This window comes from Pinus tabuliformis, chromosome 3_2, assembly GCF_031772625.1.
Source record: "Pinus tabuliformis cultivar Carrire ecotype Pingquan chromosome 3_2, CPIR1, whole genome shotgun sequence".
NCBI lineage: Eukaryota > Viridiplantae > Streptophyta > Pinopsida > Pinales > Pinaceae > Pinus > Pinus tabuliformis.
Window position 1 is genome coordinate 26,964,831 of NC_142302.1, and position 72,089 is coordinate 27,036,919.

General features: G+C 38.1%; 2 protein-coding genes and 1 pseudogene across 3 annotated transcripts; 1 reads left to right on the top strand and 2 right to left on the bottom strand.

Annotated features, from left to right (window-relative positions):
- Window positions 1–12,776: 12,776 nt before the first annotated feature.
- On the bottom strand, window positions 12,777–34,820 carry LOC149179640 (uncharacterized). Of its 2 annotated transcripts, none has more exons than XM_089415747.1 (2): window positions 33,704–34,820; window positions 12,777–12,851 (listed from the first exon to the last, which is right to left on the bottom strand). In XM_089415747.1, the coding sequence occupies exons 1-2, from the start codon at window positions 34,703–34,705 to the stop codon at window positions 12,792–12,794; spliced, it is 1,062 nt and encodes a 353-aa protein (XP_089271873.1). In that variant the 5' UTR covers window positions 34,706–34,820; the 3' UTR covers window positions 12,777–12,791. The 2 variants fall into 2 exon arrangements, with proteins under 2 accessions (XP_089271873.1, XP_089271874.1); XM_089415748.1 differs by lacking the exon at window positions 12,777–12,851 and adding an exon at window positions 32,189–32,579 and having other exon boundaries at window positions 33,704–34,819.
- Window positions 34,821–35,384: 564 nt separating this feature from the next.
- On the top strand, window positions 35,385–36,356 carry LOC149179641 (uncharacterized). The gene has a single exon (XM_089418031.1). The coding sequence runs from the start codon at window positions 35,566–35,568 to the stop codon at window positions 35,980–35,982; it is 417 nt and encodes a 138-aa protein (XP_089274157.1). The 5' UTR covers window positions 35,385–35,565; the 3' UTR covers window positions 35,983–36,356.
- A 9,446-nt stretch (window positions 36,357–45,802) lies between these two features.
- On the bottom strand, window positions 45,803–46,327 carry LOC149179642 (UDP-glycosyltransferase 72B1 pseudogene; annotated as a pseudogene).
- Window positions 46,328–72,089: the final 25,762 nt, after the last annotated feature.

The window sequence follows — 72,089 nt, forward strand, 5'->3', positions numbered from 1 at the left end:
TTATATTGTTTCTCAAAGTTTTGTGTTGTTGATATTCTAGAACAAGTTATGTTGATGTTGTTGTCATGATGTTGATACTTTGTTTCGCAATGCTTTATTTTCTTAATGATGTCATCAAGAGTCAACATGGATTGCTACTTGGTCATAGTCAACCTAGACCGTTGTGCCAACAAGAAAAACTATATTTTGACAACACAACCAAATTGATTGTAACAGTTATGGTTCTCTATGGTTGGATTTGCACTAATTGAAAACGCTATTACAACATTGTTTTTATTCTCAGCGAACAAGTTGTAATCTATTTTATGAGTATCTCAAATTAGATAGCCTGAGAATCAAAAAAATGTTCATGGTTGATTTTGGTTTTAAGATTAGAAGTAATGTAAATATATAAAAGGAGAATCCCTCTACCTCGTGCGAGGGTGACACTATTGTATTTTGGAGAAAATGTGCATCTGTAACTTTTCAAGATTAATACAAAATTTCATGGGTTTGTTGTTGAATAGTATTTTGTTGTCAAATTACCTTGTGAGTTCACTGAGTTGTAAATTTCCAACTCCCTGCTAAGGAGGAAGGGCCCTCCTCTTTAGCAAGGATAGTTGTATTAGTAAGGTAGTGTAGTGGTGTGTTTGATTTCCTCGCAGTTATGTTTAATATTGTTTATTAGTCATTTTTACATATTTCTATTAATGTGTCATAGTTATTGACCAATTGGTTTACAAAATAGTTGATCTTGATTATTTGTGTAACAACATAGATCTTGGATTAATCCATTTCTCAATGTGTCATTAATTATTTTGTTGCTAAACAAGTTGTTGAATACCTATTATAGTGTGTTGCACAGATTAATGATTTGATGATTGCAGTGAGTTTATTGATTGTGTGAAGTTTTATTTGAATGGTTCTAAAATTCTTTCTAGGAATGTTATTTCATTTTCTGCAAGTGTGTTCATGGATGATTGAGTGATGTTTATTCTGCAATAGTGATTTTGATTTCAAAACTGTGTAGTGTTTGGAATGCTTGAAGTGTGATAGTGATGATTTCAGTGCGCTGAGAGTGAGGAATTATAAAAACTTGAGTTTTGATTGTGTTCCATGATCGTAGAGAGTTTGGTATTAAACAATGTTAGTTAATGATTGCTACTTGCATATACTTTTCATAATAACCTTGAAATAAAAGACCTACCCTGGTTGAAAATTTATGTGTGTGTAATTAATTGGTTCTAATTTAAAAACAATTAATTTGCCCAACTCTAAGCATCAAAATGAGGGATCTATGTCTTTCTATAAGTTTCTATATGAATCAAGAATCGAATTAGTTGCAAAATAAATTTCCCAATACAACCAAATGGATACTACAATTCCTTTTAAATATATTGACTTAGATTTAAGGTTATACCTATGATTGATCATATATTTTAGGATTGATAAAAAATTACTTCCAACTAAGCTAGTAAAATATCTACGGTCCTTATAGCTAATTAGTCTATTTTCAAGTACAATTGAATCCCAACTCCTGAAGATGTGATATATCCATATAATCAAGAGAAGGGATTTTTTTTTGTTATTCTAATGCAATTGGATATAGAGTTTGGTGTGGATTGCACGTTTGCACCATGTAAAACCCTTATGGCCCCTAGCAATTAGCTCATATTTTGATGCACTCTCCCTTATACATTTCCTAGGTATATAACACGTTGAGATTATTGGGACATCTATCTCATGCACCTTGGGTTAATCCCTAAATATCGAGTTATTACATTTCTATTATCATATTAATGTTGTCTCTATCAATTGGCTAGAACCCTAAATTGTAATTATACTCTTTGTTTCATTTATATGTGAAGAATATCTAGTTTTACAAAGCATATCATCTTGCACATTTATTATTTAGTAAAAGGAAGATTACCCCTCGAAGATTCTAAGCATTCATTATTTTGTCTAATTCTCAAGGTATGGAGTTACTTCTTCTTTTTTCTTTTTCTTTTTTATGCCAAAGGAACCCAACCAGTTTGCCTGACACGTAGGTACTCATAAACCTCTGGAGGTCTACGAACTATCCTCCTCTCCATAAACTGGGTCACAATTGAGGGGATTTGAACCTTGGATCTCTCAGTTTTCTTAGGACTCACATTACTTCGATCACCATTTGAGATGCCCCCTAAGACGAAGTTACTTCTCTTTATATTTTCAAGCTATCTCGTTGTTTTTTCCTAACATTCGATAATAGATCATATGATCCTAGGGTTTTTCTCCTTCAAACAACTATCTTGGAACTTTTTTGATACATTTTTTTATGAGGTTCCAAACCTTGAAATATTTGTTGGGCTCTAGAATTCCATCATTTTTATTACTTATTGCCCCAAATTTTGCTTCATAAATCCGTATAATATATCACAAGTGAATTTTAAGTAATTTATTTATCTTACACTTTACCTTTATGAACTAGTGAATATGGTTAAAATTGTCTCCTAACAAGTCGCTACAAGAATCTATAATTTTGTAGCGATGATAAAAGCTATAGCTCAACCATGGTATGGTCATCAATTTGGATGGTTACAAAGAACTAGAGTATAGTGTGAATCAGAGAAGGTAGTAGGGTTCGTGGATATGGATTTATAATCCTCAGACAAAGTGGACATAAGCAAAACACGTTACACAGCTAGTCAACTAAGTAGTCAAAAGTAAAGTATTCCACGCATACCAGCCCCAATTTGATGTAGCCAAGTTGGAAAACACGAAGAATCAATGTATACAAATCCTACGATTGGTTGTTAGAAATATATGAGCTAAAATGGTTATGGAAAATCAATGATGCTAAAATACTTTGTTCTATAGACTTGGATCCCCTACTTTGAATCTGATATTTTGTTTTTGAAATCCACAATTATACATCAAATTGATATGCTTTCTTAGTGTTGGAAATACTGAGGGGGAGAGGGGGTGACTCAGTGTTTCTTACTTCAATTAGTATTTTTAACTTTTCATGGCATTAAACATTATTAGCATTAATTAAACATAAACAATCATTAACACCATTCAACAATGCACCGAATCAAGACAGTAAACACCAAAAAAACCATTGAATGCTTCTTAATATTTGTCTTCAATAAGTACATCAATAGAAACCTCCAACTTCTATCATTTTCAGCTGCAACTGGGGGAGGCTCCAACCCCTAGTTTACAGACTACAACCTAATAGTTGCTCCAACACCCTATACCAGTTGCTACTAGAAGGATGCTCCAACACCCAGTTTTACAAGCTCTGACCTGTAGGATGCTCCAACACCCTGTTTACCTGTTGTTATCAGATGGACACTCCAACGCCCGAGTTTACAATCTTTGACTCCTTGATTCACCAGTTGTCACTCAAAGGATGCTACAACACTCTACATAGGCTCCAACCTACCCTAGCACCACCCTGCTGCTCTGAACTGTTCTCGAGCTCTGATCTGAAGAAGACTCCATTATCCTGCCTTGCACCACCCTGACACCCTACTTAGAAAGTTGCCACTTGCCCTGAAGGCTCCAACCTTCAGCTCACCATGGCAGAGCACGTTTCATACGTTTTCAAAAACAAATGTCAATATGAAAAAATTATCTTAGCTTGTCTTCTTGGATAGGTTCATGAAATTGGTCACCTTCCTTGCACACCTCTAAAATATGTAAGACTAAATAATATTTGAAATCATTGTCATCTCAGGCACACATGGGTCATTGATGAGCTCATCAGGTTTCTCAACATGGTACCTTCTAAACATCTCCCCATGTAAGGTGACCAAAGTTCCTTTAGTAGTAGGAAATGTGGTTTATGATGAGCCCATCTATGTTACAACCTTATTTTTCATCTTGAGATTCTACCTGAGAGACACCTTGATGTCACCTTGCTGAAGCACCAATTTTCTACCCTGGGAAAGAGATAGTAAGCACATCATCACTCCAAATCCACTGATAAGGAGCAATGCATCACTCTTTAATCACTTGCAAGGAGTGATGATCGCTCTCTACACCACAACAAAGAGAGATGACCCTACCAACCTTTTAGAATTGCTCATATCCAAGGAGATCAATTTGAGAAGGTTTGAATTGCCTTGTCTAATGGCCTAAGAATTTGTATTAGACTCGAAATTCATTGGGATCTAGGGGACTAGATTCATTCTCTCCTCTCCTCACCAAGTCTATATAGTGAAGTCATTCCTAAGGGAGATGATATATAGGAGAGACATATGTAACTACATGCTGCTAAAAAATATTAGAGAGATCCTTCTTGCTACCATAAGTTTGCCTTGCTTGTGAGTACAAGCCAAGGTAGATTTGGAGCCAAGTAGCCACAAAGGATTGCAATATCACTCAAGGTAAATGTATTGTGATCTTTCATTTCTAATATAGATTTCATGATTTCCTCCCCAAATCATGTTATTTGTTGCATATCATTTGGAACTTGATTATCTTGAGTAATCTAGTAAAGATCTAGTAGATCTCTAACTAAATCTTTGGTATGAAAAGTATATTTGGGGTCTGTGTTGTCATATGCAAGCAGGATAGAGGTGCTTGGAGTGGGAGCAAGACATTTAGGAGTTGGAGCGGGATCTCATATTGCAACACCAATCAAGATCACATACAAACTTTAGGAATAAGATATGCCATCAATCTTCCCCCTTTCCTTTCTTGTTTGTCAAAGAGTCTTAGAGATTAGATCTAGGAAGAAGTGTGAATGATCTCATCCCTGTTCTATCACAAATCATGGGCATATTTGTGGGAATTTTCACCTAGTAACACAAAAGCATTTCCTAGAAACAAAGTGCCAACTCCATTGGGGAAGCATCGTTTGATTCATTCTCATTTCATTGGTTTCCTTGGTTTCTCCATCTTTTGAGTTTAGTGTGTGGTTTGATTTCATCTCTCGCATTGGTATGAGCCTTAAAATCCATTGGATTTGACAGATCTAATCCATATCTAAGAAAAAATCTCACCCAGTCCCTTCATCGCTCTATATAGCTTAAGACAAACCAATGCATCACTTCTTGCTCACTGATAGGACACAATGATGCCTATAGGGTGCACAAAAAAATGGTTGTAGAGTACAAAAAACTCTCATTTTTCATGAATTTTTTTCTCGGTTTTTCTCTTATGAACCCTATGGAGTTTATTCTTTAGAAAGAGAAAGTTTACAACTTCGTTTTTTTGGGGAACTTTTCAGCATTATTTTCATAATATAAAAAGGAAAATGAAAAAATGCATTTTAGCACCATTCCTTTTTTTAACATTTTTGTAGTTTTTTAAAGGTTGCATTGGAGTGTTCATTGTGAATTTTGGAATTTGAAGTTATCTTTTTGAGTAGTTGATAGTTAATTGGACTTGAGTGATTACTTCATTTTTTTCTAAATTGAGAAAAAGATGTTGATGTTTTTAGTTGGGGCAGGTACTTATGCATAGGTCCAAGTGTCTAGAGGTGTAGAAGTCGCTTAATTAACCCTTAACCTAAGCAATTGCTTTAATAATTAAAGTAATTAACTATTATAAGATACAGTGAGTTAATCTAATGAAACTCAAATATTATTTGCATTATTGAATTAGATGAATCTCAAGTGTTGATCTCAAGCGGATCTAATCGCAATTGTCAGTCACTTAAAGATTAGGGTTGTGGATTCGATCAATAACTCAAACTTGTAAAAGGAAGGCTAGGCTAAGGGAGAAGACATGCCTTTTGAGTACAAGACACATTCAAATAGTGAGATCTCAGTAATTGGGTGAAGGAATTCCATCCAAGTGTGTAGGGTCAAAGAAGAGCGCAAGAGGTGGCAAGGGAGAAGGATTTAAATCAACCAAACAAGATCGAAGGACAAATCAACAAAGAGTTTAATCAACTAGATCGATTCTAGGTTCTTGTTGTATTGTTATTTTTCCTCGGAGGACTATTATCCCAAGAAGAGAGTCCTTGTATCTGTAGACTTTAATTAATGAAACAACAAATTTTGAAGGGAAGAAATTATGTGTGCATGTATATGAGATTGGTGCTTTTAATTTGCTTCCATTGTTATATTTTAAGTGTTAATATCTCAATCGTGTTCTTTTTCAGTAGAACTGATCTACTATGAAGTAATTAACTATGTTGTTGGGTTTAGAAAATTAACAAAAGAAACCTCTTGTTCTTTCCCTTAAATAGTTTTCATTGAAAGGAAATATTTGCAATATTGTGCATGGCCCTATTTCGATTTTCTTTGGATTTAAAAAGAGTCGTAACATCATTTGAGTTTTATTTTGTGCCTTACTGAGTAATCAATAGCCATAAAATACAAGCACTAATTAAAATTCATTAGATATTTTTTGCATTTGTAACAAACCAACATTAGCTAGGATTTAGGGACTTAGATTAGGATTTAGAGAGTAAACTCTCCAAGGCCATAATATTGAAACTAGAAGTCATTATAGAGCGCAAAATCAATTAGAAGCAATGAACATTTGTCGAGAAAGCTCCTCTAACATGAGAATTTGGAGGCATGTGGAGTGATATCTCCATTCCATTTTTTTTGGTATCTATTGGACTACTTCACATATGGGAATCTCTTGGGGGCACAATTCTCTGCGAACAATCCCTCATTGAAGTTTTGAGCTTACTTTCCCTACCCATGCATGTGGTCTCGACCCACGACTATTTTATCCTAGTCATTATGTTGTAAGGTGGTAGCCATAGTGGCCATTCTTTAGGAAACCTAACCGAGGTTATTGTAGGTGGGAAGTGCCTATGATACCTAGGGCAAACATTACATCATTGTATTAATACTCCTAGGGGGTGCCTCCATGCTACTTGTGTGAGCACGTGTGCCGATAAAGGTTGGTACTGGGACATTAGTGTCGTTATTTCCCATACCTTCATTGGTTGGACTTGGGCCCTCATCATCATAGGCTAACTTCCATAAGGCCCCTTTATCCACTCGTTTTCCTATTGATAGGGTAGTTTTGCTAGGGGCGTGCTTCGTGGTCCTTGGTGTCTATTTGGCCATAGTTTAATTATTTTCCTTGGTTAAAACACACTTTTTATTATGGCTAAATAACCTTCATTGGTCCCATAGACCCCTTACTCATTTAGTGACTATTTTTCTTACTATAGCAATCCTCATAAAATGTACTGCATTAGTGGGTCATCCAATAGATGAGTGCCCACTGTTATCACCCCAAGAAACTCTCCTAGGTTGTATATCAAAGATGCTCGGGAACATTACAAACTCAACAAAAATGTTGGAAAATGGTTGATGAATGTTATTCTGATGTAAAAGTTCAACTTCTGAAGACTGTAACTACTGTGATACCTGCAGCGTTTGGTCTTCATTTTCAGCTAATGCAAGCTTCTTTCGTTGTTAATTGCTCACTTTCCACTTCTTCTTGGTTCCAGGTTGTGCATGTTATGCATTTTTCATGTGCTCTTGAGGGGCTGTCATCCCACCTCTGTGTTAGAATCTGGTATGTATCATTGAATTTGTATGCAGGTTTCTGTTATTTTAATGCCAGAGAGCTGTCATCCTGTCTATGCATTAGGAAATAGATTTGCAGACCTTTTTACTAGTTGCAGCCGGTGATTACATGGTCTTGTACATCTGTTGGTGTGGTCAGTATTCTCCATGTTCACCTATTCCTTAAACTGTGAGTAATTGGTGGTCTAAATCCTTGTAGTCTGGGGGTGTTCACCCATGTCTGGAGTTAAGCATAGTAGAAGTGGTTATCTGGCTTGAATATGCATATCATTCCTTCCATTCATCCACCATTTTCCAACATTTTTGTTGAGTTTGTAATGTTCCCGAGCATGTCTGATATACAACCTAGGAGAGTATGCTCGGGAACATTACAAACTCAACAAAAATGTTGGAAAATGGTGGATGAATGGAAGGAATGATGCATATTCAAGCCAGATAACCACTTCTACTATGCTTAACCCCAGACATGGGTGAACACCCCCAGACTACAAGGCTTTAGACCACCAATTGCTCACAGTTTAAAGAATAAGTGAACATGGAGAATACTAACCACACCAACAGATGCACAAGACCATGTGATGGCCGGCTGCAACCAGTAAAAAAGTCTGCAAATCTATTTCTAATGCACAGACAGGATGACAGCTCTTTGGCATTAAAATAACAAAAACCTGCATACAAATTCAATGATACATACCAGACTCTAACACAGAGGTGAGATGACAGCCCCTCTAATGCTAAACATAAAGAGCACATGAAAAATGCATAACAGGCACAACATGGAACCAAGAAGAAGTGGAAAGTGAGTAATTAATAGCAAAAGAAGCTTGCATTAGCTAAAAATGAAGACCAGACGCTGCAGGTATCACAGTAGTTACAGTCTCTAAAAGTTGACCTTTTACATCAGAATAACATTCATCAACCATTTTCCAACATTTTTGTTGAGTTTGTAATGTTCCCGAGCATCTCTAATATACAACCTAAGAGAGTTTCCTGGGGTGATAACACCTACCTCCACACCTTCAGTTGTGATAGGAGTCACAATGGCCACCTCCTTACCGCCATTTAGTGAGTTGGGTACTCCTACCTTTATGCTTATGACATCCAATTTGAGAATGTCACTAGTCTCGTCATTTTCTCCCATCAGTATATCCAATGTTAGTATGCATGTTGAATCATCACAAACTCCCACATCTTATTCATATTTCATGGGGGGAGGAAGCCTTGGTTTTACAGTTGGAAGTGGGTTTCTAGTATTCTTATAGGGAGCTTGGCAATACCAAATGTGATTTTTCCATATGGTTGCCCTAAGTCTAATATTTCCTGTAGTGTTTTAACTAGCGCAAGGGGATATCAATTTTTTAGGGGAACGAATGTCCCTAGGGGCAATTATATGGGTAGATCAATGATGCCCTACCCCACCAACACCCCCTTCACACTTGATATTGTTCATATGCAAAGAATTTATTTTATGAATGCCAACCAAGGGCCCCACCCCAAGGGGGAATCTTATGCTTTTCCTTCCTCTAGAAATGTTGGTGCCCCTTTGATGGCCATATTGAATATTCTTTTATTGTTTGTGGGACTATCAGGTCCAAATGCTCCTGAAAATTATTTTCCAATAAAATATATTCATCCTCCTTCTGCCCGTTCTGGTGTCAACATCCTAGTAACTAGAAGTCTAAAAGGAAAAAAAAGGAAGAAGAAGAAGAAGACAAAGACAAAAAAAGGGAGGAAGAAGAAGAAGCATCAAAGATAGAAGGAGAAATCACCAATCATTGTAACTCATGCTAGTAATGAGTCACCAACCATCACAAGTCATTCTGGAGATGAGTAACCACCCACTACAAGTCATGTTGGAGACAAGTCATTAGTTACTGCAAATCATGCTAAAGACGATTCACTAGTCACTACAAGTCATATTGGGGATGAGCAACTAGCCACTATAAGCGCTGCTTGTTGAAATTTGGGGTAGCTTCGGGATGAATTTCCCCAAGAGAAGCCCAACTACCCCAAGAAGAAACCATCTTGCCCCAAAGAGAATTTAAATTTGTTAAAAGAGAAATTACTATTCATTGGCGCTCCTCTCTCTATTATTTAATGTGACATAATTTATTTGGGAAAGAAATCATCAAAGCCTTTGATAACTATATTTAAATATTATCAAGAGCAACTTAAAAAGGGCTTTACCTCAAGTCGACCTCTCTAAGTGAAGAGACATGTTGGCTCAAAAGGCACCCCTTAGCTCCTCCATCGATTAATATAAATAAAGGGGCTTGGAGCTTATTCAAAACATACTCACAAGTGACATTACTATTGGTGAAGAACTTTGGATCTGGTCACAACTCATAGGAGCAAAATCCAAGGAGAAAAGGACGAGTTTCTTGGCTTCATTTTTTGTTTAGACGGCTTGAGTTTGGCAGCTTGATGACCGAGTGGAAGAGGACAAGTCTGGGCTAATTTTTGTGCATGTGTTTGGGTACTAAACTCTCTATGATTGGGCCACATCATTTCTGTGATATTGAAGGAGGGTCAAGCCCTGTTTGGAGAGGGCCATAAGGCCTATTTTGGAGGGACAAAGGGCCACAATTTATGTTGAAGCTAGGCCACATCCTTTGAGGGACCAACATAGATGTTTGAGGAGGATTAGAACCCAAGAACGAGGTTGTACAAATGCCCTAACCAAAGTTGAGCAACCTCACGAAAAAGTCACAGAACCATGACCTAGAAAGGCATAAGGGTCTAATGTTTAAAACGTTGCATTTTCCTAGATAATTGCGGAGAGGCACGGGGCATGAGAAGAGAGGATAGCGTTGTATTTTGAAGAACTTTAGGCCCTACTCTAGAGCTGACATGGGTGTCACTAGGAGCCCTAATCAAAGGTATGTGTTGTTACCTAAGATGTACACCTAAATGTGGGAAAAGCTTTTAACCTCACAAGGTAAAGTCTTTGAGGTGAAACACTCAGAGAAGGGGTTGTCACCTACTCCCAACTCTCTTTGTTTAAGCTCTCTCCTAGCTAAGCTAAGGGGGGTAGTCCCTAAATATGATTATTAAAGGACGACTTTGTTGAAAAAAAAAAGGTTCTAGGAGATAAAGGGCAAGGAAAATACCATTCAATATAACTTGAATTAAAGATTGATTAGCAAGTATGAATATTAATGAACATATATCAATAGGATAGATTCGATTAAATCAATATGGCATCCAATAACATAAAATATGAGAGACCAATGCCTTATAAACAATGTTCAAATAAAATTACAATACCTACAAAATAGGAAGATGATATTTCAAGTTACAAGATAGACATGTTGCAAGACAAGCATTAGTACAAGACGATAGCACAATATTGAAATATGAGCAATAAGATAGAACTTGCAAAATGAATAAAACTTGCACTTCAAAAGAGATGCTCAAACAAGATAGAACAATATCAAAAGACAATGAGCAAGCAATTTCAAATGACAAGTACAAGAGCAATACAATGCAATATTGCAAGTAGGATGAAATGCTCACAAATCAACAAAATGCAAAATGAGACAATGTTAGATGAATGTGTGATGCAAGTGATCTTGGTTGATTTTAATTATATGCCTAATCTATGGTGAGACTTCCCCTCAATTTCTCAAAACTTGGTAAGGACTGAGGTGAATTGTAAGAAGGCTAGGACGAGAACGCACTTATAGTCTGTCATTAACAATACCCGCCTAGGCTCCTTGACAGCCCTCGTGCCTTCATTCCTACAAGGGTTTGGCCACAAGAGAATTGTGAGGTCACATGTTTTGACCTTTGCTCCAAACTCAAATTTATCAAATTGAATGAAAGTTAGGGAAGTTTGTCCTAAAATTTCTATCAACCAAGCTTATGCTTGGAGGTAAATTTTAGAGATGCAAGCCTAGATTTAATATGCAGGTTAATACAATGATTCAATGAGATACCATTAGAACGAGATGCTTCAAAGAGTGAAATACTAATCCACTTATAATCAAGATTATAATGAGCACTTTGAGCACAAAATTACAATGATATTAGCTATGATCAATGAAGCAAGTAAAAATTACTCAATGAAACAAAGTGAATTAGAGAAATAATTGCTTTGATAAATAATGATTTATTGATTAGATTTAAGAATGTCACTTCACTTATAATGCGCTTTTATGATTGTTTAAGAGCAACAAAGCAAATTGAATTATATAATAAAGCACAAGTAGTTATTTAAATGATGGCAGATGAGATTGCTAATTAGTCAATTAGAAAGACTACTTTGATCTAAAACTACTTTGATCTAAAATACAAGTGAGATTAAGATAATAGTTACCCAAATGCACTTTAAATCAAATAGACAATGAGATCACAATAGCAATTAGACCAAGTGAAGCAATTCAAGAGATTAGATCCAAAATGCAACGAACATGAAAATGGAACTAATCCAAGAATAATAGCTAGAGAACAAGTTAGGGATTAGATCTAAAGACTAAGATGTCAATGAAATGAAAACTAATCTAAGAAGTCAGTCACCACCATAAGAAGTCATCCCTTTAAATAAGGAGGTGGGATACCATGGGGATTACCCCAAGCTCCCTCAAAAGAGAAGATCATTTTTATATTAGATTACAAAAAGAGAAACCCTCTTGAGACAAGAGAGAGGGCTCTATAATCTTAAGGAGGGTTCTTACAAAAATGGAACCTTACAACAAAGAAAATCCCTCCTCAAAGTTACAACGAATTAATGAGGAAAATAACAATGGATTTACTTCAAAATTTGATCAAAAATCCTCACATTAATTCACTCAAACCCTAGTCGCTTGGAAGATGAGAAACCTTTGTGCAAGGAGAGATGGTTGGCCCTCCAGTGCTCACGGCTAGATGAGAAAAAGACTTCAAAATTTCAGAGAATTTTGTTAAAGCCTTAATGATCAAATCGAAAAGGATCTCCTTGAAACCGAGCTTGAAATCCTCAAGAAAAGAAAAAAAAAATATTCAACTGCAAAACAACTCAAGGGTTAATTAATTCCACACTTAAGAAAAGATCATGCCTCTTTATGCTTGCGGCTTAGAGAAATTATGCCCAAACTGAATGCGGCCTCCTTCCAAAATTCAAGATCTGAAAAATAGAATTTTAAAACCTCAAGTGAAGCTCTTCCAAATTGATTTTGGAAAAAATCACTTAGAAAAAATTTACAAAATTTATTTTTTGAAATCCTCCAAGAATTTTCGATTTAGATGCGAGAAAGCTTCTTTTGCTTGCAACCTGAGGAAAATACCTCTAGAAATGGCATACGACTTCACAAAAAATGATGTGCTAGAAACCCTAGCCGTCTAGGAGAAAAGAGAGGGTTTAGCTTCAAAAAAAAATTGTTTGATCCTCAAGCCTTTCACCTGCAAAACAATATTTTCAAGAAATCCCAATCCAAACCCTTACTCTTGTATTCAAATCTGCAAGAAAACAAGAAGGAAAAACCCCAAAAATATATACAAGATGAACAAAACTATATATACAAGGGTCAGATCTATATACAAACTTTATTTACAAATTCACAATGGCTAAATCAAAGGAATATGAGTACAACTTCGTTCCTTGATTAGCAAACAATATGCTCTTTAAAATATCAGATCTATTTTGTAAAGCACAATAGTTTAGAGAAATCGGAATATAAATAACTTTTTCTTTGGAGCAAATGGCAAGAAAACTCCCTCAAATTTTCATATGATAAGCCTTTGAAAAGTCCCACTATGGGTTCTTCAGCTTCTATGTCTTGAGTAGTTGGTTGGTTCAATCGAGAACGTCCCCAAGTGCTCAAGATCTGATCAAATAAAATTGATTTCTACACACTTTCGAAAATATTTGTTAGATCCACAGGGATTGGATAGCACAATGAGAAGGAAGTCTAGGGGTTCAACCGAAAACCCACTAGATCTGCCCAATCTAAAGTGTTTCTCCAATCCAAATAATGATGCAAGATAACTATACACCAGTAAATGGAAATAACAAGTTATAACATCAGTAGAATATGAAGCACAATAGATCAGAATGATATTACCATAAAAGACTGAAGAATAACACCATAGCTTTGCCCCCAAAGACTTTCTTTTATTATTCAAAAAAAATATTACAAATCCAGCAAAGCTTCACTTAGCCAAGAGCTCAAAATTTTTCCATGATACAATGAGGAGCTTTGAGCTCAATTTATAGAAAAAATGAGAGATCTAGATCCCTCTCCAAGTGAAAACGGCTAGGTCCAACAAGTTGCACAAATTTGACTTGATCCCACAATAAAACGTCTAGTTCAAGGCTTGATCCACGTCCAATTAATCATGTCCCTTGATTAATTGTGTTGATCTTGAGGAAGAAGCTCGATTTGCCTTAAAATTTGAGTTGGATTGACCAAAGATTTGATCCCAGACCAAAAAATGCTTTTTCCCAATTTCTTCCTCAAAAACTTCTCATTCAACTTAACCAACTTGGCCCATCTCATTAAAAAAACGATTTTTTCTGGGTCATGAGCCTTTTCCCCATCGAATTTTTGCTTGGACCAATTCCTTTTGGAAAATGGAAATCCCACAAGATTTTAATATTTGGGAATTTTTGTCTTAGTTTTTATAGTTTTCACTTGGAGAGAATTTTTATATTTCTCTCATTTTTATTTTTTGGCTAATTTATGGTTAATTATTTTGCCCTTTTTTGCCAGAAAATAGAAAGTATGACTCTAAAGAGGTATAAGCATTTTTCCACCCTCAAAGTGTATCTAGATAGAAAGTTGAGGTGTTGAGGTGTAATTTTGAGTACTCATACCCCTACAACTTCTATAGACAACACTTTTTACATTTTACATTAAATATTACATAAAAATCCCGTTCAATGGGGGAATTTTGACAATTAAAAATTGACACAACCAAATTTTGTGAAACATTAGATATGATCTAGTATGGCATTTTACATCAACTCTATACACTAGGGCTCACCTAAGGCTTCACCGTTAAGCCTGACTTTAGCTTTGGGGTATGGGTGGGAGAAAAACTTAACCAATTATTTAGTGTTGAGAAACACAAATAATTAGCTAAAACTTAACCAGTTATTTAGTGTTGAGAAACACAAATAATTAGCTAAGAAAAGAAAACTCCCTCAAGTGAAAAATCTCTAGCAAAAATCTTAAGCTACCTAGATGTGTTACATGGCTTTATATTCATCATACTATAATTATTTTTACATCATCCCGTAGGGCTGTAGAATTTGGATTACAACTGAAGACCAGAAGTTGAATGATGATGATGAATTCTGAAAATTCCGACTTTCTAACCATGATGGAATGTTCAAAAATATACTCTGCTCATGGCGTAATTGACTAATCCTCAAATGTACATTTGAGTGGTGAACAGTCCGAATACTTTAAAATTGTGCTCAGAACAATGATGATTTAGGGCAGCAGGTTGGATGTCCCAAAGGTATGAATTTGCTTTTTTTTTTTGTTGATGGATGTTAGGTGTTGTATGTATTGATGGATGCCCATAACCCAGATTTGTATGACAGCTAGTGCACAGTTTGGAGGATTGATTAGAAGCACCCTTAACACAATCCCTTATGAAGGACAATGATGTATGGCAGTGTTCTTATGACAAAAATATATGACAATGTCCTTATATGGAAGTGTCCTTATAACAATGATATATGCTAGTGTGTTTATGATAGTGAAGTATAGCAGTGACACTTATGCTTATAATGGTGATGTATGGCAGTGACACTTGTGCTCTTAACAGTGATATGACTGTGACACGTGCTTCTACTTGAGTCAGAGATCTATGTTCTTGTGACAGTGATAAGGAGGCAACCTTTATGATTTCATTTATTGATCAAAGGTTTTGTGGAGGGCTTGTTAATACCTCCATCATAGGCTTGTTTGCTACCATCTTATGAAGATCCTGTATGATCCAGGCCCTAGGAGATCTGTGTCTCATTCTTATTGTACTTAGTATCTCAGCTAAACATTTGATGAATCTCTAAGAAAAACAAGATTTAATTCTAGGTTTTCCCCCTTGTGGGGTTTCCTTGGTCTCTGACCAAAAATCCTAGTCTCTATTGTGTATGTTTTTCTTCTATTGTTCCTTATTGTTTCACTGTTTTGCTAATATTAATGTTTTATCTATATAACATGGAAAAATATTGAAAAGTTTTAATGTGCAATTATCTACAACAGAGAACTAATTAGCCCCAAAAATAACACTGTTAGGGGTGTGCAACTAGCCATTGTAAGTTATGCCAAGGGTATTGGTGTTACTGAGAAATCTAAATGGGAAAAACATATGCCCAAGTTCCCTTGTAAAGTTTGCAAGGGAGATCGCCTTACTCATCTATGTCCTCTTATTCCAAAGATAAAATGAGTGTGGTCCATGTTTGAAGGCTTTTCTACTCCTGAACCATCTTTAGTTTCTCAACAACCTAGTTAGCCATTGGTTGTTGAAGTGGTCGAGTTGACGCAATCTTTCGCTAATCCCACTCCTCTTTCGGGAATCAACCATGTTTTCTTCACTACCAGATCAAAACCTTTTGAACAAGGGAGCACCCAGCTCACTTTGACCATGTTCCCTCTAATCTAGGAGTGTTTCTTCTAAATGGAATGGTCTTGTTGAGACTTGCCTTCCTTCTTCTACACCCTTCCACGTAAGGGTTGGAGTTTACTCCAAAATTGTTCACCAATGTATTGTAAAAGGAGAAGCCTCGAAAAGCATTTATTCCTCCTTAACTGGTAATCTTTTTAGGTTCTCCTAAGCTTATGTCAACTAACAATCAATCTTGGCTTTTGATAGAATACCTAGTGAATCTTTAGGGATTCTTCCTCATTTTCCTATCATGTTAGGTGGGAATATTGTGCTAGTCGATGTGATAGTGGTAAATGGCCCACTAGACTTCCACATGCTTATTGGGTATGATTTTGTTGACAAAAGGGTAACTCAAGTAATGCAAGCACTCCCTCCACAAAGGTGCCCATGGATGATGGTCCTGTATAACCCATGTACAAGACTATAACACCTCTCATGAAGTACACCCTAGACCATATCACTTATCACTCACACCTCTCGATTAGAGGGTCAACCTAGGAACTATCCCTCCGGCTAGGGATAAGAACACTTAATAGGGGCATTTCATGATCCTCCCACACCTAAATATGGCAACTTGTATAAGGTATTAAGCTAGTCGAAAGTTTAAAAAAGATACTTTGTGTGATATACTTACATGGTTTTAGCATTAAATATGGTCTAGTTTTTAGCTTACCCTGATAGCCAACTAGGGGGGTAAGGTTTGACTTCCTCCACTCTCAACTAGAGTTACAACTTTAAACCTTCTAGAGTCTTCTTGAAATTGCACGCATGGCTATCCTAATTTTCATGAATAATGGGGGGTGACATGGCATCCTCTCATACAATGGTGCTCAACATCGTAAGTCAACTTGCAGGAAGCATAACTTTTGCATACGAACTCTAATTAATGTGATTCTTGCACCATTGGAAAGGCCTTAAAGTGTAGATCAATATCCCAAGGTCTGACATTAAATTGAGAGAGTTTTTATCCAAAAAAATGTCGTTTGATGCCTCAAATGGTTTAGAAGGCTTCATAACCCAATTTTCCAAATTAGGACCCACAATTAAAATGACCCTACAAGTTGATTCCTCCAATTTATTTCACTCTGAATTTGAAAGCATCGAAACATATAAAAAAATTTAAAATGATCCAATCTGGATCAATTCTGCACAACTCAAAAACACAAAGCACGCCTTTGTTTGGTGGGAAAGTTGTGTGCAATTCCATAAAGTGGTCGAGGTGAAGAACCAATTCAAGAAAATGATAAAGGACCAATTCTATCCTATTGGGCATGAAGAAGAGAAACAACAAAGATGAGAGTACTTCATGTAGAGACAACAGAAAAGCATTCAAGATTAGACCTTGGGATTTCACACACCACTAGTTTGTTGAACATTCCATGGGGTCTGGATGAAATACCTTCTGAGAACTGCACAAACACATTCAGAGAGAATTGGGTTTGTTTGCAATCAAGAATATTGATGATGCCAAAAGAAAAGCCATATATATTGAAGCCGGGAGCAACAATCCTTGGAAAGAGGACAAGCAAACTGCATTACAAAAGGATGAACACTTAAAGAAGCAATCTGAAAAAACAAAAAGAAGAAGATTGTCACATTGTTCAGCATCTATCAAATAAAGAACATTGCAGCAAAGATCGACAAAGATGGGCACATGTATTACAAGTGCTGGAAACTTCATCTAGGGTTGAATCAAATAAATAAGAAAAAGGAAACGCAAAATTATTTGTCAAGCCCAGTGAAAGGGAAAGTAATTGCAGGAGAAGATGAAGCAAATGAAAATATTAGTCTCATGACTCGCTCCAAACCTCCAACAAAGTCATTTGGATCAAGAATTCCATAGTGAAAGCCATTGTTGATCTGGGCAAATGGAAGAACCACATTTCAGAGATATTGTTCAATAATTCATGACTGCAAACAAACCCTTGGAGCCTCCCCCATTTGGATGGCTTCAAACAGATGAACTATAAGTCACTTGCCAATGTAAATTCACATTTGCTAATGTATCTCCATAAATTGTTGACCTGGAATGTGATGTGAATCCTTGTCATGTTTGTGAAGTAGTGTTTGGAAGTCCACATATATGGATCAAGAATGCCATATTCTTAAGAAGAGATAACAAGTATCAATGGCATAATGAAGGGAAACATTATTTGATCGATGGCTGCAGAGGGAAGGGAAGATCTCTTTCATATCAACCAATTAAACAAAAAAGCTGATAAATGCTAGCAGAAAATTCATGTTACTTGTATTGAGGCCAAATGGTGAACAACAAGGAGAAGTGGACTCATCTTACCAAGCCTATTCCGAAGGTAAAAGAAGAAAATTAGATAAATTGTTGCAAAAGTATGAAGTTACATTTCTAAAAATAAAAGGGTTGCAAATTGCCTCCATAGAGGTCAATTGAACATAAGATTCAATTGTTGCTGGATTCTCCATTTCCCAGTATTGGGTTGCACAACTCCATTGAGGAGAACAAGGAAATCAAACAGCAGATTCAGGATCTCTTAGACCATGAAGCCATAAGGACAAGTTCACCATCTAGCTCACCAATTATTCTTGTGCCACAGGAGGCTGGAACTCAGGATGTGTGTGGATTTTCAAGCATTCAACATGATTACAACTAACAACAGATACCCATTGCCCAAAGAAGATGATCTATTGGATTAGGTCTGACATGCAAAATTCTTCACCAAGATGGATCTAAAATCAAGGTACAGTCAAGTCCAGATGCATGAAGAAGATATTTGGAATCCCACCTTCAAATCCAAGCAAGGTTTGTTCGAATGGTTCGTTATATATTTTGGATTATGCAATGTTGCAACAACTTTTATGAGGTTGATGAATGAGGTACTTAGATCCTTTCTTGATTTGTTTGTTGTAGTTTTATTCAGTGACTTTCTTAGTGTTCTTACAATCAGCTAGACATGGAAAGAACATATGGCACGTATAGAGCAAATGCTCGAAATTCTTAAGAATAAGTTGTAGCTGAAGTTGAAGAGAAGTGACTGTGCTAAACAATGTTTTGTTCATTTAGGATTTGCAGTTGGAGGAAATGAACTCAAGACTGATCCAGCTAAGGTACAAGTGATTTGGAACTGGCCAAGACCCTGAAACTTGAGTAAGGTAGAAATTTTCTTGGATCTTTTCAGAATTCAAGAAAGTCTATATCTCGTTTCTCCACTGTTGCAGCACCATTGCATGCTTTGACCACGGTGAGCATTGAATACTCCAAAATAAGATTTGTAAAGCAACTATACTTGGTCTTTCTAATCTTTGAAAGCACTTTGAAATTGACACAGCCGCTTCATGGACAACGTTAGGAGTTGCTTTTATAAAAAAGGGCAAACCTATAGTATACCATTCAGAGAAATTTCCTGGAGCTGTACTCAATTATCCTATACATGATAAGGGATTTTTTGCACTAGACCAAACAGTGAAGCATTAGAGACCCTAGGTGCTGGGAATAGAGATAGTAACCCACACTGATCACAAGCCAATAGGGATAGTAACCCACACTGATTACAAGCCAATATAGTTCTTGCAGACTTTGAGAAAGTTGCAGCAGGCAATACATATGAAGTGGATGTCATGTATGCAACAATTCAAATCTGTGACCAAATACAAGAAGGGAGTAACTAATCAAATTGCAGACATGCTATCAAGGCCACCTAAGGCAATTGTTTCAGTCCTCACAACTGCAATGTAATCGCAACCATTCCCACATGAGGACTTGAGAGAATCAAATGACCAAGGATTTACCATGTCATTGCCAACAAATAAGCAAGGGCGATTGAAGATTGAATTTACTCTCAATTTTCAAAGGATTATTGGGCATTGATTTCTTATGAAAGAAGCCTATACCTTGACTGTAGTAGGACACTTTGGAGTGGGGAAAACAACCTTGAATCTGACAAGGGGTGTATTTTGACCTAAAATGCAAAATGACACTGCTAAATTTGTTAGAGATTGTGCATTTTGTAGTACTTCTAAGCCAAAAAAATAGAAAGCTGGACCTATACACACCTTTGTTGGTGCCAAATTGGCCATGGGAAAGTATCTCCATCGCTTTCCTTGGAGAATTGCCAAAACTGAAGCAGGGCTATGACTATTTATTTGTCATAGTGAATCAATTCGTAAATTGGAAGCTCTTCTACCAACCGTAAAAGAAAATTGTTATTGGACTTGAAGCAGCCAGATTCTTTTTCAGACATGTATTGGTGCATTTTGGATTCCATTATCTCAGATAGAGATCACAAATTCTGTGACATTTTTGGATGACATTGTGGAGTCTGATGGATACCAAACTCAAAGGGAGAACTATCTTTCATCCACAGACAGATGGGAAAATATAAGTTATAAACCAAACATTGGTTAAGCTACTGAGAGGCTACAATAAACAACATCTGAGGACATGGGATGAAAGTATCCCATACATCCAGCACTGCTATAGTAGAGCAATTCATAGGCCTACACAACAGTCACTATTTCAGATTTGTTTGCAGTTTCTACCACAAACTCCATATGATTTTTCTTTTGATAAAGGTAAGAGTAAAACAACGAAAAATTAAAAAGGTGTCAAGTTTGTTGAAAGAATCCAACATGTGGATAAGCAACTACAAGAACAATTGCAAAAATCCCACAGTAATTAAAATTTAAAATATAAACATGACAAGCATGAGAGAGTCGTCATTTTGAAGAAGGGGACTTTGTATGGCTCTACCTGAACTAAAGGAGGTTCAACAAAGGAGATGAAAAACTGAAACCCATACAATATGGACCCTTCAAAATCTTGCAAAAGACTGGAGAAAAAGTATTTTAGCTAAAGCTTCCAGCCTATATGCATATGTACCAAGTAACAAAAGCAAGAAAATTGAGTCTGTATAAAGTTTAAACTTTCAACGTTGGACAAAGATGCTACTCCATTACTGATTTCAATGAAAGATTTGCTCATTGGATAGCAAAAATGAAGATGAAGAAAGGCTGTATGTTAAGAGAAAAACCAGACAAACCCATCGAGATGCAATGAGTAGACACAAATTCAACAGTCTAAAAAAGGTATCGGACTGTTTCAGATTTGCCAAAAAAGAGAAAGGCTGAACAAGATAAAATAGTAGTGCAGCAGTCAAAGGGGAACTTCCCTCACCTGGTAACAAAACAAATCTAATTTTGGGAACCAAAAACCCCCAAATGGGGGAATGTTTGATCTGTACGGACCATTGTAATTTACTGTGTTTACCTATTTTTTTGAACTTTGGTGAAAGTGCAGATTTTACCAAAGGAAAAAGAAAAGAAAAAACACAATTTACTTAATAAAACTGCTTCAAAGCTTATGGTTAGGGAAAAGGGCAGGGTCTTCGTGCAATGGTAATGAAAATCAGTTGAGAACGATTTGAATAGACACAATAAATAGCCACAAAGCTATTCTGGCTGTGATGTTGAAACAGACCAAAGAATGTACTCCGTAACCTGCATTAGCACACACAAACAATAGCTGTTGGTAACCCATCGTTTCCCTGGAACAACAGGGGAGGAACTCTATAATCTCTGGCAGAGAGTCCAGACCATCTGTATACGGTATAACTTTGTAACAGGAAAGGATGTATCTATGTAATCAGCATTTAATAAAAGTCCATATTATTTGATAATGTGGAGTTTTTATATCCCAAGAGGATTTCTGATTTTCCCCACTTAATTTTGTGTCGCTGAATCCCTGATGGGGCCTCTGTGACCTTGTTTTTTGTTTCACTGTCTATTCTGCTGAGTACATTAATTGCAGGGCACTAACTGAGGCAAGTAGTATTACAGAATTTTTTCTTTTTTGGCAAGTTTTAGTTGTGGCAAAGGTGCCATGGTGGAATAAACTCAGTTCCCGAGTGATAAAACAGTTGGAGAATCTTATTTTGTCTTCACTGTATATTCGGATAACACAGTGGAGCCTATTTTGCATTTGGATAAAATATGAGAAGTATAACTCAGCTTGAGTAAGCTTCGGAAGGGGCAGAATTTAAAAACTATTCTAATCCATCAAAACAATCTGCTGCTCAATCAATATTATCGGGTTAATCCTAATCATCAAGTTTAGCATCTGATGCTTATCACTATGTAGCAAAGTTGCCAGCCTTGGACTCAGCAAAGACTCGGTTGGCCTGGGACTTGGCAAGACTCAACAACTCAGCACAGACCCAGCAAAGAGAAAAAAACTCAAAACATGGTAAATTTTGAGCACAAACCAATCCATATAAGTTATAAAACCACAATCTATGCAGAATTTCAAAAGATTATCTCATAAAATACGATGACACAACATTTGACACTCGATATTTGTATGCAAAATAGTGAACTGAAACATGATTCCACGATCAAATTCACAATTAGTACTCCATTCAGCTACATAACTCATAGTTTCAAAACATAATTAGATAATCAAAGTAGACAATGTCTCCAAGTCCAATCTCAAGTCTCATTCATGACTACAAAGATGCCTAGAATAAGCCCTCAAGGAGTTAGCCAAAATCTCTAGACTGAAGCAATAATTGTGATGCAAACGTATTTGGTGTTTCCATTAGAGATAATGAAACACTAAAGAGACCCTGAGTCTTTTCATCAAGCCTGTAGGATGACATCCCATCCTACAGGCCTACTAGTATAAACTTTAAAAAAAATGCAAGTTGATAAACTAAACAGTAAAACCTGAATGTGTAATTGCCAACTTACCTGAACTTTGAATGCTGAGAGGGTGAGACGACTTTACTCAGCAGCTAGCGATCATTGATGATGCTAAAACCCCCTTCAATTTCCCTCATAAATGATGATGAACTCAACCCGCTCACAGTGACAGCACACAGCACTCTTCTAAGGAAGAAATGGCTCTTAAAAATATATGGAATGATAAAGAACGAGGGGAGAAATGTCTTTATAAAGACTTCTTGCCCTCTCAAACACTTCATTTCCCTCCTAAAAATCACAAGTGTGGGGTATTTTTGGTCACTGTCATTGGGTCGGCTAAGCCTGGGTCAGACTCCCGAATCTAGCAAGTCTGGCGAGACTCCGCTAAGCCAAAGGGGAGTCTGCCAGGGGAGTCGCTGGGGAATACTCAGTCCAGAGCTGACTTGGCAAGACTCAGCCAGACTCAGGAGTCTGGGAAGAGTATGAAGCACTGCTATGTAGCCAAAGGATATATGCATTTTATGGTACTTGTCTACAACTAGATAAGCAAAATTGTTGGGCAATCCAAATAGAAATCTTCTAAATTTGCATAAATCTACAGGACATATCAAAGAGGACTGAACCATCTATCCAAAATGAACCAAGTAAAATACAAAACTTTGAGTTGATTCAGCCAATGCAACAATTTCATTACTTTGTAGATTCTTTTACTTTTACATAAAAAAAAAACTAGTTTGTATTGTTGCCTTTTTTTTCTATGTGGTTCATGAACCCCGGAGATTGGTGACCGCTACATCCCCAGAATATTTGTACCAGGCAGATCCATCTGAAGTGACCACTTACTGCCTGCTCAACCACGGAGCCTAACCTTGAGAGTGGTGAGAGAATCGAACCCATGACCTCTCAATAGCAAAGCTGCTTTATTGACAGAACTCGACCAATTGAGCTAATCCTAGGGGCTTAGTTTGTATTGCTGTTACAGTAAGAAACAAAAATATTTATCACTTTCTGTGATTATATTACCAATTTTTTGCAACCAAAATATTGATGATGGTGCACAAAGCATTTTTTGTAAACTATGAAGTTAAGTTTAGTTGTGCAAAAGTTTGTAAAGAGCCTCTCAGAAGCCAGTCCCTGCGAGCTCGAATCAACCAGGGCATTATCAAACTCATTCCTATGGCAAGAGACCTAGTGCTAAACACCACCTGGAGACCCATAACTCTTTTAAACACCTTTTAAAAAATCTTGGCCAAGGCATCTGCCTTGTGCATCAAGCATATTCTTCCAAAGAGCATTCGCCTAGAACAAACAAGGTTTATTTGTGGGCAATATATCCTTGACAATTTCAATGCAGTCTTTAAAGGCATAGAATGTGCCCATCATACTAGCCTCAATGTCTTGTTTGTCAAAATAGACTTCGAGAAAACTTATGACCGGGTGAAGTGGTCCTTCATTCAGCGACAAGTGACAGCAAGGAGGCAATCAACAGCAGCTCCACTGAAGGTTGAGCTGAGGAAGATAGCTCTTAATTGACCAAAATCCCCCAAGTTAGGGAGGAGAAAGAGCTATGTTGGTGTAGAATTTGAAGGTGACCAGAAGGAAGGATACAAGACAAGTGAGCAGTCTTCATTCTTGAAAGCAGGGGGGCAATTTTTGCAGCACCCAAACTTGCAATTGCTTGAGGACAAGCAATGTCAGGAAGGGGGGACTTCATGTTCCCCATTAATTGATTTCCCAAGGGAGGACGAAATGGCATATCCAACCCTGTAGGCTATAGCCATTGATAAAGGGGAAAACCCATTATCCAATGTTTTGGGGCAGCATTGGGTAAATTTGGGGTAGCTGGGGCAAAAAGCCAGAATTGGGGGCTAAACTTGTAACCCCTCACATCAAAATAAGGAAGAAGAACTCCATAAGGAATTTGTAAATAAGAGAGTGATGGAAAACATTTTCTCATCTTTGAATTGGATTGGAATATCTATGTTTTCTTTGAGTTGCAGCTTTGAGGGTTTTAAGACCCCTTTCCTCTCTTGATTAGTTTCTATGGAGGTGATCCCACCTTAGCTGATCTGAACTTACACAGGAACGCAACAAAATACAGAAACACACATATACACAGAGATGCAGCAGAAATAAAACTTCATTTCATTAATATCAAAGAACTGAAATATGCTTACATACAGAAATAGAAATAAACTAGCTCAGACGATGGTAGCTTATCTCTAAGAAGAGATGTGGCGGCTACATGCCTCTGAAGTGTGTTATAATGAGGCTCAAAGGCCTATTTATTATTGAGAAACAATAGAAAACCCTAAACATCCAAAAACCTAACCCTAGGAGGCGAAACGCCAAAACTATGGGCCTCGTTTGGGTAAACTGGTACATCAACTTCCCGGGGTCATAACTTTGGCATACAATTTCCGTTTGACGCGCACAATACCTCGTTAAAAAAATCTATCCAAGGAATACAACTTTTGACTGCAAACATTAGTTAAAAACTATCGTTTGCCTGTTTTCCCAAAAAACGTCGTTTAGGGCCTCAAAACGGCTCTAGAAGTTTTGGACTCGAAAAATTGCCAAAAATAGTAAATTGTGCTACAATTAAGGAAACTGAAAAATTGAAAGAAACAGTGGTGGGGTCCAAGTGGAATAAGCTGGTGACCACCAATATTCACCTGGATCAATCCTCCCCCCTTAGGAATCAATGGTTCCCATTGCGTTGAGTACCTCCATGAGATGGGGAAACTTCTGTTAAACTTGGTCCCTAGTGAGCCACTTGCCTTGGTGAAGGAGTTGGCTAGCTTTGACAACCCGATACAGTTGGATCTTCTGTTGGCGAGTATTCTTGATTTGTGTGTCCATGATCCGATCAGTTGTGGCTTGTTCCATGCAGTCTGGGTTTAACTTTGTTGGTGTGAGTTGTTCTGCAATGTCTGATGTGTCCAATAATGGTGGAAAGTATGGTCGAAGGCAATCCACATTGAACACTAGGTGCAAGATAAGGAATGGTGGAATGTTGAGCTCGAAAGAATTGTCCCCTACAGCCTTAGTGATGGTGTAAGGCCCATATCAGAGCGGGCGAAGCTTGCAATGGGGCCCATCGAGGCGCTCCTACAAATGTAACCAAACTTTGTCGCTTGCATGGAACTTGTGTGGCACCTGATGTTGATCACGACGCTGTTGGTACTTAGCATTGGCTCTGTCCAATATGTCATGGACCTGCAGGCGCCTGTGCTGAATGCGCTCAATGAAGTTGTTAGCCCTATCAGCTTCATACCGAACATGAGCTGAATCTACCGGAGTAGCTGCAAATGGTGGTATGGCCACATTAATGGGACACAGTGGCTAGAATCCCACTCCCACCTGAAATGGGCTATAGCCAGTTGAGCTATGGAGAGCTCTGTTGTAACTGTGTTGGACATAGGGGAGGCTTTCATCCCATGTGCGTGGATGCTTCGAGTTGTACATGCGCAGAATGTGTACAATCATCCTGTTGACGACCTTTGTTTGGCCATCAGTTTGGAGGTGGAAATCCATGGACCTAGTGAGCTTGGTATCCAACATCGATCAAAGATTTGACCAAAATGTACTTAGGAACCTGTTGTCCCTATTTGAGATAATGGACTGTGGGATCCCAAAGTGTACCCACACTCGTTCAAAGAAAAGCTTAGCAATGGCTTCTGCTGTGATACTCTTCTTGCAGTTCGCCTGAATGGCCATCTTAGAGAATTTGTCGACAACCACGAAAACGCAGTCGTTGCCATGCTTAGTAGAAGGAAGGTCTGACATGTAATCCATGGAGATGGATTCCCTAGGTCGACTAGGAGTAGGCAGAGGAGTATATAGGCCTTGCTTCTTGATAGTCGGTTTGGCAATGGCACAGGCAGTGCAGGATCTAATGTACTTCCTAACATTTTGTTGAAGGTTCGGCCAATAAAAATACTTCTGCAACACTGCCATTGTTTTATCTACCCTGAAATGTCCAACGACCCGACTGTAGTGCGCCTCCCAAATCATTTTGGCACGCTCGCTTGAAGAAACACAGAGGTGTCCCAGGTGGCATAACAGTGCATCCTGGAGGTGAAAATTTGGAACTTGCTTGCCTTCCAAGAGCGTTTGGTATGTGTTGTCAAATTCTATATTGCTCTTATAAAGATGCGACCACCCCGCAATCTCGTGCTCACAAGAGTCGAGCACAGTGGTCAACACCATGACGAGCGGTCAGTTGCGGCAGTCTGCAACATTGTTGGCGCTGCCCTTCTTGTGCTTAATGTTTAAATAACACTGTTGCAGGTATGTGGACCATTTTTTATGGCAATCGTTCTGCAACTTCCCTTGTGTTTGTATGAACTGCAGGGGTCCGTGGTCTGTGTGGATGACCATTTACTTCCCTAGAATGTAATGCTTCCATTGTCGGCAAACCAGCACAATGGAATACATCTATTTGTCATCGGTTGAGCTTGTGTCTGAAAGTGTCTCACTGTGATATGCCACTAGATGCCCTTGCTGAGTCAGAATTGCACCAATAGCATAGTCGGAGGCATCTATCTCGATCTCAAATGGTTGTTGCAGGTCTGGTAATGTGAGCCCTCGTGTAGAGAAGAGGCGATGCTTCAACTCGGCAAATGCCTTCTGTTTGGATTTGGACCGAAAGAACTTTGCTTTCGCTCCTCCCTTGGTGACTTGACTCAAGGGCCTAGTGATATGAGAGAACCCGAAGACGAACCTGCGGTAGAATTTGGCAAGACCAAGAAAGTTGCGGAGCTCTGTTAGAGTGGTTCGGGCTGGCCAATCCTGAATGACTTGTATCTTGGCTAGGTCCGCTCATCAATGATGTACCCCAAATATTGAACCTGGGTCATACCAAAAGTGCATTTCTCCAAATTGGCACACAACTTGTGTTGTTGCAGGGTTTGGAGGACCTCTCAAATATGGTGGAGGTGTTCTTCCCAACTCTGGCTAAAGATCAGAATGACGTCCAAATACACCACCACGAATGAGTTGGTGAAGGGTCGCAAGATGCCATCCATCAGCCTCATGAAGGTTGGAGGGCCATTCGTCAACCCGGAAGGCATGACCAGCCATTCCAAAAGGGCCTCCTTTGATTTGAAGGCAGTCTTCCACAAATCGGAGGGTTCAATTAGTACCTGGTGATAACCGGACTTCAAGTCAATCTTGTTAAAATATTTGGTGCCCTTAATCTAGTCCAGAAGGTCATCAATCTGTGGGATTAGATACATGTTCTGGATAGTGATCTTGTTTAGCGCTCGATAGTCAATACAGAGTCTCCGGGTCCTATCCTTCTTCTGTATCAACACGATCGGACTCCCACAAGGTGATGAACTTGGCCTGATGTGCCCTTTCTACAATAGCTCCTGAATCTGCCTCTTGATTTCATCATTCTCTAAGAGAGAGCCTCGATAGATTGGTCCATTGGGTAGCGGTGCACCCGAGGTCAGATCGATGGGGTACTTGACCTGACAATGTAGAGGTACGCATGTGGGTGAGGTGAAGATGTCCCTGTACTCCTCCACAACTTTGTCCATTTGCTGTTATCGTGTAGAGGAGCCCTGTCTGGAGGTCGTGGCCACAATCTTCTTCTTGCCCTGAGGGCGAATCATAAGGAAAACAAATTTCCCGGTCTGGGAAATGATCTTACTGCATTACTTCGCAGTGATCAAAGAAATGGCAGTAGGCGGTGCTACCTCTGGTATCCTGTACAACTTATCACCCAAAGTAATAATAACAATGCGAGGCCTAGACTCATACACAGCATGTCGCTTCCACAAGTATGGTTGGACTAATAATACATCACAAACTTCAAGAGGAGCAACATCACACAATACCTCATCCGTGAACGGCTTGATGTTGTAGGGAAGGCAACACTGTTGGCTAACGTGGAGATCTCGCCCTTGGTGAAACCACCCGATGGTGTATGGCAGCGAGTGTGATGTGGTCGATAGGCCCAAATGTTTCACAAGCTCTGCTGAAATGAGGTTCTTTTGGCTCCCATTGTCGACAATGAACTATAGTGGAGAACCCTTCACCCACATCTGTGAATGGAAGAGTCGCTCCCCCTCCTCTGGATCTTCAGGTTCATCCTTATGGATCTTGGTGGTGGCAATGGTGGCACTAGGCTCCGCATCGATATTGCTCCCCTTTTTCATTCCCCTTGTCAGTTTCTGACTCAGTGTTAGAACATGCATCTAATTCGGAAGCCTTCAGCATAGCCACCAATGACTGTTTGGCTCGACACTCACTTGTGTTGTGAGTGGGGCTCTTATGGAACTCATACCATGTCCCTGTGTCCTTAGTCTTCATGGTGTTGTTCTTCGCTTGCGACTTCGGCGGGTTGTCCTGGGTTGCCCCGCCTTGGCTTGGTCCTTTGTTCAGCAGCTTGTGGGTGCCTTTCCCTTGCTCCAGATTCACGCATCCAAATTCTCGCTTCTTCTGTTTAAATTTTTGCTCGATCTTGACAGCTTATCAATAGGCAACGCCAAGAGAGGATATGTCCAGGAACTCCATCTCGTCCTAGATGTACTTGTGTAGACAGTCGCAATACTTGAGTACCAAAATCCGCTCAGAATCCTCGATACCCAGCTTCGTGCGAAGGGTATGGAAAAAATTTGTAAACTTTGGCACATCTTGGTCCCTTTCCTGCCATAGCGTGGTCCACTTTATGTATTTATCTTCATAGCTCCCGACAGGGTAATATTGTTCCTTGATGGCGTCTCGAAAAGAATTCCAGTGGATGCGGCTGAAAACAGTGAGGATTCCCTCTCATCCTTTTGTTCACAGTAGGTTTCCCACCAGTCCTTGATGTGTGGGGCGGCTTTGAGAAGTGCAAAAGTAATCTTTTCCCGATTGGAAAAGTCATGAACTGAAAAATATCCTTCCAATAGATTTAACCATCTATCTACAACATTTGCATCTATCTGGCCCTCAAATATGGGAATATCAAAGTTAACTTGTACCTTAAAAGGAGTGGCGCCTCCAGAGTGGCTGCTGGATGAAGATGCGTCGCCTGTGGGTAGCCGCCGAAGGATCTGGGCAAAGTTATCCATCATCGCGTTCCTCTGTCGCTCGAGGGCTTCCTCGAGCAATATTTTGAAAGGATCTCCTACCCCCTCATCTTTCTTTTCTTCCGCCATGGGAGGTCGTCGAGGTTTGCGAGGCTGGTCTTGCAAAGGTTCAACCAGTTCAAGCCCTAACTCCTTATACCCTGACCTCGTTGGGGACATGCAAAAAAAATAGAGAAAGAGCAGATCGCTCTGATACCACTGAACCGGACGTATGCAGGAACGCAATAAAATACAGAAATACACATATACACAGAGATGCAACAAAAATGAAACTCCATTTCATTAATATCAAATAATTGAAATATGCTTACATACAGAAATAGAAATGAACTAGCTCAGGCAATGGTAGTTTATCTCTGCGAAGAGATGTGGCGGCTACATGCCTCTGAATTGTGTTACAATGAGGCTCGAAGGCCTATTTATTATTAAGAAACAATGGAAAACCCTAAACGTCCAAAAACTTAACCCTAGGAAATGAAGCGACAAAACTATGGGCCCCGTTTGAGTAAATTGGTACATCAACTTCTCATGGTCGTAACTTTGGCATATGATATCCGTTTGACGCGCACAATACCTCATTAGAAAGATTTATCCAAGGACTACAACTTGTGACTACAAACATGAATCAAAGGTTCATGTTTGTCTGTTTTCCAAAAAACATCGTTTAGGGCCTCAAAACGGCTCCGAAAGTTCAAGACCCAAAAAACTGTCAAAAATAGTAAATTGTGCTACAATTAAGGAAACTAAAAAACTGAAAGAAACAGTGGCGGGCGTCCAAGTGGAATAGGTAGGTGGCCACCAATATCCACATGGATCACTAACTAATCCTCTTCTCCATTTCTCAAAATTGTTTGACATAACTCTTCTAGAAGCAGTGTTTTCTCTGTTCAACAGGCAAGCAAAGAAGGAGATTTCATGGAGAAATTCGAGGAGCTGTGATCAATCCGCCTTACCTTGAGTTCCTGAAGCTAACATCAAGGACATTGAAATTGTACCAGGAGAGCGAGAGTCTTCTAGGGCAGCGGCTGAGGCTAGCCCTTCCTCCTGAAGCCATTCACGACAGTGAGGATCTTCTTGGGCTGAGGCTGAGGCTGAGGTAACAAAGTTGTCCATGGGCTAACCCTGGCAGCAGATTTTTCCAAGCCGAGACTGAGATCATCCCAGGGTAGCAGGTCACATATCCACGCACTAGCCAACCTATTTTGTGGGCCCACAGTCTGATTAAGGGGAGACAAGAGCAGCAGAGGTCATCATGTGCCCTTGTAGGGCTACCATCATTAGGGCAGCGAATTCCTCCCATTCTCATCCCAGGCCTTCCAAAAGACTTATGTTGGCAGCAATTCATTTAGCAACAGGTGACAGCAAGGAGGCAATCAATTGGTCAATTTCTGGAGCTGGTTATAAGGTCAAGCAGATCAGTAGGCTAGTAGATTAGCTAGTAATTTAACAGGCATTTGTACTTCAATTGTTGTGAGAATACTGACGGATTGTGGGTCAAATCCCATATGTGTGGAGGACTGATTTATGTTTATGAATTGTGGATAATTTGAAATACAATTCCTGGCAATCTATTGTTTTCAATTGTTCAGTGTTATGACTACAGTAGGGAGTAAATCCATAAGGGTTACAAATTGATATATACAGTTAATATCGCTTATCTATTCATTGTTGCATCTCTATTGTCATTGGCAAAGATTGCAGAAGATACTCTTATTTTTGGTGCAATATTATCATGTGGTTCTATAACCCTAAGGGCGAAAATCCCCTAGGGACATGACAGATTATCAGTGGTTATCTCTCAATTTTCCACTTCTGGTAACTTCATAGTGAGAAAGGAATTCTCTCTTAGACTTGACATTTTTGAAAGTTTAATAAAGTATCACTCATCATAGACTAGGACGAGCTATTTTAGCCATGGACAAAAGCGTTACTTTGGCATGAAAACATTTAGACCTAGAGTTTTAAAGTTTAAACTGTGATAGTCAACTGTATCAACCCTATGTATCAGCTTTCTTCACCTGGAATCATTGTTTACAGCTAAGTCACCTGACACGGGGATTCGGGATTCGATGGATACGGGGATTCGAGTGTCGGATAGGGACATGTTGACCCTCGGAACAAGACACGTTCGGATATATATATATATATATATATATATATTAAAAATTAGATATTTCTTGCACAAATTCTCATTCATGATACAAATTCATTGATTCAAACATAGATCTTGATCTAGATGTAAGTTCTACAAAGTAACATTATGCATACAAAATTCCAAATACAATTGTGACATAAATGAAAAATTATAAATTATAAATTTATAATACATATTCAATTCATCAATGATCCAATAAGAGAAAGACAAGATAGTAAGATAAAGATATTGTAATTTTCTCATTAAGTCATCATAATAAAAATGTGTTATTGTTTAGTAGTGCAATGCCAATGACAAATAGAAATAGCAAATACAAAACAACTACAAGTCTACAAGTATACAAGCCTCAAGGTAGTAGGTAGCTTATGACTCATGAGTCATCAATCCTCATAGTCATCATCAAAATCAGCATCACTGTCCTCATAATCATGGTCACCACTGCTCTCCTATGCTGCATCCTACTTTGTATCCAAAGTCATCTCTGCATCCGTTGGTGCGGAGAATGACCCCTCTATAGTATCACCATCATCAAATCTGAGATGCTCTAGCACTTACCTATTGCTTGACTCTCCTTGAAAATGCTCCCACACCCTTTGCTCCTTGCTTCTAAACATCCACAGCAAACTAAACAAGTGAATGTGCAAATATAATGGGGAAATACGCCTTTATAACACTGTGCGGGTTCTTCATTTATGGATTCGTGTCCGAAAATCGGGACACGTTCCAGATTCGAAGTCTCCTGATCGGGACACATTCCAGATTCTAAGTGTCCCGATCGGATACGACATGTTCCGATTTTCGGACACGAATCTCCTCAAATCATGTCCCATTCGCCGGATTCGGGACACGTAGGGCCTGGGGACGAATCCAGTTCCATAGGTTTACAGCTAGCAGTACAGACCATCCTTATCCAAACTGACAAGGATTCAAAAAACGCTACCGAGTGCATATCCTTTCCAAGAGTTCAGAATAGAACCAAAGCAACAAGCTCACTCCAATGTTTTTCATTACACAGTGGGATCTCATTTGCAGTTTAGGTAAAATATGACAAATCGAATATGAACAACAGAAGTCATCTCGAGAAAAATTTGCATGGGGCAGAAGTTAAAAGCTATTCTAATACATCAAAACAATCCACTCCTCAATCTAATTTTGGGGGTACTTCTAAAGATCCAGTTTGGCATCTGATGCATATCACTGATTAGAATTGACTGTATGATTTTTGTTTTAGTAGTTTACAACTAGATGGGAAAAAATGAAGTCTCGTGAACTCCATCTAGAATGAGCTAAATAAAGAGAGTTGGTTAAGCTAATGCCGGTAATTTCACTTCCTTTTACATGGCCAAAAAGCTCATTCATATTGTGGTTACAATAAGAAAGAAAGATATTTATCACTTTCTGCAATAGTATTGCCAAATTATGCAACCAGAAATATGGATGATAGCAAGCGAAGCAATTTGTGTGAACTATGATGTTCAGTTTGACTATGCATCAGACCAGGCATGTGTGCGCTTGCATGCATGATTGCAGACAAGGTGAAGGACGAGCAGGTTACAGGACTACGCATATAAATAAAATCAAACAGGCACCCATTTATTCACGTAACATCTTAAACAAGGTGGCAATGCTTGTTTCCAAGCCTGGAGATCAGGTAAGGGCCCTGTCAATGCAATGGAGCTATATACCTTATCATATCCTAATCTCAGTGCAAAAACTTCACGAGGAAATACCTCAACCAACGCATCCAAGGTCTCTTGCATGACCATGTGACCATCCTTTGAAGGGCTCTCAGCTTCAACACATCTACCCCCACAGTTAACCATAATACGACCACCATCTCTGAGCCTATCCTTCAAACGCTTCCATGTACTAGGCCTCTGCAGCTCAGGGATTGGAACTCCCTCTGAGAACAGATCAACAACAATCCCAGAAAACCCACCTGGAATATTGGCCTCCAATGCATCCCCAATATGAATTACAAGCTTATCTTGATGAGCCCTCTCCATATGCAAGAGGTCAAAGTACTTTCTGCCAACAGATATGACTGCGGGGTCAAGTTCCCACCCCTGAATTTCAATGGAGGGCCAGAAATGGAGAAGCAGATGGGCCGCTGTGCCTGCACCCATTCCCAATATCGCCAGGGTCCCATGGGGAAGAAGAGGGGGTACCGTGGCAAACACATCATAGTAAGAATGTGTCAGGATTTTATACTTAAAATGTATACTGTGGATATTTCCAGGCTTATCCAAAAGCAGAAGCCTTGCGCCAGCCAGAGGGTGGTCTGCTCTTCTTGAGACTTCCAGTACCCTTACGAAATTATGTTTGCTTCTGAGTTTTAGTAGCATTTTCACATCCTCGACAGGCACACCCCTTTCCCAATCCTCAAATTCTGACTGCTCCCCGATAGTTTCTAGTGACTCTACTTCTGGGAGCGGTTGTTCTGTATCAGAAGAATTGAAAGCTGAAACCCCAGGTGGAGAAGTGTTCCCTACGCAATTGTGAATCTCAAGTTTGGAGGTATTTGCATTTGGGTATCTGTAAATTGAGCGAATGAGATATGGGTGCTGCCATTTGGTGTTTTTCTGGTCTACAAGTGAGGACTTCATGCAAAAATTCCTTCCTTTCCATCTCAAAAGAAGTTTGGCTGAATAAATTCTGCATGCTCTAATCTCATTCGATGGCCTACTGTGCTTTGTAGCCCATACAGGAGCAGAAAACAACAGGGTTTCCATGTACCACAGAATCTCCTTGGGAAATAAATCGCAATGTGGCACGGCGAAAGGTATGTGGAAGTCTAATTCTTTGGAGCAGCCTCAGCAGGGAGCGTTTTTTTTTCATCTAACTTGGCCATTTTCTTGGGTTTGAATATGACAATTCAAAAAATTTAATTGATCATTGTGAGCATTTGAATGGTCTTGGCTAGAATTGGACGATTCAAAATTTTAATTCACATTTGAATGGTATTTATATTGAATGAAATTTTTTTTTAATGTGTGTGCTTTTTTTCCGGACTATTCGAGTGGATTTAAGTAAAACAAAATTTATATATTTATGTAAAGTGTTAAATTTAAAATTATATTTAATATATTTAAAAATTAATTAATTAAGTATAATTACGCCGTAAGGCGTTCCTTACGCCGTAAGGCGTTCCTTACGCCGTAATTATGCCGTAAGGCGTTCCTTACGCCGTAAGGCGTTCCCTCTGAGAGGAACTCCCCTCCATGTCGCGCTGTCTGATTATGGGCCCTTAGATCGATTGTTAGACGATGGAATAAACTCCAGCCATTAGATCGTCTTCCATCCTTAAGACAGTTGTCACTCAATGATGGGCCTTCTCCCACCACATCGCCAAGGGCCTCTTCACCTACGCCGATCTGCAAAAGCTGCCTTACGTTTAGTTTCTGGAGGCTCACGTGGTATACACAGAGCCGGTCACTTGTAATATCTCCCAACGGCACTAGTCACACTTCCCGAAAACTCCAATTTCTGTTTTTCCTTACCCTCCACGCAACCATCCTCCTGTATCTATATATTCATCAACGCACTCTGTTATCGCAAAGTTGCATACCTAGCGATCATCAAATTTGCCAAAATGCCTGTTACAGAGCCACAGTGCGCTGAAAATGAAAAGCAAAACCATACGGGGCGCGGCGGCGGTCTCTGGCGCGTCTGTTCGCTGGAAGATATACGCAAGAAACTGCTGCGATGGGAAAGGAGTCCAACTGCCTTGGAGGCCGAAGCCAAAGTGCTGCCATGGGAAAAGCCCTTTTCAGGCTCCTTAAATGGCAATGAAAATGAGGGTTTTTCCTCAAGAAATGGAGGGGGAGATGGCCCCTGCGTTTTTCAGATGCCGGTGGATTATCCTCGGTATTCCAAGGGCGATTATGAATCGATGCCCGAGTGGAAGCTCGATAATCTTTTTCATGAATACGGTTTGCCGATCAGAGGAGATGTGGCTTTCAGGCGGAGCTACGCCATGGGGAATTTCCTCTGGCCTAACCAACTTTGAATAAAGGTTTCGTCGGTATATGAGTATGCATCCTGGGCTTGATTGATTGGTTCTCGGCAAAGTTTTGAATAAGTTTGGGAGCTCTGTATATTTAGTTATGGATGCTTTCATTGCCAGGATATCGTTTCAGTCCAAATTGTGTTAAGAGGGGTTGCATAGTATTGGGTAGGGTTTGCCGCTTTTACATCTGAAGCTATTTTCGGTTTAGGGTTTTTTACAAACAATTTTTCATTCAATAGGTTCTGCTTACAGTTAAATTATTGGAGTTGTAGGGCTCTGTGCCTTCACAATGTTATAGACGAAATTAGTAAAATTAGTCTTGGAGGGAATTCCGGAGGTCCAGAAAAGGAGGAAATTCCCGACAGAGCTACTGAGCGATAGATAGGAATTATAATCGACTTTAGTAAAGAGTTCCTGGTACACGTGTATGATGCACGTCAGAGTAAAAATCAATAGACTATAGATCTATAAGTTTGTGCATATCTTTGTGTATGGCCCATTATCAAAGGAAGTCTGGTCAGAAAATTTCAAGGGAGATGGGAAGGAGGAAAAATTCTTTTTGTACAATTTTGGGGACTTTTGCTTACAATAAATGAGATGATATTTCAATATAAAGGCCATTTTGCTGGTTTATCAGGTAGATTATACATCTGTGAGAATTTGGAAGAGAACTTTTTATAAAAAATTAAAAAAACTATTTAAAGCTTAGGGTTTATTGTCATTTTAATGTAGATGGATTTGAAAATCTGAATTTTCTATTCATTATGAATAATAGGCCAGATTGAAAAAATAATATGCTTTTTGTAATCACTTTGGGTAAGTTAAGTATGTTTTTTTATAATCACTTTTTAACATAGGTGCGATTTGACTAGATTCAATGGTTCTTTTCTTTTTCTGGAGAAGAAAAATAACATTCAATAAATGAAAAACTGTTTAAACTGTTTATATAAGTCTATCGCCGCCGAGCCGATAAAACATGACTGTAATTTTATAATTTTAAATTTTAAAAGATTATTGACTGTAATTTTAAGAATTTTAAATTTTAAAAGATTATTGAACTGAGAGCTGTTCTCAATTCTCAATTTTACAGTACAGCTCAGTATGATGTCTTATTGACTGTAATTTTAAGAATTTTAAATTTTAAAAGATTATTGAACTGAGAGCTGTTCTCAATTCTCAATTTTACAGTACAGCTCAGTATGAGGATCATTCTACAGTGCATCAATTTTATAGCCTATCAATTCTACAACCCAGTATGATGTGTAACTTTGTCTGTACATCATAAAGTTGAAATTTTTCCCCTCAATCTTATAACCCATCAATTCTACAGCCCAGTATGATGTGTAACTAAGATTATTGAGCCGATGATTTTACAACTCATTAATTCTATAGGACATCAATTCTACAGCTTAGTATGATGTGTAACTTTGTCTGTCCATCATAAAAGTTGAAATTTTGCTCATATAAGCTGAAATAAAAAAAAATAAATCTAAAAAAATAAAATCATACAAAACATTTAAATAATAGCTGCTCATAAAAAAAATATGCAAGTGAATAAATTGGATCCCTCTGAGCACATGTTAGATCCCTATTAAAGATGATCTATCCCAGTATATAGCATTAACATCTCCTAAATATGGAAGTATACATATGCCATTGGACATTGATAAGACAAAAATTTGTCCATTAGAAATGTCTCACAAGTTTGATAAAAAAACTAGATATTAAGATTCTACCTATATCCAATGGTTAAGAATATGTGTTTTCTTTAAAAGATTACAGATGTAGGCTTTAATAGATTAATATTCAACCAAATGAATCTTTGATTTATCAAACTAGCATAGATCTATTATAAGCATGGATCTAATATTAGTAGGGATCAATTTTTTTCAAGGCAAACTCATTTTAGAGTGCAAAAATCAATGTGTAATTTTTCATTGTTTAAATTGTATTTTTAAATGCTATAAAGAAGATTACATAATTTAAACTTGTAAGTCCAAAAAAATCTTTGTTAGATTTCAACAATAAAAAATTCATATACCTTAAAAAGGATTAAACTGTAAAATGTTGAGACCACTTTAAATGTTTTAATCATAAAAACCATTTTTTTCCAATAGCTAATATTGATATCTACATAATTTTCTAAACAATATATAAAATATTTTACATAACATGTACATTGAGCTATCTTATCAACCCACAATAGATATTTTATATATACAACATCAAAATATTTCTGTTTACATTTTTTATTTATTTTCGTTTAACAATTTTTTTTTATATATAGGTATATATGATGTTGATATAAATATAAATTAGTTAACATAAGCCTTTTAATGATTTATTTAAGTCACACATTAAAATATTTTTAAATGTACAAGGTTTAAACATCTTACTTCCATGTTTTTTACTTTTAATTATTTTACATGAAATTATTAAAATGTTTTTTTTTTATAATTAATTTTTTTTATTTAGGAAATATATATTTTTTTTTAATTTTAAGATTAACCATCTTTAATTCACCAAAATGAAAAAAATTCACCATTTGTGAATCCTCAACATTAAACCACATGATACTTGCCCCAATATCTCAATTTAAATAAATAGACCATTATAATGCGTTCAGTCACTTAAACTCGACAGCTAACGAGCTTGCTAAAAAAAGGTGCCAACATGAACCAAAGTGAAATTGAACTTAACCAGAGGCTAGATTTCTCTCCAATCCCTTAACAATGTTGGCTACTCAAGTTATTATATGATTGATAGTTTGTAAGAGAGCTTCTCGTTCCTCTCTCCTCCCTCCGAATACGATGAGTATCTCGGGGAGCAATAAATTCCAATTCATAGTGGGTCACTGGGCCCAACTACATCTTGCTCTCTGGTTGGACATCTCCCATCTTCGGTCTCATATTTGCATGGATTGTCCCAGGTGTCAAACGCCGACGTGCAGGGGGCCTCTCTTTCTTCTCGGAGGTCATGCCTATTTATGTTGCCTTAGGCCTGAGTTATTGCATAATTCCTCGACTGCGGTGTTCAGTGCTATACCTTGAATATGGAGCTACTTATTTTGTCATGCTTTGCTCTTCCAGTGTTGTTTCTCCGTCCAAGCGAATTTTCAACAGAGATTTGGGTCTTTTCCCTGCAGGATGGCTCGTGCCAGAGCGTAGGATTCATCTATATATTAATCCTCTCGGGCTTTCTGCTCTCATCTTGGCCTTCCCTGGCTTCCAGAGTTGCTGATGCGATTTCCTGTGAGTCTTGGCCCCTTCTCCCTCCCAATTGTTTCGTCGGGTAGAAGTTGACGGAGTGAATTTATCTGTATCGGCTAGCAGAGTTTCGGGCCTTTGTTACAGAATGGCTAGCAATTCTGACCATCGAGAGAACATAAATGCATTTGCAGTGATTGACACAATGCTGGACGCAACCCAGGCCCTGCTTGCCTCAATTCAGAAAATTAAGAGTTAAAAATAATTAGTATTATTTTTGTATTAATAGAGAAAATGGTTACATTGTTGTGACTTTCTCCCAAGTTTTCTCCCAAGTTTAGGATTAGTTCCTATAAGTATGGGGTTTGGGTGCAACTTCCTATTTCCTAGTATTCTATTTACGCCGTAAGGCGTTCCCTCTGAGAGAAACTTCCCTCCATGCCGCGCTGTCTGATTATGGGCCCTTAGATCGATTGTTAGACGATGGAATAAACTCCAGCCATTAGATCGTCTTCCATCCTTAAGACAGTTGTCACTCAATGATGGGCCTTCTCCCACCACATCGCCAAGGGCCTCTTCACCTACGCCGATCTGCAAAAGCTACCCAACGGAACAAACCTGGAAGCCATTGCCGCCCACTGCAGCCTCGTCGTCACAGGTAATTCTCACGGAGGTGGCCGCCAAGATTCCATCTCTCCCTCCACTCAGATGCCGGCCGAGTATCATCCAGTGTACATTAATGGAGTTCTTGTCTCGCATCCTGACATTCTCAATGACGGGCTGTTAGCGATCCATGGCGTCGACAAGCTGCTTCTTGATCTTGATCTTGATCACAGTAATTATGACAGAACTGCGGGAGCCCCTGTTCCTGCAATGATGTCACCATCACCATCATCATCAGCTAATCCTGGTTCTGATCATCCCTTGAATGCCATAACGCCCTTCATGCTGCAAGATGCAGCGCTCAGTCTTAGAGATCGCGGTTACAGCATCCTCGCCTTGGCCATGCGCATCAAGTCCCCTGAGCTTCTGCGCCTGCAAAACCTCACCATCTTTACTCTCAGCGACGATTCCGTTTTCTCAAGCGAAGGCCAAGAATTTTCGAACAATGTGAGGTACCATGAACAGGGACTACAGAAAAAGCCAGAAGAAAGACTGTTTCGACCTCGTTAGGAGGATTCAACTGTTACTTCCATTGTTTGAAGAACTTCGAGAATTGCAGGGACCCCTTCCTCGGGTGGCAGCGGAGTGCTTTTCTTCGCTACGAAAAACATTCCATTCTGCGAAAATACTGCTTCAACTCTGCCATGATGGCAGCAAACTGTACCTGGTAATGATCACTTCATTCATTCTCTTCTCTATGCCTCTCCTTTGCATCAACTCTTTTTGGGCGATATGTTTCTTGGTCGTTCAGAAAATCATTTGGAATACACAATGCTTCACCTGTTTTCATAGATAAAATTGTGTTTGAGCACATTTCTTTATCTTTCAGCTACACATTACATAGAGGTTTGTTTTCATGGTTTTTAATCACGGCGGAGGATTAATTTGGGGTTTCAACTTTAATGGCGTGATCCAGGCTTTGGACGGTGAAGCAATTTCAGGTAGATTCCATGCTCTGACCGAAGAACTAGATCGTATTCTAGATGGCATGCCATATGATTTATTGGAGATTTCAGATGAAGTCAGAGAGCAGGAGAGTATTTCCTGTTGTCCAATCTCTTCTTCCTTACCCCTATCATATCGATTTTTTCCTTCTCAACATGTCTTGGTACCCCACGCTACATCTTTTCGGTTTCTATCAGTAGGCTCTCGATGCAGACATATTTCAATAATCAAGAAAGTTGCAAATGAATGAGTCCAAGTACTATTCGAGATCAAAACAGAGGATCATTTTGAATCCGCTGAACTGATTCTATTGTATTAGCCTGTTGTAAATGTTGCGGGAGAGGACATTCCATAGTGTGTCGGATATGCTAAAGGGTAGGAAGATATGAAGATCTGTAAGGTAACAAAAGAGAAAACATACATTTACCCTATCAGGTGGAGATATCCTCTTTTTAACTAACCAGGTTTGTCATAGTTCTACCAAATGCCTTTCCAGACATCATCCAATCGCACTACATTCCTAACCTATTTTTAGAATCAGTTCTGGACTTTAATTTTAGATGTAAAAGTTTTCATTTGATGCTTCCTGTGTGGTTCATCTATCTACTTCGTGCAGTACAATTCCCATATACGAGCCTTATGAACAGAAGGTATTATAAGCAACAGATATTTGTATGACTGACTTTTAAGAATGCCAGATTACCCATGTATACCCATTTATTGCCTTCTTTATATTTGTTTGAGACCAGATTGTTTCACAAGTAATTCTTTTGGCAAGATTCATCTTATTTTTATAGATAATGATAATATTCAGATGCTTATTTTTTAATTGTTTGCCTGTCTTGGATAATTTTATGATATTATTTTTCATTTTTATGTAACTTCTCTCAAGACTCACCCCACCCTCTGGCCTGTAAGCAAGAGTGAGATACACTTTCATTGCTTATGGAAAGCCTCAATCAACAATTAGCTCATGAAGAGTGAACATGTCACATGTGGTTTGAAGCCAGGTGGAGATGATAACAATTACTCCTCTGAACCACTTTCGCCAGATCAAAACAAAATTCTATGATGTTATCTGTTCAATGGGACAGACCTCTCCACTTATTTTCTCTGTTTATTCTTTGTTGAAGATATGCTGCTGCTCTTTTTTTCCAAATCTCTAGCTCTATCTGTTTATTTTGACCTACAAAAACCATCGCAGCTTTATTTATTCTTACTTGTGAATCTTTGTTTCATATTTATATTATTTAGTCTGCCAGCAAGGGGATTTTTTTTTAGTGATGTTGGTTTTCCCTCTTTAGTTTGCATTCCATTCTGATGTTTGGTCTAAAAAATTTGGACGACATTGCGCTGAATATTCATAATGAAATTCTTTTATTTTTCCAATGGAAAACTTTGTAACTTTTATATTTATGAAAGAGAAAGTTACATTCTGAAGGAGTCGAGGAATTGTAAACGTGAGAAACCATTAAGTGAATTTTGCGTATTGGTTGGATCTGAAATTTCATTCTGCATCAGATGAGTACGTACACTTAAAATTTGAATAGACCTTCAAAGAAATAAATTGAAAATGCGACTAAAAAAGTAGCTTGCTTTCTTTCCCTCCAAAATATTGACAAGAAACACATTATTTCATGATTTCCAGTTTATCTCACTCTGGGTCTGTCCAAAGTATGCAGGGTGGTGCTCGTTGGATCCAAAATTTAAATCTGTTGGACACCTAATCTGCCAAGGGTTAAGGTGTGGGCGCTGAACGGTCTAATGGAGTCCAAGAGACCACTTGGAATGTGAAACCAAGGGCCACTCCTATGTATTATAAATGTGTATTATTGTGAATAATAATGCATTCAATGCTTATCCTTCATATTTGGTCTTCCCCATGGTTATGTTTAACATGGTATGAAAAGTGCACGGGATTTCCTACCCTACTCAAATTTGAGCCACTGGTTTTGTGGCGTCTCTGTGCATGACAATTCTACTATTAGTCCCAAATGTAATGAATGTGCCATCAGATAAATTCTAGCTGCATTCTTTGCCAGTTCTGTCATAGTAACTCCTCTGTTCTTTGTCTACGCCTCAGGCTTTCAGGCACCAACATGGGCTCCTCCGACGCCTGTCACCTGCGCTCTTCCTGTCACCTGAGTTTTACGCAATTCTCTATGTGTTGAATTCTATCTTTTGTGTAGGATTCTCCTTTGACTAGCACGCTGCCCATACCAAGTTACTACGCTGCTCTCCCCACTTGCGCAACGAAACTGTGCGTTATTTTCTGTTCTTTTGACAGTCTTCATACGTTGCGGCACCCACACCGCCTCTCCAATACATACATAGTTGCCACTCCTTAGCTCCGTGGACCTCCTCCCAATCCAAACGCCTTACACTCCAAACGATGTATTCTCCAAACGCTTTAACTGAAATACCATTCATGCTTTGTGTGTTATTGATATTGTTATCTGTTTTTGGAGGAGTCAAGTTTCTTATAGAGAAGCGTGATATGTGCACTAATATGATGCATCAATTGTCCTATTGGGAGCGAAAGAGAACGAGATCACAGGGATCAAAGGCTATTATATGTCTCTACAACGTATTTCCATCTGTAGCTCTCACTGACTTCGTAACTCAATATTCTTTTAGCCACAAAGAATTCCAACCGAGAATCTTGTTACGCCGTAAGGCGTTACCTCTGAGAGGAACTCCCCTCCATGCCGCGCTATCTGGTTATGGGCCCTTAGATCGATTGTTAGACGATGGAATAAACTCTAGCCATTAGATCGTCTTCCATCCTTAAGACAGTTGTCACTCAATGATGGGCCTTCTCCCACCACATCGCCAAGGGCCTCTTCACCTACGCCGATCTGTAAAAGCTACCCAACGGAACAAACCTGGAAGCCATTGCCGCCCACTGCAGCCTCGTCGTCACAGGTAATTCTCACGGAGGTGGCCGCCAAGAATCCATCTCTCCCTCCACTCAGATGCCAGCCGAGTATCATCCAATGTACATTAATGGAGTTCTTGTATCGCATCTTGACATTCTCAATGACGGGCTGTTAGCGATCCATGGCGTCGACAAGCTGCTTCTTGATCTTGATCTTGATCACAGTAATTATGACACAACTGTGGGAGCCCCTGTTCCTGCAATGATGTCACCATCACCATCATCATCAGCTAGTCCTGGTCCTGATCATCCCCTGAATGTCATAACGTCCTTCATGCTGCAAGATGCAGCGCTCAGTCTTAGAGATCGCGGTTACAGCATCCTCGCCTTGGCCATGCACATCAAGTCCCCTGAGCTTCTGCGCCTGCAAAACCTCACCATCTTTACTCTCAGCGACGATTCCGTTTTCTCAAGCGAAGGCCAAGAATTTTCGAACAATGTGAGGTACCATGTGGTTCCCAACATGAGGCTGCCTTTGGCAGATCTGGTGTAGCTTCCGGCGGGCACAAGACTGAAGACTCTCCTCCACGGGCAATCGCTGGTTGTGAGCGACAACAAACCCTTCTCTGTCAATTATGTGGGTATAAAGATTGCGGATGTTTTCAGCAACAGATGGATAGTCGTGCATGAAATTCTTCAGCTGCTCATAAGCTCTGTGGATCCGATGGAGTGGGCTTCCAGCGACAGCAGCGAGATTCTTCGGTCCCTCTTGATGAGCTCAGAGGATCAGATGGGGTTTTACAGAAACAGCAGCACTGGTGATCATCATGAGTAGTAGTAGGTCAATAAGGAGCTAAAGATTCTTTTATTTTAGTTGTTGTCTGTGTATTTGTGATGTATTTTGCCTTTGCAATTTGAGTACAGTGGTATCCATGAGAAATCATGTCCAGGAAGCAAGCAATTAAATGTCTATGAATGCAGCATGTTATGTTCCTTTATCAAGAAGCCACATTTTGCTTGAACTGTAATGGAACAATGGCAATTTATATAATGGTTCTGATTCCTTTAATTCTTTTCTTTCATGGTTTCTTAATTTTCTGTATGTTAAGTATGACTTCGCGCTTTCATTTCTTTTCTCTGTCATGAGAATCTCCTTAAGCCATGGATTTTCTTTATCGATGGGAAACAACCATAGAGCTGAGATGGTTCAAAGAGAAACTAAAATGGAATGCCAGTAAACGATCAGAATTCACAGAAGAGGCCAGATCGCCATAGATACTGCATTGCCAGTAATAATAATAAACATGCCATTTCATCCAGATCCTTCAAAGAAATGTGAGGCTGCAATCTTCTGATCGAAACTAGCAAAGTCTGCTGAGCGTTGTTAAGAGCACACGTAATGAAATTCAAGATTGCAGAATATTAAGGAAATTTGATTACTAAAATGTTTTGGAATCTGCAAATCAAATTAAATTGCCTGAAAGTTATATCGTAATTCAATCACCTAAAATTTATCATAATTACAAGGATGCTGAACACCATTTAGCACTGATATTTGCCATGCATGAAGAAGTCTGCAATTTTTTGTGTCGAAGAATAACATTCAAGTCTAATGGGCTCAGAGAAGTAAATCTAGGATTGTGGCACGAATGCTTATGGAACTACGTGAGTGAACTCTCTGAATTCTGGCATGGGGTTGTGGTTCATAAAGCCTTGCACCATCTGAAAAATAGTTTTAAGAGTGGATAGGTATACCCTTTCAGGAGTTCAAAAATATTTACGCTGTAAGGCGTTCCCTCTGAAAGGAACTCCCCTCCATGCCGTGCTGTCTCGTTATGGCCCTTTAGATCGATTGTTAGACGATGGAATAAACTCCAGCCATTAGATCGTCGGTGAAAAAAGTTGTAGGCGGTTCAGATTATTGGAATGTCGTAGGAAGTTGAGAATATTGCGCTTTTTAGAAACCATTTTCGTAATGTTTTCCATCCTTAAGACAGTTGTCACTCAATGATGGGCCTTCCCCTCAATTTTGCCATCCCCTTCTTCATTTCCATTCCCCCTCTCCTTCCATTAATTCCCTCGCCGCTCTTTCCACTTCCTCTCTCTTCACCAATGCATCTGCGCCCTTCTACGCTTCAATGCCCACCTTCATCTCCTTCACTAGAAGGAAGGCATTCATTCTCTGTTCAGCAAAGAGAGGCCAAGCGATCATCGGCACTCCATGTAAGATGCTTTCGATCGTTGAATTCCAACCGCAATGAAAAAGGAAACCGTCTGTGGATGGATGAGAGAGGACAACAATCTGAGGCGCCCATGAATCCACCACAAATCCACGGTCCTGGATTCGAGTCTCGAAACCCTCACGTAGAACCTTCCTCATATCTGCTTCGGTAGTCATCATGGATTCAGTTGGAGGAGGAGGCTCCTTACGCAACACCCAAAGGAACCGCTGCACACTTGCTTCTAGCCCCAAAGCTAGTTCCTGAATCTGATTCTCCGACAGGGTGCCGCGGCTCCCAAAAGAAACGAACATAACTGTCGAGGCGGGTTGGCGGTCCAGCCATTTGAGGCAGCCCTCCTTCTCAAACTTCTCTTCAGATTCTGAAAGAGACAAAGCTATTAGCAGCCCAACGGGATAAATACAAGGGGTCATTTCAACAGCGCTCAGAACCTTCCTTCCTTGAGAGCTTTTATTTGTGCTGGTTCCATTTCTTGGCATGTATTTATCAGAATTCCATGAGCTTCCTGAAGCCGAAGGGAATGTTGAATGAACCAGTTGAATGAAATATCAGATCTGTATAGAAGAGGGTCTGGCAAATCTATTCCGAGAATCGGCGGAAGGCCCGTCAGAAAGAAATTATAATTAAAGTGGATGTAGTGTATATGTGATGTGGCAATGTCATGGCCTAGATTGTCAATCATAGCAACTCTCTGATTAGGACGTGGTTTAATATGGGGATATGTGTTCCAGCTTTTTGAATGCATGTGAAACTAAGCTGCCATGTTGTAGTCTTCTATACTTGTGTAACTGGTTCTGTTTCCTTGGTTAAGTGCAGGTTTCAGTTGATCAAATAAAAACTGCAAATGAGTACACTGATGACACCATCTATGCTGGAGAAAAACTTATAATTCCTTGAGAGGGATATGGGAGCTCAGATTATATTTGAAATTTTGTAGTACAGGTTGTCATGGAATGTGTATGCAGTAATTTGCACAACAGCCTCAAGTCCCCAGTCTTGATTAGATATAAGAGGTCGTCCAGTCCAGTTTGAGTTTTGGATTGTTTATGGTAGGTGATCTATCTCAAATTTTAAGGAAATATGTGATAAGCCAGTTGGAAATGTATTTGTTTTGTTTATACAGGTTTCTTTTAGATTTGTTACTCAGGGGCATGATGTCATGTTCTAGAGATACCCTGTCCATGTATCTTTATTATCTCGTAAAATGCAAGTTGAATGCTAATCATGCCAGAGTCCAGTGATTCTTTGGAAACTCATGTAGCATATGGGTGATTGGTGTGCCCTGCATGACAATGTTACCCTACGTTTATTAATAAGCTTTATCGTTGTATTGAACTCTTGTATTTTGGTGAGTGGTCTGACTCTATTTATCAAGTATCTTTATTCTTTGTTCCACCTTATTGTAGAGCATTTCTTAGCGTAGTTGTTGTTCAACTTTTTGAATGCATGTGAAACTAAAGTTGCCATCTTGTTCCCTTCTATCCATTGTATAAGACTTGTGTAATTGGTTCTATTTCCTTGGTTGAGTGCAGGTTTCAGTTGATCAAATAAAATCTGCAAATAAGTACACAGATGACACCATCTATGCTGGAGAAAAACTTATAATTCCTTGAGAGGGATATGGGAGCTCAGATTATATTTGAAAGTTTGTAGTACAGGTTGTCATGGAATGTGTATGCAGTAATTTGCACAACAGCCTCAAGTCCCCAGTCTTGTTTAGATATAAGAGATCGTCCAGTCTAGTTTGAGTTTTGGATTGTTTATGGTAGGTTATCTATCACAAATTTTAAGGAAATATGTGATAAGCCAGTTGGAAATGTATTTGTTTTGTTTATACATATTTCTTTTAGATTTGTTACTCAGGGGCACGTTGTCATGTTCTAGAGATACCCTGTCCATGTATCTTTACTATCTCGTAGAATGCAAGTTGAATGCTAATCATGCCAGAGTCCAGTGATGCTTTGGAAACTCATGTAGCAAATGGGTGATTGGTGTGCCCTGCATGACAATGCTACCCTGCGTTTATTAATAAGCTTTATCGTTGTATTGAACTCTTGTATTTGGTGCCTCCAGAATTATTAATTTCCAACCCATATTGCGATGTGAATGATTAGTATTTGTCATTTGGTATGCATAACAAGCTTTAACTTCTTTTGATAATAAAAAATGCAGGCTGCATACTGGCATTTGCCTCTCAATTGGACTATTTAATGGTTATTTTCCACAAGTAAATAAACAGTGTTCATTTCATGCATGTGAAACTAAGCTGCCATGTTGTTCCCTTCTATCCATTGTATAAGACTTGTGTAACTGGTTCTGTTTCCTTGGTTAAGTGCAAGTTTTAGTTGATCAAATAAAAGCTACAAATAAGTACACTGATGACACCATCTATGCTGGAGAAAAACTTATAATTCCTTGAGAGGGATATGGGAGCTCAAATTATATTTGAAAGTTTGTAGTACAGGTTGTCATGGAATGTGTATGCAGTAATTTGCACAACAGCCTCAAGTCCCCAGTCTTGATTAGATATAAGAGGTCGGCCAATCCAGTTTGAGTTTTGGATTGTTTATGGTAGGTTATCTATCACAAGTTTTAAGGAAATATGTGATAAGCCAGTTGGAAATGTATTTGTTTTGTTTATACAGGTTTCTTTTAGATTTGTTACTCAGGGGCATGATGTCATGTTCTAGAGATACCCTGTCCATGTATCTTTACTATCTCGTAAAATGCAAGTTGAATGCTAATCATGCCAGAGTCCAGTGATTCTTTGGAAACTCATGTAGCAAATGGGTGATTGGTGTGCCCTGCATGACAATGCTACCCTGCGTTTATTAATAAGCTTTATCGTTGTATTGAACTCTTGTATTTGGTGCCTCCAGAATTATTAATTTCCAACCCTTATTGCGATGTGAATGATTAGTATTTGTCATTTGGTATGCATAACAAGCTTTAACTTCTTTTGATAATAAAAAATGCAGGCTGCATACTGGCATTTGCCTCTCAATTGGACTATTTAATGGTTATTTTCCACAAGTAAATAAACAGTTTTCATTTCAGATGGCGTTTTCTCTTTGAAACTGTGCCTCTGGACAACAGCGTGCTAACTTAACTGAACAATAGAATGATCTTTCTTGAAATAGAATAAGTACTTCAAAAAAGTACCTATGAATTTTACTCATAGTTATTTGACTTTAACCTTAACAGAATCCTCTGCGGAATCCCTATATGTCTTCTGGTACAATGTGTCTCTTGTTTTAACCAAAAAAAAAAAAGAAGCAAAAAGGGCATCCTGGCCTTACAGAGCCCGACATTAGAAACTGCCAATGTCAAGTATAGTAGCTCTGCTATCCACCTAAGGAACCTTGAAGGTATATTTTCAGGGAGCAAACGCTCAGCTCCCGTGATAGCCTACAAACAATGTTTTAATTTAGAATAGAAATATCATGGTAAATTGGTATAAGAATATTAGTATAAAAAATCACCGAGTTATAAGCCTAAATATTCGCAAAGGCTAATTCTTCATGTGGCATAATCAATTAGCCATGTTATCTTGCTACATGATGCAAAAAAATGACCCATGGATCCTAATACTTTTTAGGGCTCTTTTTCAATTCAATAGGCTTTCTTCTTCTTCTTCTTCTTCCTGAGATGGTAAAGATAATGACTCAAGAATGACTCTAAGCTTACTAGATAACCAAATTCTCAACATACCTTGCAATGCATATTTGTTACACCTCTATTATAGACCAAGACAAATGTAACAAATCAATGTACACTAGTGCATCAATATGATTGTTTTCACATAAGGCTTGATCATTAAAAGGACATTAAGGTTTGTACCTTTTGGGACAATTGCTAGTATAGTCAACATCAGAGAAAATACAAACGACCCAGAATATGAGAGAAAATACAAATGACCTAGATCCATTAAAACCTTGAAAGTTTGTTCATGAACTCTCTGAATCTGGTATAAAATGTGTGCTGTATTTGAAACTTCAATTTGCCATTAAATTAATGGGACATGAATTCCCACAAAGCAGTTCAAAAATGTGCAATTAAGTTGAGCTTTCATCTTGTCATTCAATTGATGGACACTCAATATTAAATATAAGATAAACATATAGGAGTAGCATGTGAGTGTTAGATTTATAAAGAAGATTCTTTTTATTATTAATAAAAATATAGATAGTTAGTTTCATTTTAAAGGGTTATAAATATGAGTTATAAATACAAGACTTAATAGGTTGTAAATATTTGAAGTGTTGTAAATATGAGTTATTAATTGTTTTTACTCAAAATCTGATAAATAGCAATTTAGCAATTTCTTTTTAATTGAGTGACTTAAATTCATGTTTTTTTAGGTTGAAGGTAAAGCCACTAAAGTGCAAAAATTGTGATGCCAATAATTAGAGGGATTGTCATCATGGGGTGATAAGAAATTTAATATTCCAAGAAGAGGAGGTAGTAGTATATTCTAAATAAATTAGAAATGCAACAACATAAATGTTTGCAACAAATTTAGAGAGATCCACCTTGTTGAATAATGCACACACTACATGGATAATGGATTTCCGCACATGCCTTACGGCGTTTTCTTTGCAACATCTGGTGCAAATGCTAGTTAGATATCATTTTTGAGATTCGACTGTGTTAAGAAAGTCATTCATCTATGACCATTTCTATGAGAGAACTGACTAATTTCTTATGATTTTTGAATAGTCCACTTAGCACTCATTACATCGGGTGATATTGAAACTAGTCAAATGAATCACATCTATGACCATTATAATTAGATATCATTTTTGGGATTCGACTGTGTTAAGAAATTCATTCATCTATGACCATTTCCATGAGAGAATTGACTAATTTCATTATGATTTTTGAATAGTCCACTTAGCACTCATTACATCAGGTGATATTGAAACTAGTCAAATGAATCACATCTATGACCATTATAATTAGATATCATTTTTGGGATTCGACTGTGTTAAGAAAGTCATTCATCTATGACCATTTCCATGAGAGAACTGACTAATTTCATCTATGACCATTATAATTAGATATCATTTTTGGGATTGGACTGTGTTAAGAAAGTCATTCATCTATGACCATTTCCATGAGAGCACTGACTAATTTCTTATGATTTTTGAATAGTCCACTTAGCACTCATTACATCAGGTGATATTGAAACTAGTCAAATGAATCACATAGCATCAATCATCACTTCTAATTTTTGAATAGTCCACTTAGCACTCATTGCATCGGGTGATATTGAAACTAGTCAAATGAATCACATAACGTCAATCATCACTTTCGAGGCTTGCACCCGGTAACCAAGACTTCCCGGGAGGTCACCCATCCCAGATTGCCTCTGGCTCAAGCGCGCTTAACTGTGGAGTTTTCCCCACAATCAGGCCCACTTAGCTTGTTACCCCATTTGCAAAAATTATGAGAAATTAGTCAGTTGCGACTACCTCTCATGGAAATGGTCATAGATGAATGACTTTCTTAACACAATTGAATCCCAAAAATGATATCTAATATAATGCACTGCGAAATCCCCCAATACTTAATTCAAAAGAGTGAAGGGAACTCTACTTGAATGGTTCATGAGGCACAATACTTGCTAAGGTTTTGCAAATGGGGTAGCAAGCTAAGTGGGCTTGATTGTGGGGAAAACTCCACAGTTAAGCGCGCTTGAGCCAAAGGCGATCTGGGATGGGTGACCTCCCAGGAAGTCCTGGTTACCGGGTGCAAGCCCCGAAAGTGATGATTGACGCTATGTGATTCATTTCACTAGTTTCAATCCCACTTCTTCACCCTTGTGAGCATCACCCGATGCAATGAGTGCTAAGTGGACTATTCAAAAATCATGAGAAATTAGTCAGTTACGACTACCTCTCATGGAAATGGTCATAGATGAATGACTTTTTTAACATAGTTGAATCCCAAAAATGATATCTAATATAATGCACTGCGAAATCCCCCAATACTTAAGTATAATTAATTTGGGTTAAAATGCTTTACTCTTAACTAATTTGTAAATTTTTAGAAATTATTTATAAAATTTATTAAAATTTTGGTAAAATTAAATTTTAAACATATTTTTTTAGAAATTATTTTTTTTTTAAATTGAATGTCTAATTTTTTTTTTATTAGTGGATGTGGTTAAAAATCAATTTTTCATAATTAAAATTGTTTTAAAAAAAAATAGCCAGTGAGTGTTCTCATAAATTAATTATGGATTTTTTATTTTTCTATATGTTTTCTTTTCCAAAAAAATAGTTGTCATTATGTTTTAGGTTTTTACTAACCATGGAATCTTACCGATTTAAAAAACAAAAGTAGCAACACTTACATATTACACTAATTTTTGGAATGGACTTGGTTCAATCATTTTTCTCAATAGACCTTACTTATATTATATATTTTCAGAGTTCAATTTTAAATCATGACGCAATATAAGAAATAAAATTTATGTCAACACTACTATAAATAAGATTTTATCTTTTATCTTCACAAATTTAATCATAATCTAAAAATAAAAAATAAAAAATTAAATTAAGAATATTTTGCACTCACACTTAAGTTTTTGTGTAAGTAAATTTTTTATTTTAATATATTAGACATTGAAATTTTTTTATATTAGATATTTTATTACATATGTATTCTTTGCCATGTGATTAAATGACACGGGATACTTCATATTAGTTTAATTGTATCAACATAGAAATTCTATCATAGATTATTTATTTGTCGCTAAATTAAGATAAGTATAAATTTAAAGTTCGATAACTAGTTTATAACAATAATTAGATTTTTTTTTTAATTTATATATATATATCTATATATATATATATATATATATATATATATATATAGATATATATATATATATATATATATATATATATATATGATGATGATGATGACGATGATGATGATTAACGTCCACTAAGACCAAATTTTGGTCTATCAGACCTAAAGAAACGAATTATTTAGTTTGATTTAAGATTTTATTCCTATGCTCAAAAAGCTTGGAGAAAAGCCTCCCGAGCTCACTATAATTTTGACATCGTAAAAAGCTAGGAAGGTTAGTATTGCAACAAAGATTATGAAATTGATATCTAATGTGGTTGTACGCAGGGCTCTCTAAGAGGAAGTGATTTTCATCCTCGATGTTCATATATTCACAGAGATGGCAGATCCTTTCCATCCATGGTGTTTTAGGAACTGCCCAACGACTCGTTTCACTATGGAGCTCATGAGAGTTTGTTCTAATCTTGGCTATATTAATTTTCTTCTTTGAGCTAGTTAAAACAGAGAGATACTTTTGATCTTTTAGGGTGGGGTTGATGACCTCCTTATAATATCTTAATTTTCTTTTAGCTGCTAAATCTTTCTCACACCACAATTTTTCTTTGAACTTAGAAATAACAATATTTTTAATGTTATTAATGTTTTGCAGTGCAACATTCTCGTCGATCTCCCAATGGTTTAACCAGGCCCTGGTGTCTTTATACCAACCTCGTTTGAGCCTTAGGTGGTTTTGGCTGGAATTTAAAGCTAGCTTAGGAAGTCTATGGTCTCCTATGTTATTGAGTTTGTGCTTGTACAACAAAAGCTTAGTCATAGTCAGGCTCTCGATAGGGTGTATTGCTTTTAATTTTGAGGTTATATGTTATAAAACGCTTCTGGATTTGCTCAATCTTTCTCGAGGATTCTCTAGAGATGTTGCAACCCCAAACCTCACATCCATATAAGATAACAGAAGTGACTAAAGTTTCAAAGAGGAACTTCTTTCTATCCCACATTACGAGGTTTGTCGTTTTACAATTATTTTCAAGACCAAAATAAGCTTTCCACCCCCCATTAATCCTTTTCTCAATGCTATAGTTCTAGTTGAGCTTGTGATGAATATCAATTCCTAAGTACTTGTAAGAAGACACTTCCTCCAAGTTATTATTTTCATACACAAAATTAGCGTAAGTGTCCTTCTTAGATTTGATAATCATAACTTTTGTTTTGTCAGTGTTAACAGTCATACCCATGGTAGAACAGAAATCTTGAAGAAGTCTAAGTTGCTTATCAAGATCAGATGGGCACCTTGCGAGAAGAACAATATCGTCAGCATAGAGAAGAAGGATGATGACTATCCCAACTAAGATCGTGTCAGCACAACCTGCTTCCTCTAAACAACCTTCTAGCTTGCCAATGTAAATGCCAAATAGGGTAGGGGAGAGGGGGAAACCTTGTTTAACTCTGATATTACACTTAATATCTTTCGACCAGCCCTCATTGCTATTCAACTTGGAAATTACATTCTCATCTAACCTTATAGCGGCAGCTCTCAACTTGAAAGGAACCTTTAGCTCTTCTAATCTATTCCATAGGTTGTTTCTAGGAATTGTATCGAAAGCCTTTCTAAAGTCCACGAAGCAACAAAAGGGATTGGATTTATCATTATGGCATTCCTCGACAATGATCCTAAGGGTAACGAGGTGGTCCATTGTTGAGTGCTGCCTTCTAAAACCCACTTGGCCTTTAGCTTGCTTACCTTCACTTTCAAGCCATATGGTCAACTTCTTTTCCAAAATAATACCATATAACTTGGCTAAGAGAGGGCTGATCATAATTGTTCGATAATTAGAGGGTTTATTTGTATCCCCACTTTTAAAAATAGGGATAATGAGGCTCTAAGTCCATGGTTTAAGGAACCCTTACTTGACTACTTGATTGAAAAGCTTGTGGATGTGGGGGATGAGGACAGGACCTCCAATTTTTAAGATTTCCACCTAGTAACCTTCAATGTCCTTAGCTTTCCCATTTCCCAGGCCTTTAACCCCAAAATCAATGTCTTGTAATGAGAAAACTTCTTTCGGCGTGAGCAAGGTTTCAAAGTTATCCATGACATTTGGAGATTCATAAAGCTTTTTAAGATAGGAATTCCAGTCATGTAAAGCAATTTTATTATTGTCTTTAGTTTTCCTAGTTAGAATCTGCCTCCAGAATTTCTTAGGAGCTACCTTAGAGAGGTGTAGGAGATTCTCTTGTCTTTTACGAATATACTGTCTTTTTTCCCTTTTAGCTAGGGCTTTGTATATTTTTATCTTGCTAATTTTAAGAGATTCGTCAACAGCTTCCTTAATTGCTCTCCTCGCACTTTTACAATCTTTGTCATACCATGGGTTGGTTTTGCTATTTCTTTTATTACTTGAAACTTCAATTGAGAACTTGTTAATAGAATATGATAGGGTTGTAGTAAAATTATGATAGAGGTCTTCTATGTTGTCTATACTAGATACTAGACATCGTAATTTCTCCTCCTTATTTGGTCTTATAATTTCTCCTCCTTATTTGGTCTTATAAGCTAAAAATGGAATCAAATGTGCACACACACATTTCAATAAAGTCCTAACTTTTGTAACAAAAGATGATGTTGTGGCAAATGTTTCATCCAAAATTATCTATGCACCTATTTCTATTTTGCTCCAAAGTTATCTAGTCTATTAATTACTTATGTTACTTCCCTTTTTCGTATTTAAATGTGTTTCATTATTAGATTTATAAATTTGCTCGAGCATTCAATAATTTCTATCAATTACTTTTTGCATAAAAAAACAAGTATTACATTTGTTTTTTATATTTTTATATTATATATATATATATATATATATATATAAAGAGATTTTAAATAATAAATTATTATAAAAAATTGTTTTTTATATTTTTATATTTTATATAATATATATATATATATATATATATATAAAGAGATTTTAAATAATAAATTATTATAAAAATATAGTTATTGTGACTTTAATATATTACTAATTAAAATTGAATTTTTTTTTCCCATGGAAAAATCGTAATTTTATTCATATTGAGCAAAATTACATGTTGTAGATGCTAAATTAGCATACGCTGTATAAAACTTCTCCTGATACAGGGGATCTAAAAGAACAAATCATTTATAAACTATCTATGCTTTCCTACCTTTCTTTTTTTCCACTTTCCGCCAACCTCTAGTGTTGGGAGTGGAAGTTACAATGGACATTTTTGCCTCTGTGGTAGTAGTTGGGGTTTCTTTGTCGGAATCTGAGCTTTCTGTTGGGTGTATTCGCTTGCTGCCACCGATTTCTTTCCCTGGAATGAGTTGCTCACTTTTCTACTGTGAGTCGGTTGTCCTTGGAACTAACGCAGAGCAGTTCTGGTTTTCATCATTTTGTGATTTAAATTGAGTGCTTTGTTCATTGTAAGCTGGGATATTTCCTGGTTGTTCGGCTTTTGGGTGTTCTTCTTCTTGGAATGTGGTATTTGTGGTAATTTCTGCATTTTCTTCCTCTTCTATATCCTCTACCGGAGCGGCTGAAAACTGCCATCCTTTTGGCTTTGGAGGTTGTCTTCTTTTCCTGTCTTTTTTGTTTTGTGGACAAGCACTTTGTAGATGACCAGTTTGATGACAAATGCAACATCTGAAGGTAGTGTTTTCATAATCAAGAGGTTGGGACCATTTCTTTTCATTGTGGAATAAGAGGATGTGGTCTAGTAACCCTTGACTGAGATCAACCTCCACGCAGATTCTGGTGAAGGTGTAGATGTCCTTGGTAAGACACTCACTGTCTACTTTTAAAAATTTCCCCAGAGCATTGCCAATGCCTACTAATACTTTGATGTGCCAAAAATGTAGCGGTAGGTTATATAGTTTAACCCACACAGGCATTTTGGAGACCACCATGGTATTTGGATCAAATTCCGGAAACCATGATGTCAAGAAAAGTCCAGCGTTACCCCAGAACCATGGTCCCTCATTCAATGCATATTCCTTGTCATTGACTGTGTAGAATTTGACAATGAAAAAACCTTTAGAGCACAGGTGTATATCACAGTTTTCTGTCCATATGGAGTAAATCCATTGACTTAGGGCTTCCGGTTTAGGCCAAAACCCGTTAAATCTGCATATCACTGCTTTTGATAAATAATCATCATGTATTTCATTTACCTCAGGTATAGCGATCGATAGAGCTGGGTTCTGAGTTGTCTGCTCAACGATGTAGGCACCAGGAGTCGTGGCTTACTGTTCTGATTGTATTTGAGACCCCATTTTCCCCTTTACTGCATCTTTGAAAGAAACTGGTCCTTTGGAGCTTGTTCCAGAGCAGCCACCACGGAGTCTTGTGTTGAGGTAGATAGTTGAGTCTCTGCCTATGTCGTATTCTTTTATCTTGTGTTCCTCCTGCAGTACTTTTCCTGCGTGAATCAAGAGTTGTTTGCAAGGTGGAATGCCCAACCTTTCTTGTATCCTCTGTTTGAGGGTTTTGATCTCCTCCCAGCTCCCTATTTTTATGCATACTGTGTTTCCTCCCATAATTCTAATAAAAAGGGTAGTTTTTTTACCTTCCAACATCTCCGCTATGGGGGCTTCAAGATCCAGTGATGGGGAGATCACCTCTTCTTGTTGTTCTTGTCCAAGTGCCACCACTTGTTGTGAATCTGGTCCGATTTGTTTGCAGGCTCGTAGAATTCCCACATGTTGGTGGGCCCCAGTATTGTAGCAATAATGCTACAACTCCTGGAACTCCCTTCTTTAATTTTATCAACAGGGTAGTTCGTAACAAACTTGGAAGCGACGGTGCTGTATGCACAAGTACTAGCTCTTGCCGCAACTGTCACTTGGTCAGCTGGCACAAGTCCGCTAGGGGCTCAAGCCAACTTCTATGAGCTCTTAGAAGAAGCTTTTTAACTGATGGACGAAAGCTAACTCAAAGGAAGCTAATCTACTTGCGGAAAGAAACTGAAAGCCAAAAAGAAACGCAAACCCTAGAAAACCCTAATTCTACCAACTAGTCCTACTGATGCAAAGGAAAGAATGCAAACTATGAAAAGAGATGCCATTACTTCTAGGAAGGTAAAATGCATGTGTCTAAGTTATCACTATCTGAAGAAAACATCTTTTTGTATTTTTGCTTAAGTTGTTGAAATTATCATGCATGTGCTTCTAACTAGTTTTCACTGTGCAGGGATGGATCAAGGGATGAAATGCTTTGGGAAAGGTTGGGATGGTACAGAGAGGGTCTAAGGGATCCCTAACATTCTTTCTGAGAGTTTCACAAAGTCTGGATGCCATGCAACCGTGTTTATGAACTTCTACAGGAAGTCTGCAGGGGTTTCTACAGGAAGTTCTGTAATTCTTCTACAGGATGTTTCGAAATGGGATTTTTTAGGATGGGTGATTGATGGAAGATGCATGGATGGTTATGGAGGTAGGATGGGGGTCTCAAGTGACCCAGGAACTGATGGATGGAGTGGTGAGATGATATGTGGGAGGCTGATTTGGCTTTAAGGTAGTTGAGACAACAATGGAGAAGAAGGTAGGGTTACGTGGGCAAGAGGATGGGTGTGAAGCGAGAAGCCTAGATATGGGATGAATCAGATGGCTCTGATGAAGCTTGACCATGTGAGTGAGTGATAGAGATGCCCTGCACAATGCACGTTCAACCGAATCAATGAATGCTTGCAAACAAACTAAGTCCTAGCTAACTTAATCTAACTGTCAATGAAATGAATAAACAGCAGCCTCGTTTGGAAAGAGAACCATGTACATCACGTGAGAAAGAACATTCTGAAAGATCTAAATGCATGACAAACTCCTACCAATCGATTCCCAAACATAAAAAGCTACTTTAACCAACAAAAACAACCAAAATAACAAAGCAAGATCTAAAGAGCAGATTTTATTTTAAGAACGCAGCAAACACACATAAAGATAAACAGGGGAGGTACTGGGCGCTTGAGATGGGCCCAACCCCAAGAGCTACAGCCTCCCAAGAGAGATTTAGAGCTGGTGCAAAGCTGAATTCATCTTTATTAATCAAGAATGAAGAGTTACATCAAAACTGTCCACAAGGAGAGCTTGAGAATGAGCTGAAAGCAAAGCTAATCTATTGCATACAAATCGAATTACAAAATGACTACAACAAGGCTATGAAATGACTAACTACTAGCTACTATCTACTGGCTAACTAGCTAACATCCACTGGCTACACTGGCTAACCCCAAATGAGGCCCTAAGCCTTCTTATTTATACAATTTGAGGACCCAACAGTCCTCCTAAAATTTGGGGACTTGGCTGCCCAAGACTTGTAGTTAACAGCAGTCCTACTTGACTTGCTTGGCTGCCCTTGTGCTCATTGATTTGGTGGCCTTTGAACTCCGAGCTGATGGTGGAGAATTCGAGGTAAGGGCCCATAAATGAGGGGGACACCTTCCTACAAATCCTCTAGCTTGTTCTCCCACGAATTTGGCTGCCAAGTGCTCATTAAGACCTTCAATTTTGTCTCCAAGTGGACCAAAAAGGCTACACAAAGCACCCATTAGACTTGTTGGCATAATGACTAACCAAATTCACTCTATTAACATAAAAATAATAAAAAAAATGCAATAAACCAATGAGAATGGTGGATTAAGTCAACTTAGGAGGTTGAATGAGCCCAAATAATTGTCCATTTTTGGGGCTCATCACATGTTCCGGTATAACCTGTAGATAGTCCAGGATCGTCCTCATGTAGAGCTTTCCTCTTAATATGAGATGGGGATTAGTTGTTAAAAGCCCAGATGCGTGAAGCGAAAGATCAAGAGGTAAGCTGCCAGATTTTTCGTGCATCCCTCTGACTCCATTTATTTTAGCGCTGGTGGAACAATATTGGGCATTGCTGATTCAGGTAAATCCTTCCAGATCTCGCCAGTTCAAGGACAAATTTATCTTCTGGTGGTTCAGATATGATGGGCTGTGTCTCCATCCATGGATGAACTTCCGATCTGGCTCAAGAGCAATCAATCCTTGCCCATGAATGGATCTGTCTGTTTTTGAATGATGGTTGTTGCAGATCAGCATTTGTCTGGTGTATTCTTCATGGCCGCCTTTGTTTCTATTTTCTATAAGGTGAAAACCCCGTTCGAATCTGCCATATCTTCCCCAGCCACCGAGCAGAGAAGCCATTTCAGCACAAGAGGGTATTACGGCTACCCTCACCTTCAGATCTCTCGCTCCTGGGTTAAGCATCAGTGATGTCATGCCTGTTGAAGGTCCTAGACGTGGGGAGCCTGGGTTCGACCTTGATGGGTTTTTTCTCCGTAGCCTGGCAGATCTCGCCATGCCTCTGCCGCTGGTGAAGAAACGTGAGCCCATAGAGCGCATTCTCAAACCCCTATTGATGCAATTCAACCAAACAGAAAATCGTTTTGTCTTCCCATCTGGAGTTTTGATAAATACTTGGAAAGATATATGTGATTCTAGATCCAGACTCCTTTCTTGAAAGTCATGTGTGTCAATATCTGGATCTGTCTCAGAGTACAGATATGAGAGGCTTTGAGGAGGCTACGACATGAAGAAAAAGCTCATAAACGAGATTTGATCCTCAAGAGACCTCAAATCTGTTAAAAAGAAACACCAATCCGTCAAACTACACTGCAAATCCATCTCCAATCCTCCCTTTCGATTGTTCAGTTCCCACAGAGAGTTGATATTCTCCCTATACAACTGATTTGACCGTAGATCTACTGTTGGGACCGCTCCATAAGGATAATCCACTACTGCATTTGTGGCGGATCGACTATTAGATCTGATTAATGCCTTGCTTGTGGGGAGAGAAAATCCAGAGAGTGATCTCTGTTCAAGGTGCACAGTTTTCCAAATTAGATCCAGATCCAGCGCAGGTCTGCGTCTCCCTTGACCTTCGGTCAATCCATCTTGCATTGCAATGGCCCACGGATCCAAAACCCACACGACTCTGCGGCTCCCTTTTCCTTCTCTCGATCCATCCGGTAATGCTATATCCCTCCTAAACTCTGCGACGTCGCTCAGGGAAAACTCTGAGATCTCAGACAATGCCATTTCCTCCACAACCTTGATATCATCCATTAAAATTGAATTAAAGTGAAAAAGATAACATTTTTTTTTAAATTATCAAACATAAAAATTAAATTTTAATAAAAAAATGGCAATATTATTCTCGCCCCAAATTATATTCCATTAATTAAAAATATTTAACTATATTTAATTAATCTTTTTAAAATCCAATCAATTTAGTTATTTAATTCAACCTCATATAAAATTTATCAATTTAATAAATTTGTGCATTCTAATATTTAATACTCTCATATAAAAAATATATAATTAAATAAATCGAATAAATACATTTTAAAAATTAATAAAGTTAATATTATTATATATTATGATTTTAGTATCATTATTATGTATTGGTTATTACTTTCCCCTCAATATTATACCTCTTGCTCGCTGTTTTTTTAAACAAATTGTAGTATCATTATTTATTGATTATTGGTTTCTTCTCCTAGTATAATTCTTGTATGTTGCTTTTTTTCCTTTTTGACAATAATGCAATGTATTTCTTTGGATTATAAATGGAATATATATTTATATTTATTAATAAAAATAATTATTTTTGAGAGGTTATTTACATTTTTTTAATATAATATTATTGTATTTAAATTGATTATCTTTTATTTTAGAATAGTGATTTTGATAAGATTTTACAACAAAACATTTCAAAAGGTATTTGTGTAAATGTGTTGAAGTTTTAATACACCTTGTAATTTAATAATTATTGCACTTCTCAAATTTATTGAACTAGGTAATTTGAATATTAACATGCGTCAAATGTATATAATTGTGTTATATTTTGGATTTTTGGATTATCATATGTTATATAGAAAAATTCCTCCTCATCAGCTCAAAGTAAAGGATTGTCTTTTTTATTGGAATACACCCTTGTTTCAGGTCATTTGAGACTATAACGCACCCTGTTAGACTAAACAAAGCGTTATAATGTTGGCCACAGACTAGTAACCTACGTTATCCTAGATGTTAACACATTGTATCTTCATGGAGCCTGTTGAAAATGCAACAAGAAAATCCTAATTTAATTATGTACTTGAATTAAATTAGGAATTAAATTGTAATTCCACATCTCATGACAGCTTGTAATAGTTAACTAAGTTAATTTGATTTAGTTGGCTCAGTAATTCGAGTTGAGAGTCTAACTAGAGTCATGTAGAGTGTCTCCTACTTTTTAGGAGCCCTGCTTGAGTTTATTTTGAGTTGTAATTATTTAATTCAGTTTAACTGAGTTAAAGTCAATTAAACTAGTTCCTATTGATGGAGGAATTAGTGGGAGATCTAGTAGTAGGGTTTAACCTGCAGTAGTGGGGTGTAACCATCAGTGATTAACCAATAAACTGAATATTCATTCATAATTAACTCATGCATGTCGGATCAAAGAAAGACCCAATTGAGATTGGAGTTTAGGGACATTGTACTATCAATTGTATAATCATGTGAATTTTACAGGTCGTGCATGCAATCAGAGGAAGGCCTATGAGGATGCAATTCATATTTGTGGAATTTTGTTAACTAGGCAATCCCTTCTATGGATAGAAGTGATCCCTCTAGTCCAATGAGTGGATCTAGTAACAACTGAAACAAATACATGCAAAACTCTCCTAGTTTAAATCAGAATGACATGAGAGAGGAAATATGGCCTACCTCACTCCTATGCGGTCGCTTTTTGATGTCGATCTTGATCTCCTCACTTCCAAGCTCGATCCTTGCTATTTTGTTGTGAACGAATACCTGCAAGAGAGATCAAACAAAGACAACAAAGGAAAAACATAGCATATGCATTCTAATGTAAACCATACGACAGATCAAGGAGCATCATACTAAGCAAGTAGTCATTTACACGCTTATGGAAAGTAAACATGCATTGTATTAATAATAAACACAAGAGGGAAGCATACAACCACTACCTTGATGTTGGAAGCCTCCTTCAGGATGGGTTTCCAAGTCCAAGCCAAGAATTCTCAAGCTCTCCTTTCTCCTTCACAAATTGGCAGCAATTAGGCACAATTTAGCAGCAACATGACCAATCTAGTTTGACCAACCATTTGAGGGTGTAAGGGAATGCATTTATAGGGAAGGAGAGGGAGTTAGGGATCCACAAAAGGGGGAAGAAGGTCCACATCTTAAGGGGAAGATCCCTAAAGGTAGGATCAAGGACTCAAAATGGGAGAACTCAACCATATCCTTATTCAACAATAACCAACTCGTCGTTCTCAAGGCTTCTAGTAAGAGAAGCTTTTGCTCCATTTTTGGAGAAACTGCCTGAAGAGGATCAGTGCAGATTTTCCTATCCAAAGTCGCGTTGCCAGTGCTAGTCACTAGTTAGACCAAAGGGTACCAGCATGGGTTTTCCTGCTAAAAGTAGTGTTGGGCTTGCAAATAGGGTTTTTTGACAAGCTCTTCCAGAATTACTTCAAGGAATTTCTTCTTCTTTTCTTCAAGGATGCTCTGATCAATGTTTTTCATGGTGAATTCATTGACAGCTTTTGTTGCTTTGCGACATTTTGGGCAAAGTTCGACAGCTCAGGGTATGAGACAGGGAGTGTGAAAAATTATTGTATAACAGATGCCCCCTAAAGCATGAAGTTAGAACAGGAAGTGATGGCTGAAGTGATTTACAAGTCAAGGCAAGGACTTTGGAGAACTACTGTCAGGAGACCTACAAATCAAACATAATACAACATATATGACATCCTTGAGTAGGAATTTAACAATACACGAATCCACAACATGGTCGCAGTCATTCGACTAGAAAGGATCATGTGTATGGATCCACGGCATGGATGCAACCATACGAATAGAAAGGATCATGTGTATGGATCCACGGCATGGACACAACCATTCGAGTAGAAAGGATCATGTATACAATCACGAATACTAAATAACTCCACGCAACCTAGATTTAGTAGATGAAATCCAGGGTCTTCATCTCTGTCCCGATCCAACCAAAGTGCAAATCTAACCATGCGAATCAATGTGCTAGAGTCGAACATGGTAGAACCCACCTGATTACCGGACAATGATGTAAACCATTAACAAGTACGAGAGAAACCACCAACAGTGGCAATGGCTCTCAAGGTACAAAAACACAATCCATAAGTGTGAATAAGGAAGTTGAAGTCAAACACTCGTAGAATCATCCGATCGAAGGCAAATGATGTGAACCTAACATCAAATGCAAAGAACTTGTCGTTAAGGCATGCAAGCTCCAAGGTGTTGAAAGGGAGTTTCTAGATCATCTTCCTGGATAATGAGCTGAAGTCGACAGGAAGTGATCTGTCGAAGGAGGTCCATAATGTTTCCCACATCATCAACACAAAACAAAGGACTTTGTAATTTTGGTGAGAGTGATTCATGATTGTAGTAGAGAAGTTCAAATGGGGTATAAGATGTTTGAATTTGTAGGCAGAACTTCTCTTAAACATATTGATGACACGATACTAGAGTTTGGCAACATTTGACTCAAAAATAGGATCAGAGGTCATGGTGAAAATGTAATCAAATGAGAGGCAAAAACAGATTTACCAAACCCAAGAAGGCAAGTGACTAAGTGAGGATATTCCAAACCTGACACGAAATGCAGATGAGTGTTATTTTCAAGAGCAACATGCTGCCTTTCATACGTAATACAAGACACATTCACTTCCATTTTTCCCCTGTTATTTCTAGCGAGAACCTCTTTATTTTTAATCACAAGCTTGAAGAGGATACCATATGCTTGTCGTATAAGTTCACACTTCGGGTGAATCCATCCTAGTAAGTTTAACGAGCCCTAGGAATGAGTAGCTCGGTCTCATCATGGTGACAAGTCCCATGTCGTTTAAGTTTTACGAGTCTGATGGAGGGGTAACTCGACATCTTTTTCATGTTTATAGAGTTTGAAAAAGAGGCGGAAAAGAAAACTCCAAAGGTCCCTTTTCGTAGATAGTCTCTCAAATCCGAAAAGGTAGAAAACAATATTCAAGAGAAACTCTTAGCCACGTGTGACCAAGGTATTCCATTTTCATACAATAATCTATCTCAATCTAGAAAAGGGGTAAACTTATACTGAGTAGACATCTTTTCATTTACTTTTACGAGTTCGAAAAGGAAAGTGCTCGATAATATTTTCATATTTTTGGATTCTTAAAAGAGTTGAAAGAGGACTCCTCCTAGAGGAACGAGTGGTATAAAAGGATAACAACTAGTTCCAGTTATGGTGGAACTGCTCAAAACACATAAGGGTCAAGAGGTTGGCTAATAAGACCACTCATCACAGATGTTCCTCAGACAAGGGTAAAACAATCAAGTGAAAGTGTATGATTGACCAGAGAGATGGTGACGATGGAATGAAAAAACCAAGGCTCATCTGGCAAAAATAGGCTGATAAAAATGGCAATCAGGAGAGATAAAGTGAGAATGGTTTCATTTTTACATAAGCTTGAAACATGGGGAACTATGCTTGAGTATAATTGAAGATGGTTTCATTTTTTCACAAGCTTGAAACATGAGAAAAAACTATGCTTGGATTTGGTTTCATTTTTACACAAGCTTGAAATGGAAACAAACTATGCTTGGATTTGGTTTTATTTTTATAAAAGCTTGAAACAAAGAAAAACTATGCTTGGATTTGAGTTTGCATGCCCCCAACATAATGGCTCAATTCGAGGTACATGCCCCCCAAGCTTCATTTCATTCAACTAAGCAGACTATTGGTTACTAATAGGTGGATGGAATGAAGGTTCACTTACGATCTCAAGTGAAAGACTAGACTAGTATTTTATGAGATCTAATCAAAGAATCGAATTGGAAGGGGGTTTGTTTCATTTTTTAATGAGCTTGACATAGGAAAATAACTATGCTCATGACACCTTGTTTCGTTGTTTAACGAGCTTGACACAAGTAAATGAACTTTGCTATGACACCTTGTTTCATTTTCTAATGTGGTTGACATAGTAAAAGAACTATCCTCATGGGGACCTATTTCATTTTTTTAACGAGGTTGACATAATAAAAGAACTATCCTCATGGGGACCTATTTCATTTTTTAATGAGGTTGACATAGTAAAATAACTATCCTCATGGGGACCTATTTCATTTTTTAATGAGGTTGACATAGTAAAAGAACTATCCTCATCACCTTGATTGTGGACTGCAAGAGACCATGGCTTCCAAGAGGTTTTCATCAGATGGGAGAACAACATTTTGGAAGGGATACATGTCAAGGGATCTAATGAAAATATCGGGTTCCAATGTCCCAAGTACATGATGCATTATATCAATGACTAGATCATCAGTAGATTCGGGCAGGGAATAGGTGGCGGGGTGATACCACTTGCATACAAGGACCATTTAGGGAAGACGGTCGATCAGGAGTCAAATTAAGACCAACGAACGAAAGCTTATCAATGGCCACAATTATTCCTTCATGTGGGAAACATTTGACATGAAAGAGAGAAGAGACAAGAGCTCCCATGACATAAACATAGTCACAAGTGAGGAGTAAATTAAAATCCAAAGGGCCTTGCACAACCATCATGTCGAGATAAACAATTTTTCCTCCCAAAGTAATAGACAACTTAGGAAGGATCCCTAATGGTTGATTGGTTCCTCTGTTAAAAGCTAACAGATTCTGGGTAATAGGCACAAGCTGCGGAGAACCTAAAGCTTGCCAAGTAGTTGAAGATAGAATACTAACATATGTGCCTTCATCTATGATTGTGCCAGGTATGGGTATATTATAAGCTTGTACTGTGATTTGAAAAGGCACATAAGAAGGAAGGTGATATCCTACCACTTGACTCCAATCAAAGAAAGTGACTAGACTACTTGGAGAGGGTTCCATCAGAATGGGAGAATTGCCCTCTTATGTTATGAGAACAAGAGGATCGCCCCCCTGTACTGTGGGAATAGGAGGATTGCCCCCTAATTCTTTGGAATCTGAAGAAACCAGAAGAACTTGAGCAGTATGAACTTCACTCTCTACAGGATGGATACGATCAACTGAAGGTGGAATCGGGTCAACCATTTCCTCAACCAACGGTCTCAGAAATGGACTCATGACATTCATTTTCAAAGAGGGTGGGATTGACTGAAGATGAGTTTTGAACAATCACTTGATCAACTAGTGGAGGATCAAGGGAAAGCATCTGATAATCAATCAAAAGATGAGGTTGAGATGTGGTAAGGTTATCCAACACTTTTGAGTCTTCATCCATATGAGGACAAAGGTGAATAGGACAATTTCCTTCACATAACCTATAGGAAAATTTGACTTTTCCATTTTTCCCATGGGCTTTATTGTCACTAGTTGAAGGTTTGTCACTAGCATGATCTCCAGAGGCTGATGACAAAGGTTGTTTTGAGCCAGTGGACCATACTTCTAATACCTTGGGAATACCAAGAAAATCTTGAAGAAGGTGGTCATCCTTACAAAGCTTGCAAGGGAATTTCACTTTATGGGGTTGATTTGAATATTTCTCAACATCAATTTCATTTGTTGCAATGGCCACTTGGTTGGCCCTTTGTTTATTTTTTTCTTCTTAATCTTCCTTTTTTTCTTCTTCTTATCCACCTGGTTACTAGCTTGCAGGTTTTCACTAGACGAAGAGGAAGAAGAGGAAGAAGACCGAACATGTGAAGAAGGAAAAGAGTCATCTTTAGGCTTAACTAGAGGTTGACATTGTTTAGATGGAATAGAGCTCGGTTGAGGAGTAGTTTGGACATTCAGAACCATAGGGGTCGAAAATAACCAAACCAGTAGACCAATGGTAAATCCAAGAAGGGACAACATTGCCATATAGGGAGAACCAACATTTCCAAAAGAAGGAAAAGGACTAGGATTCCCATCATAGGGGTTTCCTTGGTTGGTAGACTCAAGAACTATTTCCATTAGTCTCAACCTAATATCTACTAAGGAGTATTTCCATAGGAAGGATATTATTCTGCGGTCAATTAATTTTAGAAATTAACAACAAATAAATCAAAAAGGGGTAACTAGGCATAAAGGTTTACCAAGCAACCGTGAACTACAATATACAACTTGGCGAACCAAAGACTTAACATACAACTATCTATCTCCCCAATTTTTGTGTTTGGTGTATCATGGTATACAAGGCAACGGACTTGGTTACCTATGGATGGATAGCAACCTATAGGGGGCTCCCAAAATCTACACGATGGTACATGGGAGTACAGTCTGTAGTAGTGATGTCTAATGCATAATCGTTTGATGAGAGCATTCCCATATACTTAGCATGTGTGGAATGCCTCTTATATACCCGAAATTATTGGAGAACGGTCCTATACACTTCCATACGTGGGATGACATTTCACCCCCGGGATACAACACTGGAAAATAATGGCAACTCCTACGTTTAACGATGCCGGAACACGTCTCTAACCTAGACCTCTAAATGTTTTTTGTTAATGTCAAATGATCCTTAGGTTAATTGAGGTAAATTTTAAGTTGATCTTCAATTAAGTTTCAGTTTTAAGGCTCAAAACGATGTCACCTGAACACCTATGATGCAACTATCATGAGAAAATGATTCTTTTCGTTTGATGAAAGCTAATCTAGTAAGGGAAGAGATTCAAAAAATGATGCAACAATGAATCATGCAACAAACAAGGTTTTCCTAACTAGGTCTTTCACTTTCATTTTCCAAATACAAGCACCAAAAGTGAAATGATTTCAATTTTTCTTTCAATGAACAAGAATGCACTCAATCACTAAACAATATAACCTATGTCCAATGATAAATCTCAAAAAATGACTTTTCAATGCAATGTGATCTAATGCACTTTACGAAAAGTAAATTATGAGATGAAAACTAAATGAATGAAAAACCAATTTATTTATGGTCTCAAAAGAACTACTAATGCTCAAACGACAACAAATCAATATTCCTTCCAAACATACAAGCAACAAACAACAATTTTAACTGAATCAAAGAATCAAAGACTCAACCAAAATTTAATTTCACCACTTTAAACAATGGGAGGGAATTTTGCACACCACAAAGAAACTAACACAAATAAAAGAAAATTCAATGCACATAGAGCAGGAGGATGACCTTAGAGATCAGGACACACTAGGATTTTTTAGCAGAAACCCTAAAAATTCTCAATTTTAAGGACCAACACTACTTTACATAGAAAAATTTGTGCTGACAGGGTCATCAACGCTACTTTACATAGAAAAATCCATGCTAGCAGCACTACTTTACACAACAAAATTTGTGTTGGACGAGAAACTGGACCAGCGCGGGCAGACAGTGGAAGAGAAGGCTTCCAGCGCGATTGTATTGGGAAAAATCGGCATTGTCAGCACAACTGTACTAGGAAAAACCAGCACGACTCTAGCTGATAAAAATGCGTTGAGCGAGAAAATTTTAGGAAAAATAAGTAGATCTTGAGAAAAAACATAAACTTGATCCCATAAATGACCAACTACTTAGATTACAAACTCAAAGGCAATAAAAAGCAAGGTTCATTGAAAGGTGGCCAAACTAATTAAAAAGGCCAAATGCAAAAGGAGGGTTGAAAGGGTTATCCCTTTCAACCCCAATATAGTCAGCAATTTGTTAACTAGGCAATCCCTTATATGGATAGAAGCGATCCCTCTAGTCCAATGAGTGGATCTAGCAAAAATCGAAACAAATACATGCAAAACTCTCCTAGTTTAAATCAAAATGACATGAAAGAGGAAAGACGGCCTACCTCACTCCTATGCGGTCACTTTTTGATTTCGATCTTGATCTCCTCACTTCCAAGCTTGATCCTTGTTATTATGTTGTGAATGAATACCTGCAAGAGAGTTCAAACAAAGACAACAAAGGAAAAACATAGCATATTCATTCTAATGTAAACCATACAACAGATCAAGGTGCATCACAATAAGCAAGTAGTCATTTACACACTTATGGAAAGTAAACATGCATTGTATTAATAATAAACACAAGAGGGAAGCATACAACCATTGATGTCAGAAGTCTCCTTCGGGATGGGCTTCCAAGTCCAAGCCAAGAATTCTCAAGCTCTCCTTTCTCCTTCACAAATTGGCAAGAATTAGGCACAATTTAGCAGCAACATGACCAATCTAGTTTGACCAACCATTTGAGGGTGTAAGGGAATGAATTTATAGGGAAGGAGAAGGAGTTAGGGATCCACAAAAGGGGGAATAAGGTCCACATCTTAAGGGGAAGATCCCTAAAGGTAGGATCAAGGACTCAAAATGGGAGAACTCGACCATATCCTTATTCAACAATAACCAACTCGTCGTTCTCGAGGCTTCTAGTAAGAGAAGCTTCTGCTCCATTTTTGGAGAAATTGCCTGAAGAGGATCAGCACAGATTTTCCTATCCAAAGTCACGTTGCCAACGCTAGTCACTAGTTATACCAAAGGGTACCAGCACGGGTTTGCCTACTAAAAGTAGCATTGGGCTTGCAAATAGGGTTTTTTGACAAGCTCTTCTAGAATTACTTCAAGGCATTTCTTCTTCTTTTCTTTAGGGATGCTCTAATTAATGTTTTTCATGGTGAATTCATTGACAACTTTTTTCACTTTGCGACATTTTGGGCAAAGTTCGACAGCTCAGGGTATGAGACAGGGAGTGTGACAAATTACTGTATAACAGATGCCCCCTAAAGCATGAAGTCAGAACAAGAAGTGATGGCTGAAGTGCTTTACAAGTCAAGGCAAGGACTTTGGATAACTACCGCCAGGAGACCTACAAATCAAACATAATACAACATATATGACATCTATAAGTAAGCATTTAACAATACACGAGTCCACGGCATGGGCGTGGGCATTCGATTAGGAAGGATCATGTGTATGGATCCATGGCATGGACACAGCCATCTGACTAGAAAGGATCATATGTGTGGATCCACGGCATGGACATAATCATTTGAGTTGAAAGGATCATGTGTATGGATCCATGACATGGACATAGCCATCCAAATAGAAAGGATCATGTATACAATCATGAATACTAAATAACTCCACACAACTTGGATTTATTAGATGAAATCCAAGGTCTTCATCTCTATCCTGATCCAACCAAAGTACGAATCTAACCATGTGAATCAACGTGTTGGAGTCAAACATGGTAGAAACCACCTGATTACCAATCAATGATGTAAATTGTTAACAGGTACAAGAGAAACCACCAATAGTGACAATGGCTCTCAAGGTACAACAACACAATCCACGAGTGTGAATAAGGAATTTGAAGTTGAACACTCGTAGAATCATCCGATCAAAGGAAAATGATGTGAACCTATCATCAAATGCGAAGAACCTGCCATTGAGGCATGCAATATCCAAGGTATTGAAAGGGAGTTTCTAGATCATCTTCCTAGATAATGAGCTAAAGTTGACAGGAAGTGATCCATCGAAGGAGGATCATATTGTTTCCCACATCATCGAAACGAAACAAAGGACTTTGTAATTTTGGTGAGAGTGATTCAGGATTGTAGCAGAGAAGTTCAAATGGGGTATAAGATGTTGAATTTGCAGGCACAACTTCTCTTGAACATATTGTCGACACGACTCCGGAGTTTGGCAACATTTGACTCAAAAATAGTATTAGAGGTCATGGTGACAATGTAATCAAATGAGAGGCAAAAACAAATTTCCCAAACCCAGGAAGGCAAGTGACTGAGTGAGGATATTCCAAACCCGACATGAAATGTATATGAGTGTCATGTTCAAGCGCGACATGCTGCCTTTCATATAGAATACAAGACACATTCACTTCCATTTTTCCCCCACTATTTCTACTGAGTGCCTCTTTGTTTTTAATCACAATCTTGAAGAGGATACCATATTCTTGTCGTATAAGTTCACCCTTTGGATGAATCCATCCCAGTAAGTTTAACGAGCCCTAGGAAGGAGTAGCTTGGTCTTGTCATGGTGAAAAGTCCTGCCTTGTTTAATTTTTACGAGTCCAACAGAGGGGTAACTCGACATCTTTTTCATGTTTAGAGAGTTTGAAAAAGAGGCAGAAAAGAAAACTCCAAAGGTCCATTTCGTAGATAGTCTCTCGAATCCAAAAAGGTATTCATTTTTCGTACAATATTCTATCTCAGTCCGGAAAAGGGGTAAACTTATATTGAGTAGACATCTCTTCATTTAATTTTACGAGTTCTAAAAGAAAATTGCTCAACAATCTTTTCATATTTTTGGAGTCTCCTCTTGTAGGAACGAGTGGTATAAAAGGATAGAAACTGATTAAAGTTATGGTGGAACTTCTCAAAACATGTAAGGG

Bases quoted from the DNA above. Each gene is read 5' to 3' on its own strand.
- LOC149179640 (XM_089415747.1), bottom strand. From the start codon at position 34,705: ATGGAAACCCTGTTGTTTTCTGCTCCTGTATGGGCTACAAAGCACAGT. The intron at 12,852-33,703 runs GTATTTCCTCGT...ATTGTTTTGCAG, and splicing joins CCTTGGATGCGTTGGTTGAG to GTGAAAGGCTTGAGGATCAA.
- LOC149179641 (XM_089418031.1), top strand. From the start codon at position 35,566: ATGCCTGTTACAGAGCCACAGTGCGCTGAAAATGAAAAGCAAAACCAT.